Raw genomic sequence first — 71,414 nt, 5'->3', positions numbered from 1 at the left:
AAGCCCTGCAGTTCAGATAGCTGTTGTTCAAGCACCAGCTATTAATAGCACGTGATTAGGCAGTGAAAAGGAAGTCTCAGATCTCCCTAAGAGGTCTGGCTATCACTCAGGATCACAAAGGACTCCTGTTTCCGTGCAAAGACAATACAAAGAATAAAACAATTTTTTTTCATCTGAAAGAGAATATTTTTTTGCAGGATATTAATCCTGTGAAACACATATTAAATATCCAGTTATTGGTTTTATTTTTCATTTTTTGCTTTCTATGCCCTCAGATTAGTTTAGGAGAACTCTAGGCTGAGGCATGCTTATGTAGCAAGTGTCTGGTAGGAGAGCAAGACTCTGTTCTTCCAACTTAAAATCATCTTACAGTCATGCCCTTGTAGATGGGAATGCTTGTATAAGCCACAATCAACAGATTGAGTGATGATAATCCATGACCGGGGCATTAGAGAATAAAGTGTTGAAAACTATCACTGGTGGGGAACAATAGAGTTCATTCTGAAATGTCTTAATTATTTTTAAAACATATTCCCAATTACATTAATTTCTGCAGAAGCAGAGGCCATCCTAGTTCAGAGCACACAGACTCTACCTCCAGAGTGCTATGTTCATCCATAGTGACAATTGAATTTCAGCCTATTTTATTTTTTCTGACTTATATTTAATAGAATGACTGTGACAAAAGTTTTATTAATTACCATATTGATATACATGTTACCCCACATACCAAAAATGTCCTTGTTTTGTCATGTGGCTGGTACTACTCACTTGCCAAAATCAAACATATACCCAGATTTGTGCTGGATTAGGGATTGTAATAGTCAGTCTGGTACATGCTGGGAGAAACAGCACATTTGAGTAGCTGGTGGGGGAGCAGGTGATTCCTGCTAATCTGAGAGGCTCCATACACACACTGCTGATCACATGGATGGGAAAGGCAGCTGTTCTCCTGCCCACCACCTCCCCCTCCCTCAAGAAGCCAGGATGATGGTCTAAGGTGAGAGCAGGGCTCATCTGGAGCCAGAAGAACTGGATGTATGTGTTAGACTCACCCTGCAATCTCAGAAGAGTCCAAATGCAAATGGTCTGCTCTGTGAGAGAACAGCTTGGAGGATTTACCTTTACAGGAGTTGTGATCCTGATCCTAGATAGAGTGCAATGAAAAGTTGGTGCCTAAATACCTTGTACTAGCCTGGGATTTGTCCTGAATTTCATGGAGTTTCTAACTGAATAAAACCATCCAATGGCTGCATGATTTCACTATCAATTTTCTTATCCTGTATTAGTAACACTTAAGTGCTGATATCATCTGAAAATCCACAACCATCCTGAAATGTGATGTTGAATATAGATGTTCAGAATTCCTAGATGCCGTTCTGATTTTATCACCTTTTTTACATATTTCTGCAATTTGGTTAAGGTCCGTGACAATAAGGAGGAAAAGGTCACATTTCTTTCCTTTCTCTTGCTTTCTATTTGTGTTCTTATTATATACAGCTGATGCTTTATTTCTATTTAACACCTTTTTTGTTATTATTATTTTTAGATGCATTAAACCCCACTTGAAATCATTTGCACTTGGTATCTATACCCTGGCAATAAGAGTACTTGGTAAGTCTGTACTCCTGAGTCGGTTTTAATACACTCCTCACTAATCATTTATCTTAGAATTAAGCTTTGATTGTTGGAAAGAACAATGTCTATCTGCAAATAAATATCATATGATTAAAAAAAAAAAGGTTGGAAAAAGGAAATTGCTTTTTACTTCATAAATCACATAACTATGTGTTAGGTATAGTTAAAATACACAAGGCCAATATTTATAGAGATGTGATCCTTTAGATGAAGCTAACATCAAAACTACATCTTGTCCCCTTACTCAGCAACAAGCATAAAACAACAGCTATGGCTGAGAATTTGTGATTGCTTTTCAGGCATATATTCACTAGTTTCTAAGGGAATTAATCTGACTACAGGTGTGCCTGGGGCCAGGGCTCACTGCAGCCTTGTGGTAGAGCCCCCTGAAATCAAGGGTAAGATGAGATGCCAATGAACTGGAAATTCTAAAGTCCTCTAGGTCTTCATGGAAAAAAATTAGCAAGAAGCAAGTCACCTACTTAAATGAGCTGAGTTGGATGAACTGGATGAAATTCCATCAAAACTAGCTGTTGGCTTCTTTCTTACACCTTTGCAGGCCAGAATTTTCTCTCCAGGCTTACTTTCTTCTCCAGCAACCCTGGGTGGCTTCCCAGGTGACACAGAGTCCAGCATGTCCTCATCAGCACATGAAAAAAGGCTTTTCCTTTCCATCACCCCCAAGAACTGCAGTAGGTTTGCCCCTGCCACAGCAGGATCTCAAGATACTTGGAGAATTCCTGCAGCCCCGCTGCAGGTTCCCAGCCCCACTGGGAATCCCCTTCTCATCCCCCACCCAACACAAAGGACACCCCTAGACCCAAGCTGAGCAGACTCCATGGCTCTCAAGAAAGGAGAAGTATCTCCTATTTTTTTTCCCCAGAGATGTCCCACAGGGTGAGGAAACCAAACCATGGCCAGCACTCCAGCACTGACTTCCACAGGCTTTTTGATGTTTTGTCATATTTTCCTGGCTTCCCACAGGGAGGAAAGGGTGGTGTGTGCCTGGGCAGCACAAGGCACGTCTTCTCAAACCAGCAAACAGGGAGGAAGTGTCATTGCTGAATAGAATATATTAAGCAGTGTTCTGCATGAACGTGCCTCTAGATTAGAACTGATCACCCTGGAAAGTAAATTTCTTACCTTTATTTATTTGTTAAATACACCCAGCGGGGATTCCGGCCCCAGTGTATTTCGGAGTAGCCATAGATACCACTTGCCTGAAATGGGGAAGCAAAAGATGTGGGGGAAGAGGAGCGTGCAGACTCTATGACTCCGGTGCACTCAGGTAACAGCTCTTCTCCATCCATTCTTTAACTTTTGTTCTTAAAGTAAATCTACACCTGGCACTGGTAGAAGAATTTCTATTAGAAAATTTGAGTGAAAGATTTGAAACTGAATGAAAGGCTCTGACTAACAATATTAACAATAATGCTCACCTTTCACCATTCTTTTTTGATTCAATCTCTTTTTTGGGGGAGGGGCAGATCATCTTGTTTCAATATCAGCTGGAAATAATTGTCACTTAATAATTCACCAAAAAAAGTCGTGTTGAAACCTCAATCTTATGCTTAAAGCTTCCCTCACGTTTCAGGGTCTCTGCTGTCATTGTGTGTGTGTAAATAAGTTATTAAACCTCATTTTTCTCCATGTTGGAGCTGGATCAAAAAATGGAAGGCAAAGGTGCCACAAAACATGCTTGGCTTACCTAGAGGCTTAAGTGCAGAGTTGTCTTTATCAATCTATTGCTAGAGGACAGTAATTGGCTGAACTGCATTTGTGAAAGGCTTCACCAGAAATGAAGAATGGAATAACAATGGTAAGAGGAAAATGGGAGAACAGGTTGTGCCTTCTCCTACCACAAGGAAAATAAACATGAGAGGAGGGTACATTTTGTTTTGAAAACTTAAAGGAAAGCAAAATCTCTTTTTACTAATAAAACATTATGATGTTATTGTTGCTGCTGTTGTTGCTGTCAATATGCCTGTAAAGCAAAAATGCCATCAAATGGTCTTGATACCACTGGTACTCCTTATGAGACAACCAAAAAATAGAGTAATTGCCCTAAAAATATTAGTGCTATTCTTACTGAAGCACATTGGGATGGAGGTCAGTCAATGCCTGAGATGCTTTCTTGACCACAGACCACACTATACCTGACCTGGGTAAGCTGACAAACTCCCCTCTCCAGGGTCATCCCCTTGATTGAAGTGTCCTTAGGCAGCCTTACCCCATGAAAATATGAATGTGTCCTTGATGCCTTCTAGTCATGTGTTGCCTTTGACACAGGCTCTGATCAATCATTTCTCTCTCAGGTATGTGTACCTGGGGCTGACATTGGTGTTGGGCATGGTGTCCATTTTCTTCAGTGTTGCTGTCCTTTGGGTTCTCCGGAAAAGGTCTTCTCCACAAGACGAGACCCTCTCAGCCAACGGGGAGAGAGGCACCTGTAGAACAAAGAGCAGAAAAGATAATTTTGTCCATAGTGACCAGTTAATTCAGTCAACTTACTGGCCAGAAAAGGAGACCAGACTTTAGGAAAACTGAGATCTCCATTGTGATTTTACCCAGTGAGTGGTGTTCCAGGCAAAAATCCATCATCAGTGAGGCAGTATCTTAGTATCTACCGTGAAAATGTTCACCTTCTTGCAATTTTCACTGTAAACCCCAAAAGTAAAGACCACCAATTTCTAGCACGTGAACAGCTCTAAAAACACTGCTCACCATTTTTTTCTGCTGAGTGAGGGGATTTCCTATGGCTGGGGAGGTGCAGTCTTTCCCTCACCGAAACACTGTTTTTGCGGCTGCCCCTCAGCTCCCTCCCTCCTCATGAAGCTGCAAGAGCTGCTGCTGCCCTTCGGTTTCCTCCTGGGTGTGAGGTGAAGTGAGGAGGCTGCCATGCAGCTCCCTCTGCCATGGGACCAGCCAAGAGGAACCAGGGCACAAAACCTGATTTGGCAACCTGGAAGGTGGAGGGATGTCCGGCACATAGCCCGTCCTTGCCAACAGTGAGGCACAGGGCAGGAGGAAGGTGGTTTGCTGGAAGGACAAATCAGCCACAGGCTCTGGGCATCTCATGAATTCAATCCATAACACTTAGGACATCAAATGTTGTGGTTAGGAATCAGTTTTCCAGTAGCTTTGTCCAGTAGCACAACAATCAACAATAGAAGTTGTCATTACAGTCAAAGAGACCACAAGAGTATCATCCAAAGGAAACTGGAATGAAAATAGAGCTTTTTTAGATTTCCAGCAGTTTCTTGCTAGTACTCAGTGTACTAAATAATTCCATGCACTTTATGATGTAATAACAAAATGGTACAAGACACATATGATTAATATTTTAAAAAACTATGACAAGACAGCTTGGGAAAAATAAAATTAATTAAAATTAATTAAAAGACCAGGTGATTGGGGCTCTTCCTTTTAATTTATTTTATTTTCTAGCTGAAACGAAGACATTTTTGGACTTTGTAAATATTTGATATTAATTATATTTGGGGTGGGGAGTGCAAAGGAGAGCTGTTTAATATGAAAAAAAATCCCAAGGAAGCTTGCACTGGAAAAGCCAGTGGCAGCACCACAAGGATAGCCTTTAAAGAACTAGAATTTTTGAGCACATGATGAAAGGTAGGCTTCATCCTTCACCACAATATTGGCAAAACAAACCCATATCACATCATTTGTGTCCCAGCAGTGACTGCAGGTACCCTGCTGCCTCTCCTGCAGGGTGCATGAGGAGGGGCACATGCATAAGGGTGGGATTCATTGGGCTTTATCAATGATCAATGTTTACACTATGCCATTAGGGAGCTACCTAACCCACTCAATAGCAACACCAAGAAGGATGGTGCTTAGGCACCAAATATCTGCAGAAGGTAAGGCTTTGAACCCCTTACTGGGGAAAATGCATTTGTCAAAGGAAGAACCAATGTCACCCAGATTTGCCACATGGGTGAGTGTTTAGACAACGGCCTGTCTCCCTGGGATGTGGGATACCCAGCCTCCTGTCCCAGATCTTTGTCCTCCCAGGCAAGTGTCAGAGGCTATGGGCAGTGAGGTCCTGGACAGCTGTGGCTGTTCACTTGACCCTCTACGAACAAGATATTGAACTAAACAAACATAATCAAAATAATCTGAAGGTTTATGAATACGGGACTAAGTCAAGAGTTGTGGTTGTGGTGAATCACAAATATGGGCATTCCTGTCTCAGGTCTCATTCATATTACATCATCATGAAAACAGCAAAAAATGTCAAACTGCACCAGCATCCAGGATCAAGAACAATGCTTGGAGCTTTCCATAGCTTCCTGCGGAGGGCACTTCCCATAGAAATGAGCTGTCAGATCCAATGAGAGAAAGGAGGAACCCAGCTTAAGTACACACTGGGATAAAAAAGGAGAGATATCTGCATTTCACTCGGTGCTTGATGCTGTATGTGTGTCAAAGCAATGGGGGTGATTCCTACTTTGTGAATCAGTCCTGGCAGCAGTGAAGCTGTCGCTGCGGCAGTTCTGCTCATGCCCAGCAGCAAGAGGGCCAGGAAAATTCATTGATTTCATCTGGGAGAGAGAAAATTTTCTTCTTAGCAGCTGGAAGAGTGCTGTGTTTTGGATTTAGTATGAGAACGGTGTCGATAACACACTGACGTTTTAGTTGTTGCGGAGTTGTGTTTACCCCAAGTCAAGGACTTTCCAGCTTTCCATACTCTGCCAGTGAGAAGCTGCACAAGAAGCTAGGAGGGACCATGGCCAGGATAGCTGACCCAGACTAGCCAAAGGGATATTCCCTACCCTGGAATGCCATTTCCAGTATATAAACTGGAGGGAATTGGCCAGGAGGAACCAGTTATTTTTAAGGAACAGCCTGGATATCAGTCAGCAACTGTATTGTGCATCAAAAAGTTGTCTTTCTTGGGTTTTGTTTCTCTCTTTCTTTTTTTTCCTCCCTTTTCATTGCAATTATCATTATTCTATTTTATTCCATTTTATTTAATTCTAATTATTAAACAGTTCTTAACCCATAGGGTTTGCCTTTTTTTTTTTTTTCCAATTCTTCTCCCCATCCCTCTGTGGGGGCAGGGTGAGCAAGCAGCTGCATGATATTTAATTGTTGGCAGAGGTTAAACCGCAACAGACAAATAAAGAAATTAAGAGAAATAGACATATCCTACTGTAGTTCAGAAAGAAACAGGGACAGAAAAAATCAGCTTCATCAGTTATGTATGTTAACTTCATGGTTATATATGAAGCCTGTACTTAAGAATTAATTCTTTAAAATACAGGCTTTCCTTCCATAACCCATTTCCTTTACACATAGAACACGAGAAAGGAATTGGTTTCAGTAAGTCTTATTTTCATTATGTTTTGAAAATGACCACTTTTCTCCTCTCATCCTTCAGCAATGATAATACTGGAAGTTAGCGAGCAGATATAAACCATTCCCACTTTGAACTATTTTCAAGTCTGCTACTTTATTTTAGTACTTTAAGATGAAACATGGATTCATGGATGAGTGTCTGACTAGAGATACATATTCTGGACTTGTTATAATATTTGAAAAAATGATGTCAGCACTAGGATAGGACCTGTCAGAATCTTCCTACCAGAATTCTTCATCTTAAACTATATCTGCAATAGGTGCTGACTCATAAAGGTCAACAAATCTGGATCTTTTCTTTTCTTTTTAGAGTTAGGGATACTAAACCACAACCAAGAGACTGCAAAGAAGCAAACGCCTTTCACTGTCAAAGGTAAGATTGTTAAAAGAATTAGCTGAGGTGATTTCCCAACCTTTAATATCAGCCTTAGAGGCCAGAGTGGGACTCACACACTTTGTTAGGAAGTCCCCATGGGCTGTATGCCATGTAAAAAGTGGGATATTACAGCAAGGTCCCCAGCTGTCACATGCAGGACGAGGGCAGGATAACCAGGCTATGCCACATCATGGCATGTGCAATCACACCTGGGGCACATGAGCCAAAGGCACATTTCCTCTCTTACCTCCCAGCAAAAAATGCAACTCTTAAATGACATTGCTTGTCTTAGTTATAGGCACATCATTTTTAATCATGCCTTATTCTAGCAAATAAAGGAGGCAAAAAGGCAAGATCAGAAGACTGAGGGAACAATGCATTTTATCTATAGCTCATGCCATCCCAGCATCTGAGGGAATTGCTGAAAAACAGAGAGCAAAGGGTGTGGATGTCTCAAAAAGAATAAACAGGCTGAATAATTATAGATTGCCTCCTTGAAGTGCTCAAAATAATGAGTAAGACTGATGTATGAAACCACTATTGTAATATTTTGAAATAACAGCACAGTTGGTATAATCTGAGAGAAAACACTGACAGCAACACTCTGGCTGGTTTGACAGATGATGACACAACATGCAGCCTAATTCTGCATGACATTAAAAGAAAAACAAGTTACTAAAACTTACTTCTAGAAGCTATGAAGTGCATAGACTTGCAAGCAGCTAGGTCATATAGGTATTTTAAAAGCATTTGCAAATAAATAAACATTATTAATAATTTTTAATAAGCTAGACCAAAGGCTAGATATAGGTCTGACCCAGCCTGGTTGTCTTTTTTTGTGCCCTGGACCATCACTAAACAAGTGCTGCATGAGGCAGCTCTTCATTCAGTGCTAATCAACCTCTAGAAGACAAAAAGTCCATAATTGCTGTAAAAATGATGACAGCAATTTAAGTGTGGGTCCCTTTAATGGTGATTTAAAGTGCTCATTAAAAGGACCTTACTTAAGCAACATGTGGCTAATATCAGGAGGTTAGTTAACCAACAGCTCATCCCAGATTAATACAGTTCACTGAATTTTGAAGAGAGTAAATAAGGAAAGGATTTAGTGGAGAGCATGTGGAGCACATTCTCACAGCTGGATGGTGACCAGGCCAGGAAGCTCTCTCTCATGGCTGTTGAGCATGGTAAGTTTGAAAGGTTGTTGTTACAATCCAGTTTAAACCCAGAAAAGCAAAGCAAGCTAAGTCTCTGTGCATAAACCGGAAAAAACTTAGAAGGTTCAAAATATCCCCAGAAACGAGATTAAAACCAAATGAGGTTAGACGTTGTTGCCAAAAAAATTGATGTATTTTATTTAATAGTAGAGATGCAAAGAGAAGGGAAGAGAAGGGAAAAGAGAAAAAGAAATAGAAAAAGAAGTGTGCGTGGGGGGTGGGGGAACAGGGAGACATGACAGGGGTTAGGTGGAAGCATCTCACCCATCCGAGGGTCCCAACAACGTCTCGTTGCTCCCCTCCATCTGCTCTGCTGGTGGTGAGGGTCCCCTGTCACCGCCGTGGCCACACCACTACATGCTGCCACACGCCATGCCACGCTGCCACACGCCACCACACACCAAAGAGTGCAGAACTCTGTGGGTTAATATACACTTTGGGCCAGGTGGGAACGCCCATGTGTCTCCCTTGCAGGGGCTAGCTTGACACACTGTCCCTTGTGATACTGAGAGTCTGTTGCATCATCTCTGGTGCTCTGGTGCAGGGTCTGGGGACCCCTTTGGGGGGCCCCTGTGATGGGCCATGTCACCCCCTTCTGCTGTGAATAAGCTTCCTCCCCCCTGGTGAGGACCCCTCAGCTGGGCTCTGCACAGTGGAGGATGGGCAGTCACTGCACCTCTGACCAGAGGCTTTTCCAAGACGCCCAAAGCCTCTCCTGCCTCCACCCCTTGGTGCAGGGGGTCTGTTCGAGCCTGGCAGCTGATAGCCCTGGGGCTGTGGTCCTCATCTTGGACATGTTAAGCCTATGCCCAGTGAATGTCCCCAGCCCTGAGTTGTTACTTTATCTTATCTTCATCAGGAAGCCGTGTGAGGCCTCCATCAGGGCCGCATTCAGGGTGCGGTAGTCTTCTCTGCAGCTTTTGGAATACAGTTTTAAAAGTCCATTAAGATAATGTTTAAGTCATAAACTATAATATTTCAGTCTCTGACAGTTGTACACAGTGGTATCCAGAACCCTTTTGTTGTTCCTGTGATGTTGGCATTTCTAAAGCAAAATGTGGAAAAACACAAACTTGTTTATGTAAAAACCAACCTGTGATAATGTTATACAGTCAGCAAAAATCTGTTTATTTAACTGTGCAAGAGTTTTCCAGTGTCTGGAAATCAAACAGAACTATAATAGAAATAAGATACTTTTTTTTTTTTTTTCACTGTAACAACAGTCTTTGGGGTGTTTCTGACATCTGATAGATTTTTCTGTCAGGTGTAGTCTTTAAATCAAGACTCACCTATTCCTGTCAAAGATCTGCTCTAGTGTAATGAGACAGACGAACAGTTTGTTGAAGGGGTGTTGTATATAATGCCAGGTATTCAATTACATGAGCCATATTAATTATCTCAGTCATGTTACATCAGGTAATATCCCAGACCATGTGAAGGTGATGGGGGGCTTGCACTGGGCTTTGACCTGAAGTCTGCATAGTTTTTGTTGCTGTTGTTCTGGGATGCAGCACACATTTGGATTGGCTCCTACAAAGGTCTAAGCACTCTCACCTGCCAATGACTTACACTTCAATTCTGTGTCTGTAATAACAACTCAAATCCAAGCTGCTGATTAAGACTGAATGCAAAGAGAAACTGCACAAACAGCATTAATATCTACCCTTTGTATTTTAAGTAGAAAAGAAAAAATAAATATCATCAAAACAGCGCATCATGGTCTGCTTTTGCCCAGATAGATGCATGATGCAAATCAATGACAAAATTATCAAGCTCTTATGAAAGACAAATGCTTCACTGAGCAGTGGAAGGATAAATTCCCAGACACTGGCTAAGATGGAAACAACAGATCCGCCTCTCAGCATGCTTTTCTCTCTTGTTAGCTCTACAGCACCAAATTGAAACTAGACACTCTGGGACAGGAGCACCAAAGAAGCCTTTTCCATTATGATAAAGGCTTTTTTCACCCTCTCAGGATTCCTGTAGTATCCTGACATTTGCTTAGCTGTAGACTATCCCTTTTACTTAGTATGTTAACAAGGAGTTAAATTTTAAAATACATTTATTTTCTGTATCTAGGGATTAGTGTCTTGAGAATAAGGGCTCTAATCAAAGCTGCCTACTACAGTTGGCCTCTGCCTGGCCAGCGGCTCCCTGCTACTGCAGCCTGCCCCCTGCCAATTGTGCCTTGGCAGCCTCTTCTGGTGGGATCTGCTGCCACCCTCTGCCTGGAGGAGTCTGCAACCAGCTCCTGTGCTAAAGGTAACTTACTGTGGTTTACATTGTAAGGACTGCTTTTAATCTCAGCAGGAATCAGAAATTACTGATATCTCTATGTTCTTAAGGGGATTTTTACTATCATAATCCTTTCTTTTTTTTTCCTGGAAGTGTAAGTAATATGGGGGGGGAGAGTCTTGGCTGGAAAAAGAATTACGTCTCTTTTTTTTAGGTGTGAGACCAAGTCTTCAATTTGACTTCACTAGTTTCCCATTCTGGTAGTTTCAATCAACAGTTCTAGGTTCAAGAAGTCAGCTTTGATTGTGAATGCTTTCACAGACAGTTTGGACAGCAGCAGTCCGAAGACAGAAAAATTCTTCTCAGCCATACTGAAAGCAGAGTACAAAAAATATTTTAATTCCTGGAAAGTTATAAATTAATGGTATATACAGGACTAGGAAAAAATAGGGAGAAACTGATGTGTATTCACTTGTCAGAATGATGAAAACAAAGAAATACTGTTTCCATTATATGAAAAAGAAAGTAGCACGTTTTTGCACAGGTTCTACTACTCCCAAGTAAAAGCAAATTTAGCTCCATCCCTTTCCAGATGTTTAGGATTGAAAGGCCAAAAACCCACTTGGGTAGGTCTGCTAATACATCTGAAGACAATCTGAAAATTAAACCTTGGGAATGCAAAGCTCCACCATAAAGCTTTGAAACCAACAGGGAATACTTATCTTGACATAGTCAGAGCCTAACAGTGGAGCTTGTGACACACCTTTGAAGTAGGATTGAGGACACAGGTGGTTGTGTGTCTTCGCCCTTGATGGAACACCAGCAACCACACAGATTAGCAGCATGGTGTGGTAGCCTGCAATAAAAAACAATAAACAGGGGCCAAGATGCTTGTCTTGTTACTAGAAAATGTCAGCTGGTATAAGAAACCTGCTGGAAGAGGAGTGTCTTGGGGTGACTTTATAATGTATCTCTGAGAGGGGGGAGAGGAAAAAAAACGAGCGAACCTTTTGAAACAGTTGTTCAAGGACACAGATAGAGACTCCTCTCCTGCTGCAGCAGCAAGAGTGGAGGAAGCACCCTTCTTGCTTTTTAGCCAGCTCCTGGCTCCTTTTCTCCAGAGGGAGATGGAGAGTTGAACTTTGTTTTCCTGGGACTTTGGTTTTTCCCTTCTTCTCTTCTGGACTGTTTCAACATCAGAACACATCGGGAGAATTTTTTGACCAAGGCCCTGGAGGTGGGCCCACACCGACCCAGCTCCAAGGAGGAGGCGAGAGACCACACCTACAAAAGGACTCTGAAATCTTCCCAGGTTTCTCTTCACAGTGAGAGATTTTATTATTTAGCATTATTATCCTTTTCCTGTGTGTTTGTTAAATAAATAGTTTTTATCTCTTTCACTTTCCTCTGAGGAAAAATTTTTTTTTTCCTGAACCTGGTGAGGGAGGGATGGTTGTAACCTGCCTTCTATCAGAGGATATTTTCCTCCAAATTAGTCCAAACCAGCACAGATAATTAGTGGTGCTCAACACATGGCTCAAAGGAAAGTGAAAAAACCTGCACTAATTACATTTTGAGTTGAATTTAATTACTTTGTGTTGGGGCAAAGTAGTCACCATGTTGGTTGAGTTCATAATGTCTCTCTGGCTGGATGTACTAGTGCCTTTCTGGTCCCCAGGCCTATTTGCCTATCCACAACTTGCTCCAATCTCGTCTCTGAAACGTAACTTTTGCTGAGCAGGGGCACGAATCCAGGTTTTCTATTTTGCTGTGCTCAGTGAATAATTTATAAGAAGTTGACAGAGGTACAGGAAGCTGTACAAAGTGTGTATGATATGTGGTTTCTCTGTCCTAATCCTAGTCCTAGTTTCAGTAGCCTTTTTTGGGAATTTATTAGTAATTGTACCCAGTTTGTTAGAGGTGGAGGAGATGGGGTTTCCCAGCCTTTCATCTCCCTCCCCTTTAAATTTGATACATTATCTTTTGAGAATGTTCAGTTTCCCCTGGATGTTAAAGAGACCACGCTCCTGGTACTTTATCTAGTAAGCTTCCTCTATGTGGTTTGCAGCTTGTCTAGAATAAGAGCTCAGATTTCCAGGGTGACTGATGAGACACCTGACCCAGATGTGGAAAATCCTGAATGGTGTGGGGAATGGGAGGATATGGGCCAAACTCTGAAGAAATTATCTGACCCAATAGCTTGGAATTTCCCCCCCCGAACAAATTCAGAACCCAGCTGAGGTGGGGAAATATCTGAAAGAGAAATACAATGACAAGTCTAATGAGAACAAGCTCCTTGCAATATGTTGGGCCTTGGCATATGCCTATCACACACTGCTAGGTACTGCAGAGCAGCAGAGGTAGAGCAAAGGTAGAGGGGCAGGAAGATAAATCAGAAGACACCCCAGTCATTCAGGCTGCAGCCAAACCAGATGGAGAGCCTAAGCCATTGACAGTGGCTCGTGTCACAAGGAAAAAGCACACAACCAAAACTGATCACTCAGTGAAAGATAATGATGATGCAGGGGAAGGAACCTCAAAGCCACCAACTGACTCAGGCACAGAAACCATTACTGAGTCCATGTCCATACAGGACCTTCGTAGCCTAAGAAAGGACTACACACAACGATCTGATTAATCCATAATAAGTTGGATGGTCTGTATTTGGGATGCTGCAGGTGATGATGCAATGGTGGATGGCGTTGAAGTGAGGCATTTGGGATCCCTGTCATGTAATCCAGCTATCAACCAAGCGATAATAAGGAGGGCTGAGTCTGACAGTCTCTGGACACGGGTCTTGAATGGCAAAAGGGATAGATATCTGTGCAGAGATGATCTCTATATGCAGCAAACCCAGTGGAAGACCACAGAACAAGGGATCCAGCACTTGAGAGAACTAGTGGTGGTAAAGGTTGTCTACGCTCTTGACCCAGGATTGAGGAGTCCAGACATGGTCAGAGTTGACCCAGTGATGTGGCGAAAACTCATACGACTTGGGCCACAAGAATACGCTTCTGCTTTAGCAATGATGAAACCAGATGATGGTGGGAATGAGACTGTGCGGGATATGGTGACGAAGCTCCGAGCATATGCAGACTCTCTGCATGGCTCAACACATGCAAGAATCGCAGCTGTGGAAAAACGTGTACAGAAATTGAAAGATAAAATGGAGAAGAATCACCAGGATCTCAAGAAGAAAGAGGGCCTTCTCCAAATCTCAGCAGCACAGATCAGAGATTCTGCTACCAAACGCAGACGTTCCCCAGAGAAAGAGAGAAGGTACATCCCATTAAGTAAGCTGTGGTATTTCCTGTATGACAGTGGGGAAAACATGAGGAGGTGGGAGGCACAACCCACTCCTGCTCTGGCAGCACGAGTGCGTGAATTGAAGGAGCACAAGACTCAGAAAGGAAGTTCTATCAGAAAGGAAGTAGCTCCAGTTGCCTGTAGCCAAACTGCCAGAAATGATGGAAAAGACAGTAACACATCTGATCCCCTTGAAGGAACCTCTAAGATGTATCCCCAGGGAAAGAAGGATAACCAGGACTAGAGGGGCCCTGCCTCTAGCCAGATAGAGGCCAGGGAAAACCGTGTTTTTTGGACCGTGTGGATTCATTGGCCTGGTACCTCAGAACCACAAAAATATGATGCCTTGGTTGACACTGGTGCGCAGTGTACAATAATCCCATCGCAGCATGGGGGGGTAGAATCTGTTTCTATTGCTATTCTATTTATATTGTTATTCTATTTGACCCTGGTGGAAGCTGAGGTGAGCCTGACTGGAAATGAGTGGAAGAAACATCTCATTGTGACTGGTCCAGAGACCTCGTGCAGTTTGCACCTAGACTTCCTCTGAAGTGGGTATTTCAGAGACCCAAAGGGACTCAAGTTGGTGTTTGGAATAGGTGCTGTGGAGACAGAGGGAATTAAGCAGTTGAACACCTTGCCTGGATTATCAGAGAACCCGTCTGCAGTCAGCCTTATGAAGGTGGAAGAGCAACGAGTGCCAATTGCCACCTCGACAGTGCATCGCCGACAGTACCGGACAAATCAAGATGCTGTGATTCCCATCCACAAGATGATCCATGAGCTGGAGAGCCAAGGGGTGGTCAGCAAGACCCACTCACCCTTCAATAGTCCCATTTGGCCTAACGGGGAATGGAGATTGACTGTGGACTATCATGCTTTGAATGAAGTGACTCCACCATTGAGTGCTGCTGTGCCAGACATGTTGGAGCTCCAGTATGAGCTGGAGTCCAAAGCAGCAAAGTGGTATGTCACTATTGACATTGCCAATGCATTTTTCTCCATTCCTCTGGCAGCAGAGTGCAGGCCTCAGTTTGCTTTCACCTGGAGGGGTGTGCAGTACACCTGGAACCGACTGCCCCAGGGGTGGAAGCACAGTCCCACCATCTGCCATGATCCAGGCTGCACTGGAAAAGGGTGAGGCCCCAGAACACCTGCAGTACAATGATGACATCATTGTGTGGGGGAACACCACAGCAGAAGTGTTTGAGAAAGGAGAGAGAAGATCATCCATATTCTCCTGAAAGCTGGATTCGCCATCAACAAGATCAAAGTCAAGGGACCTCCTCAAGAGATCCAGTTCCTGGGAGTGAAATGGCAAGATGGACGGCGTCAGATTCCCACTGAAGTCATCAACAAGATCACTATGGTGTCTCCACCAGCCAACAAGACGGAGCTTTCCTAGGTGCCACAGGCTTTTGGAGGATGCATATTCCTGAGTACAGCCAGATTGTGAGTCCTCTCTATCTGGTTACCCGCAAAAAGAACAATTTCCAGTGGGGTCCTGAACAGCAACAAACTTTTGCCCAAATCAAGCAGGAAATCGCTCATGCTGTAGTCCTTGGCCCAGTCAGGACAGGACCAGAAGTGAAGAACGTGCTCTACTCTGCAGCCGGGAGCCATGGCCTGTACTTTGGCAGAAGGTGCCTGGTGAGACTCAAGGCCAACCACTGGGATTCTGGAGCCGAAGCTACAGAGGGTCTGAAGCCAACTAAACTCCCACAGAGAAGGAAATCTTGGCAGCCTATGAAGGAATCCAAGCCGCCTCAGACGTAATTGGCACTGAGGCACAGTTGCTTCTGGCACCCCGACTACCGGTGCTGGGGTGGATGTTCAAAGCAGAGGTTCCCTCTACCCACCATGCCACCAATGCCACATGGAGCAAATGGATTGCTCTCATCACACAGCGCGCCCGTATCAGAAAACTGAATCGCCCTGGGATTTTGGAAATAATCACAAACTGGCCTGAAGGTGAAAACTTTGGTCTTAGTGAGGAAGATGAATAAGTGACATGCGCTGAAGAAGCTCCACTGTACAACCACTGCCACCAGAAGACACACGCTACACTCTTTTCACTTTTCTTGTCACATTGTAGGGATGAAACAGAAGTGGAAAGCAGCCGTATGGAGCCCCACACGGCAGATTGCATAAGCTACTGAAGGAGAAGGTGGGCCCACGACCCAGCTCTGAGGAGGAGGAGAGAGACTACACCTACAGAAGGACTCTGAAATCTTCCCAGGTTTCTCTCCACAGTGAGAGGTTTTGTTATTTAGCATTATTACCCTTTTCTTGTGTGTTTGTTAAATAAATTTTTTTTTTAACTCTTTCACTTTCCTCCTGATGCCTTTTCTCGGTCTTAAAATCAAGAGTCAAACACAGTTAGAAGGGGAAAAGGGATTTTACCTTGGTGTTTATTTTAAGGATCCTTAGGTGCACACGTCCAGGTCAGATGCACTGAAATGCACCCCACAATGCACCCCCAAAAGATCGGATATAATATTATAGGTGTTACTAATTAGCATATCTATCAAAGATTCCCCAAAGAGAGGCTTGAATGAGCCCCCCTCCCCAAGGAACCTTCCCCTGGATGATTCTATCTTAGTTTCTGGAGTGTGTTCTGGAGAGGACCTTGGGGTCTGGGGCAACTGATCCCTAAATACGAAGCTTCTAAAATGTTTAGTCTCTCAGCTTAACACACAAGTCCAAGAATGTAGGCAAAAAGCACTAAGAATACAGAAGTTGTAAAAAAGGTATAACGGGTATAAAAGAAAAGGCAAAAAATCTTCATGGCATCACTCCAAGGAAATTTTTTTTTCCCAAACCTGGTGGTGGGGGGGGTGGTTGTAACCTGCCTTCCATCAGAGGATATTTTCCTCCAAATTTGTCCAAACCAGCACAGGGTGGTCAAAGCTTTATGCCACAACAGGACTTGAAAGATCACTAATGCTAATAAAAAGAGGCCCACATCTGTTATAGGACCACGAGTTTCCATCTCTTGCGTGTACTTAATGCTAAGTAATGCTCTGTGAGGAATAGCTCTTTTGGAAAAATTGCAGTGATTGCAATGGTGGTTGTTTTGGGGTTTTTTTCATTCAGACTTAAATATAATGGATGCAGTCATCATGTAAAACCAAGGATTTTCTCTGCAATGATGAATCACTCAGTCATGGAAAACTAAAATTTGTTCTGCACAAAAATTTACAACCAAAATGAATCAATAAAATAGCAGCAGAAATTTATGGAAGATTATAGACCAAGTTAAGATTGAAGCCATTATTGGACACAATGGACTGGTGATGTGGAAGAGCCAGCACGGATTTATCAAGGATAAATCAAGGTCTGACTAAGCTGGTTAATTTCTATGATGAAATGGCCGGTGATGTGCTAAAAGTGGTGGCAGGGAAGGGGGTAAGAACTACCAGGAATGGAGTATTTTGGTGTAACATCCAGGCAGACAGTATTCATACCTCACCTGCCTCAAGAATAACTTATCTTTTAAGTACAGTTACTCTCAGGAATCAGGCAGAATGCACAACAGGGACACAATCAAATAAATTATCTCTCAGGAAACTTGTTCTGGTTTCCTTGAACAAGGGTTGTAAGTAGATAAAGGGCTGCTCCAAAGTACACATAGCCCTGCCTGTGCTGTTAATAGCACTAAACTATAAATCTGAACAGTATTCTAAGCATAAATGATTCTTGAACACCCATTTTACTCCATATATCCAAGGTATTATAGTTTCTTTGTGAAAGTCCTTGGCTGGCTCTAGCAGATCTGAGCTGAATGGACTTCAGCCATAGACTGTGAAAATAAAACTTCCTAATAAAATGCATTGGAAACAGGGATATTTCCAAAGCTGGGGCACCACATTTTTAAACATCAGGAAGGTGTGAACCATTATAATCTAGACAAGGTCAGGGAAAAAAAAAAGATGCTTCACAAGAATGTACAAAAGGAACACACTTGCACGTCTTCTTCCTAATTAACTTTTGACCGCTGTGGATAAACATGGATTTTGGGACCTTTAACAGAGGGCAGAACTGGGAGGAGACAAGATTAAAACATTGGTTTGTGTTGGAAGTTAATGATTCTTCTACCAAGTACCAGCAGAGCTTTGCTTAAGGAGCAAATACTCTGACTTTTGAGCATTTATGTGATAGTATAACTGCTGTTGTTGTGGATGCAGAACCTAGGTAGGAGCCTCTTTAATATTCTTTTTGTTTGTCTTGACTTTAAAATGTTGCCATTAGTGTTTGCAGCTATTGAACATGACCTGTGTACTACCAGTTACATTTGCTGTAGTCGGTAACACCAGTGGCAGTCCTGGCAAAAGTGTCATTGCTTTAATGATGGCATTATGCACTGTATGTGTGTCTCTGAACTGTAAGCATTGTATGTTGTAGACAATGCAAGCAGCATTGAGGTCTGCAGAGCTCTGTGATACTCACTTTTCATATCAGGTGAACTTAAAAGGTTTTGTTGTGATTGTATTTAAAAATCAGTGAGACAACTGGATTAGCACTGCAGTTAGTGTAAATAATTACAGTTCCATAAATTACTTGGCTCTTGATTTGCCATTTGCTCTTCTACTGGGTGATGTCACAGTCCCTGAGAGTGTAACTGTGGTGATAATCAGCCCAAAGACTTAGACTGTCTTTGCTGGATTTTTAAAGGTCTTCAAACATCACTATATTTTTCTTTCATAAGAGTCTACAAAACCGGTAGCAAACTGGTGTCTTGACCTTTGTAAACTAATTATCTGTTATTCATGCTAAAGTTTTTTAACTTATGTTCTTATTTATTATAATTTGCATATAATTAGGGGGTATAAAACAAAGCTGGCATTTTTTTTTTTATCCAGTAAGGATAGATCTACTGAACAGGCCCAGAATTAGGCCATGGCCCCTATAAGATCATGTCCCCTGAAGCACTGAATAAATCTGCACCTGTCCTTTGCAAGGCTGGCTGTACTCACTCTGCAATTGAATTGCTGCATGATTTCCCATGATGTTGTGGAAGCTGTATGCTCCCAGCAACACAAATAATCCAAACTGATTATTAGTTAAGACCCTTGATTTTTCCCCACCCAAAGTGGTTCTCAGACTGTATTGAGCATAAAATCAAGTGAATTTGTCGAATGTTCCAAAAAGTGAACTGAGTATTAAATTTCATCTGTCTGTACCACTTAGAAGTTTTTAGTGGATTTTTTTTTCTTTTTGCTTGTTTTTTGGGAAGAGGTTTGTTTTCTTCCACTAAGAATAAAGACAGGTTAATTTTTGCTTGGGTTGATTGACTACCTCAACAATACCAATACCTTACTTGCCTGATCTTGTCTTTCTGCAAATGCAACTCTCTCAGGTCACTATTACAGAGGAGTGGCTTGTGTAGGCAAAGAATGGTAATTTTAGAGAACTCATATTAGTGAAAGGGCACATTTGGTGCAGAAAGCTTCATACTTTTGCTTTCATACTTCATACTTTTAACCAGACCCTTGATTTATTAAACATGGAAGAAAATGCTAATGAAAAAAATCTAAAATAACAACTTTATCAATACTTAAAGTTATCAGGCTCAGCAGCTACTGTACGTTGGCATCAATTGTGAACTGACCTTTCACCTTTTTTTTCTAATGCTCTTGTGGCCTGGAATTTCCCCAGCCCTCATCTCTTCCATCTCCAGCTGATATCGGCATAGGTCAGGGTCATCTGAGGGTGGGAGGAGACACTGCCAGCAGATTCTAAGTCATGTTGTACCTTTAAACTCTCAAAAAAAAAGCCACTTCTGTCCTGTCACCTGCAATGATATTGCATATTATTGTAGCCATCAATGTATCATAATTACAAGGAGATGTTTATATCTTCAGGTTACACAAAGACAGGTGAATTTCAGAGGACCAGATGCTCAAAAGTATTTGTGTACTAACTTTTCCTGAGCACCAGTAATTTTATTTCGTAACATTTTTTGTTGGTAGCTGTGCACTCTTGGAGAAATCCTTTCTCTCCTTCTTGTTCCTATCTATCTGAGTAGCCAAGGGGAAGGAGAAACTAATTTTTTTTGTCCTGATACTTGTGCTGACCCAGACTTACTGCACAGCCACAGAAGAGTTTGGGAAGTAGATATTAGCAGTGGGAAAGCAGATTGACCTTTTCCAGCATTGCAAAAGTTCATCCAACTTTTTTCAGCTGCTTTCAAGCATATAAACCTCTCTTTGTGTGATTTGTTCCCCCTCTCTCTCTTTTTCACCCTTTTCTCAAATGAGGAAAGTATTGTGAAAAGTGAAAGAAATCAGATCTTGTGAGCTGTGATTTCTGAGTTCTGACTTGAGGGCATTAATTTCAATTCTCTAATAGAATATGCAATACTCCTATTTGCAGATCTGAAGATTTGCAGATGAAGATTGCTTTTTTCAAGTGACCCATTTTTTTCCAAGGGGTTCTGCAGTGGCTTCTGGATCGTCCTTGAGAAATCTGTTCTGTTTGTAGTAGGAGTTGCACAAACAGGCAAGTGTTTTCATTCTTTAAATAAACTTTGCAAACAGATATGTAACTTCCTCAACAGCTTTTCCCTGAAGTGTATTTTTTAGCTGTTATGCATCACTCAGATACAGAGTTTTAAAAGGCTGAGGGAAAAAAAAAGAAATATTGACCTATTCATTGCAATAAACCAAAATACAACTTAATAACAAAACAAGGCTTTCAGCACTAAAACATTATGATGTATCAAAGGATGTATCATTGTCTATGGCTACAGGAAGTTTCTGAGGGAACTGGAGCACTTCTGCTGAACTGCTGAGTTGCAGATCATTTCATGCATCTGGGCATATAGACAGAACTCTGCAAACAGAAAGAGATCAGCGATACCCTGCGTATTATTGCAAGAGGAAAAAAACCATGTAATATTCTTACAGGAGGCCAGTTAGCTGAAATAACAAATTGTTTTGTCACTAAAAATTGTTTCCAACAAGCCAGTGAAAAGGAATAAATTGGATGGCACAGTGCTGCTACGGATTTTACTAAACTGACAACTGAATTCTAAGCCACATGGCCTGCAAATTTAGAGCTTCCTAGGACTCCCTGTACTTCAGCACTGAGGCTTTGTTGACCCTTGTACTTTATTTTTGGACAGAGACTTTGTCTCTTACTCCTCCATCAAAACTGCCTTTTTAGCATTAAAAGACAGGACAAGGTAGAAAGGGGGATGCTCATGTCTCTTAAAAAAAAAAGGTGTCAAAACTAGACAGTTCGGGATTTAAACAAATACACACTTTGAAACATACAAGTTGTTGAGTCAAATAATTTTCCATAGAAAGGTTCAGTTTCAACATCTCCGCATTGTCCTATAATTAGTTTCACCAGATTCATCAGAGAGGTCCTTAAGCAACTATTTTGGCATATGTGCTTTTGTATTTATTACTGTTTTCTCTTGAGTTCAGATCACTCAGTAAAGAAATCAGTCATGACAGTGGAAACCAAACCCAGCGATGTCAATGACTCAAGTCAGGAAGCAGAACCTGACCAGCTTTTGGATGATGAAGGAAACAAAAGTCCACCAGTCAAAAAGATTTCCTCTCCCACTGGATTGAAGGTTTGGTGCCCTAGCAATATCACCATGAATGACCATTGTTATCTGTTAAGAAATGTTGTTCAAGATGTGACATGCCAAATTCCTTCACTCCTGCTCCCCCTATCTTTTGTGGAACTGGATACGCACTAGAGGTACAGGGGATGGTCAGATCTTATCTTTTTTTCTAAAGAAAGTAAAAATTCATGATCTACCATATTTACTCACAAGTTACTTCAAGTGGAAGACTTGAAAGAGCCTCAATTAGGTGCCTACAATGCACTTGCCTGGAGGTTGCTGTCACCACCATTCTTGTAGGGTCAAAATAAGGTGAGGTGAACCATATTTCATCAAATGTTTTGTGGCTGACCTGAGGATTGCATTTTAAAACCCAAACTACCCCAGTCATTTTTGCTTGTGTTTTCATGCTTATCAGCAGTTTGTGATTGCAGCCAAAACCTCTGAGAGCACTGCTGGCATAAGGCATGAAGGGTGATTCTCGGATTTTTGCCAGCCAAGCTCAGGAAATATAGAACATGTCAGGAAAGACCCCACACTTGGGAGATTTTTCTCTTCATTCCTAACAAAAAGAGAGTAAATATACCAATTTTCAAGCTTTTACTTCCCAGATTGGCTTCATTTCTTACAGTGGATAGTATTGCAATGTCTATACCTATATTTACTTTGTTTAGTTACCCAAGTTTCTGTTTTATTGGAATTCTTGTCCAGTGAGCAATAAGTCTATTTGGTTTTTAGGCTATGTGGAAATAGCTGGATAATATTTAAACAAACTTAAACATTTTACCAAATAAATCTTTATTTGCAAAAGCCACAATGTGTGTTGGTGGAAGAAACAGTCAAACTGCAAAGAGTATTAAGCTTTTCCTTGTGAGATATATGGTAAATAGGCAACATTTCAAAATATATCATATGACACAGAGATGAACTCAATCAGTCACTACCACATTCCTCATACTGATGTATCATAAAAATTTGTATAAAGCCTTTATTTTGATGCCACATGACTGAGCTAGAATCAGTTATGAATTGGCCTAGAATAAGGGACACATGACCCAAGCAAAAGGTAATTTGGGTTAAGATATAACTTTGCCACTGCAATTTGAGTAACAAATATATATAATGATGGTGATTGTTTCACACAGCTTTAAATATATTTGATCCCTCTGTGACCAGTTTTCCTGCCTCTACCTCCCATTTTCTGTCTGAATCTTTCCCCAGATATTTCTGGCTGCTCTGTCATTCAGCTACTTCAGTAAAGCCTTGTGTGGTACGATAATGAAAAGCTCCATCACTCAGATTGAACGAAGGTTTGACCTGACGTCATCTACTGCAGGTTTCATCGACGGGAGCTTTGAGATGGGTAATGGGCATTCCCTAACATGCAGAAAACTGCTCAGAGAAACATGAGACAGCATCTGGCACTAATTCTGGTTCATTACCTTGCAGGTAACCTGCTGGTGATTGCATTCGTAAGCTACTTTGGAGCTAAGCTTCATAGGCCAAAAGTAATAGCTGTGGGAAGCTTTACTATGGCTTTGGGATGCTTTTTATCAGCAATGCCTCATTTCTTCATGGGATAGTAAGTACAAATCATGGTTAATTTGGGTAGCCTAACACTGGAATTGCATTCTGCTTTCTGGTTTTTAAATGAAACTTGGTCTATATTTAGCCTTAGATTTCCAAAGGCCTGTAGAACCACGTGCAATGAAGCACACGTGACACGCACAGACATTACTATTGTGATGGTGAATGTTCATTTAAAAAATACAGCTCTTCTGAAGTGAAAGTTCCACTCCTGGAAAAAATGGGACAATCACAGTGCTTTAGTTTCCACTCAGGCTTGTTCAGAAAGGAGGCAAAGAAGGAAATTACGCTAGAGCCTGCAGATGGATCAGTGCTGCTAGAACTCATATTAGGTTTTTTCCTGATCCAAATGCACATGCCTGGTTAAACTGATTTTCTGTATCTGGTTAATTTTTATTCATTTTCTGCAGGCTCAGAGAATTACTGCATTATGCTTGTATGTGCTAATGTTTCTAGCCATAGCTTGGGCACATGGATAGCAAATGGAGAAAGACATATTTCTGTTGATTTCTTAAATATATAGGAATAATTTTAGGTATACTAGTGCAAAAAGAAAACTGAGTAATGCTTTCTTTCATGTTAGTGGATCTTACAGACTTTTCATCAGTTTTTCACTCTTTAAGACAGACCATGTATCATACTTGTCTACGCTAGGCAGCTCATGAACCTGGGCCTGAAAATTTGTAGGAGAACTGCTCTGCACTGTCGCTCCTGATGACTGCTCTTTGTTTCAACCTGAAAAATAAGCCTGCCTGGTCTAACAGAGCCAGGGCAGCTCCTTGAAGCAGAATGTGTGCTTCACCATGTTGTTCTGCCAAAGCTAATTGTACTTTGCCTCTCAGCAGCATTTGTTTCTGGGAAAGGGATCATGCTAAAGCAGCTGAACAGACCAAACGTTTATCAAAGATGAAAAGGGAACCTTTGCTCAAACTCAAGACATTCTTTTTCTCCTTGGCTGTCAGGTCAACATGGGGAGCTTACTTGGACCTGGCCCTAAATTTAGACACCAAAAATTCAATCCCATCTGAAATATTTTCACAAGCCCTTTTGAATTTTCCAGATTAAAATGTTATGCCTTCCAGACAGAGAATTCTAAGTCTTATTTGTTCTTCATTTTAGTATGTGAGGAAAAAGACAACTCTTAGTTAAATTAAAAATTAAAATAATTTATTGAAAACAGAAAAATTGAAAAATTACAGAAATTAGAAAAATAAAAAAATTTGGGATCCTTTGGCTCGGTAGGTGGTATGCCCCAGGAGTGCAGGGATCTGAGATCTGGCTGAGACAGCACTGGACCTCAGGTAGAGAAGAGGATTTGCAGTGCTGAGCTGACTCCTGACTAGTCCAGGAGTCTTAAAAAAAAAATTATTGAAGGCTCCTTAATAAGAGTAAGGCTTTTAATGCCCAGCACTGATTTCCACCCACAGCTAGCCTGCAGAGGAATCTGAGCTTTCTGAGGCCTGTCTCATTGTTTTATAGTGCCTTTGCTCTGTCCCAGTCCGCCCACAGCCCACCTACAGCCCGCCCCTTCGGTTTAAAGTGATTGGTGCTTTCCCTTTGAGAGATCATCTCAGTCCACCAATAGCTCATCGTTGTCAGAGGGATGGTATTAGTTGAAGTAAGGGTGATAAAATGCCCTCATTAAAATTCAGGTTACCATGGAGCTTGGGAAGAGCAGCTAAAAATAGCTGGTGGCTGTTAGAAACCGGGGTTTTGGAGTTAGCCTTTGGATTAAGGTGCAAAGTAAAAACACTTAAAAAAATATTAAAATACATCCAACACATCTTAAAACACTTGTAAAAGTAGACAATAAACATAGGAAAGATAACTCTTATGGTGTACAAGTGGTGTAAAGTTTGAGAAGGGACCATAAGTTGGGGATTTTTAACTGAGGAATTTTAACTGGGAATAGTGCAACTCTTTTAATAAACTACTTTGGACAATTGAAAATATTGATAATGGACCTTGGTTTTTGTACCTGGGCTGATGGGTTAATTTTAACATTCAATTTAAAAAATACTTAACTCAGAATTAATTGATTAAAACACTTAATATGCAAAGACCAAACACAATTAGGGATTTCATGTATGACATAGTATTTCAGTTTTCTAAAATGTTCTTAAATAATCTTATTTGCTCCTTCAGTAGCACTTCGAATTGATATTTAATCAAAGATACATTTCTCTTTAGGGAAACAGCAGCCAAATGGTTCCAGCCCTAGCACACTGGTGTTGCCCCAGTGAGCACTGCTTCTAAACCTACTGTTGTGTGTTTGCAGCTATAAGTATGAGACAACATCACATACGGCTTCTTCAGCCAACTTAACCGCCAGCATAAATCCCTGTTCGCTACATCAAGATGTGAATGACACGGTCCTGGAAGTTTCGTTATCAGGTAAGGAACTGTAAATGAAAGTACAAATACAGGAGCTTGTTTTATCCTTGGTTGCAAGGATTCAGTTACCCAGGACCTGGAGCTGGGGACTGGAAGAAATAGTGTGACAGGACATGAAACTGCACAGAGTTTAACAGAAATAAATGGAGATTCCTATTTATCCTCCTTACAATATGGAATGCAGCTGTTCCATGTGTTCCTTGTATGGGACACAGGTAGAGAATGAGCCAAGCTTTGCACCAGAAACCATCTCAAACTTCTGACATTAAAGATACATTATATATGCCAGGTAATATATTTATGAAAATATCAATAAGTTATGTTTTTTAATGAGCATTTTTTTCTGATGGGTGATACTTACCTGTATTTTTAGAAATCAAATGCAATGGAGGTAGAAGAAAGTGTTATTAAAAGATCACAAAAAGTTATAATGGGGTTGACAAATTTTCATTTATCTTCCATAAGGAGAATGTCCTTAATGCCTTGAATTCTAAGCTATAATCATTTAATGTTCTACATTTCCTGTGATTTTTCACTGTTTGCCATTCAAATATTTTATTACAAAGGTGTAAACTCTCATCTGCAGGCTGTGAGAAGGAACCATCATCATATATGTGGATATATATCTTACTGGGAAACATGTTACGTGGGATTGGTGAGACACCAATAACACCACTGGGCATCTCTTATCTCGATGACTTTGCTAAAGAAGAGAATGTTCCTGTGTATGTAGGTAATCTCAACATGAAGTAAACTGAGAGAGTCATAGTATAACAGGTTGATCACCCTCTGCAGAAGACAACATCCAGCCATTAGAGGGTACTAGCATCTGCTTCATTGTATTTTCAGCATGTTTGCACACAATAGCCATGATGGGCCCAATGTTTGGTTTCCTGTTGGGTTCTCTATGTGCGAAACTGTACGTGGATATTGGATTTGTGGATTTGGGTAAGTAAAACAGAGGAAAAGTGAAAGTAAGCTAATACTTGTCCATAAGAAGTTCATATAATCAGCTGCATATGTTCTCATTATATTAATTATATTAATATATTTTATATTTTAATTATATTTATTTAATTTTTTAAAATTGTATAATTTATTAAGATTTTACTAAATTACTAAAAGCTTTTAGAGTGAAGACAGAATTAGACTGGGAGCGTATTTTAGAACTGTCCTGTAAGATTAAAGGATTGTAATGCACACTTAACTCTATTAGTATCAAGAACTCTCACAGAACCAAGATTTTTTTCTAAACTTGAATTTTAACAAAAAGATTCTGCTAGCGCAGTAGCTTTACAGTTTGGGGAAATTATCCACCCATTCCAATGAGTATTTTACATTATTTACATTTCACATAGTTTTTGCAGCACTTTATACACTTTTTTCCAGCCCTTGCTTATTCAGATGAAGTGAAAACGTGTGTAAGTATTGACATCTGCACAATGCCAGAGGGGACACAGCAATCCCTGTAAGTGGTGGCTGTGGTCCTTCATCCTGTTCCCTTTCAGTGATCTTGTTTTTCTAGCAGGACAGAGAAGTTCAGAATCCTGTAGTTACATAGGTGAACTACTTTGTCTTTGCCCTTTGTTAAGCCAGTGTTTGATTTTATTTAAGAGTAAAGACAGTGAGCCAATTCCAGTCATGCTAGGAAAAGCCTTATAATATTGGTCCCCCACCAAACATGCCAGAATTAACAATCATAAAAATACAACCAGCTGCTCTCATCTTCCTTGCAATCAATTTAAAGCCATGGCTAATTTTGCTGACACTACAGAGAATGTCCAATTGCTTGTTAGTAACCTACACAATTCAGGAGAGCAGAGGATGGTCTCAGGAGAAAGGTATCAGCCTGAAAAGCACACCACACTTGAGGCCTGTCTGCCACCCCTTTGGTTTCCCACGTGTTGGGTAAGGACCTCGGTGTTGCCACGTCTGCCACAAAACATCAGTCAGTAAAAGGTGTAGAATGGCAGATAAAATAGCACTGGACAAACAGGAATGGCTTCAAACCCAAAGAGAGTAAGTTTTGATTAGATGTGAGGAAGAAATTCTTCCCTGTGAGGATGGTAGGTCACAGGAACCAGTTGTCCAGAGAAGATTTGGATGCCCCATCCCTGGAAGTGTTCAAGGACAGGTTGGATGGGTCTCAGACCAACCTGGTGTACTGGAAGGTGTCCCTGCCCATGGCAGGGTTTTGGAACAAGATGAGCTTTAGGGTACCTTCTAATCCAAAACAATCTGTGATTCTATAACACCATTCAGGGTATGATTCCTGATGCCTTCACTGCATGGGTCTTCCCTCATTAGATGATCCTTGTTGGAAGTCAGACACTATAAAATGTAGCTGTCATAGCAGACAAAGGTTGGGAAGGTTCAGCTTCTTCACTGGGGTAACTTGTGCCTGTTCCCCTCATTTCTAGGGAGCATCACTATCACCCCACAGGATTCCCGCTGGGTGGGAGCATGGTGGCTTGGCTTTTTAATAGGTGGAGCAACCAGTTTCCTATCTGCTATTCCATTTTGCTTCCTGCCAAAGAGTCTGAAAAAGCCAGAGGAAGCCAATAAGGACAAAACTTCACGTGGTCTCTTGGAAAACATGGGTGCCTCAAGGAATAAACTTTCTCCTGAAAAAACTAAGCCAAGGAAGTGGTCAGTAATGCTGAAAGGCAAGTGTTTCTCATGTTGAATAAATGTGAAAAGCAGTAGGCACAACACACATAGGGAATGTAACAGTTCTGCAAAACATTTTGCCTCCCCTACACTTCCATCTAAACCAGGCAGCTATCTCCAGGAAAGGAAAGATCCACCAAAAATTATTAGAAGTAAAAGGACTCTGAGGTTCTGCATGCATCACCTGCAATAAATCATCACCTGAGAGGCACCTACCTCTAAAATTTTGTGCTGGAAGAAATTTGAACAGTAGAAAAGTGTTTCTGTATTTGAATATAAAGGAAATAATAAAGGCTCCTTTTGCAATAGGGAAAGACAAATTATTCATCTGAGAGAGTTCATGGAAACTCTGAAGCATATTGGTACCTGATGAAAATACATCAGGCTTGAATAGCTCTGGTTGTGCAGTCCTTAGGCCACAAAAATGCTGGAAAGGTGATGGAAAGAGGTGACTTTGCTTCATTTGTCAAATTTTTTGTTTAGATCCCAGTGCAAGACACTGGATATCTCCACCAAGGCAGTTCTCACTTAGCCTTGAGCCTGTGATAATATTCACGCAAGCTGAACAAAGTCTGTGCTGTGTGGAGCCCTTTTGTCTTCATATGCTTATCTCAATAGAGCACCCAGGCCTTAACCCATACTTCTGTCTTCTTTTAGGATTCTCTTCCTGTATCTCATCCTCTGGTGTTTTTCAAGAACCTGATTTTGCTTTCAGATACCCTCATGCAAATGAAGATCAGTACAACCTGCACTTGGACAGCTGAGAGCAGGACCTTGCCCTAAGTTTTGCGGGTTACTCACCAGTAATTATGCCATGCATCTTTCAATGCCCACTCATATGTCCCTTTCTTTCAGATTTCTATACCTCCCTGAAAAAAGTATTGGGTAATCGAATGTACTTTACGTTTTTGTGTTGCTCACTGTTACAGTTCAGTGGTTTTATTGGTTTCTTCACTTACAAACCAAAGTATTTGGAACAGCAGTATGGACAATCTACATCCAAATCCAACTTTCTAATAGGTGAGTTACACCGTGCAAGGACTGCTTGTGCTGTAAGCAGTGCATGAGGAAAGGTTCTCGTGTGTTTTATCTGGAGCTGAATTCCTTGCAGAACAGGTTGAAGTAAATGGTGGTGTGACCTGAACATGAATTATAAAAAACACAGGCTGTGTGCTTATGGGATCATAAGAAATTTTTAAATTATATTAACATTACATTGCATTGATACTATATTTATAGCAAGGGCACCCCAAATATGCAATGAATGCTGTGGGGAAGTTTTAGTTGCTGAAGCATGTAACAAGTTCCTTGCAATGCAAGTGGGTTTGGAGGGTTAGGCACTTCAAAAACATCATATGCAACCCAGGGTTTGGACTGAACACAAACCTTCCTGAAGTCGTAACAGACCATGAAGCTGCCAGGGACAACAAACTAAGGACAGACTTTGGCTCTTAAGACCATAACAATTCTTTAATTCTAACATTCCCCTTCTATAATCTCTTTCAGGAATGACATCTTTACCTCCTGTGAGTCTTGGAATTTTCCTAGGAGGACTTATAATGAAAAAGTACAAAATGGGCATCATTGGTGCAACAAAGTTTTCATTTATCATGTCATTTTTGGCCTATGCCATCAGTTTATTGCATTTTTTTGTTGGCTGTGATAACTATGTGGTGGCAGGGATGACAGTGTCCTATGAAGGGTGAGTATAAAATAGAAAAGATTGTGGTTTTCTCCATAGTTCTCAAAAAATGTACTGTGACATCAAGGCTAAAAGAGAAACATGCTTTTGCAATGCTTGAGAGAAAGTGAACACTACCACATGTCATTGGGGTAGTTTTGTTGGTCAGCAGAGTGTCAGCCTGACAAATGCTGGTTAAAGATAATTAGGAATTGCATCATTAGCAATGTAGGTTGTTTTGCTGGGGGAAGGGTGGGGGTATTGCTGTGCAGTGTTTTCACTAAGAATGTAAATAGTGGACCAGGGAATATGCTTAGGAAGCACTGAGATGAAAAAATGGCAAGCTCATAAGCTTAACTTCCCTAGAAAGGAGAAGATGAGGGAAGACATCCCTTTTTGCTCAATACACAAAGGAGGTCTGAAAGCAACAGAGAATAGTGCATTCTTCATATCCTCCATGAAAAGTTAGGCTAGGCTTTAACAGAGGAGTATTTTTCAACTACAACGATCAGGAGATCTGGTTTCTGTCATTTTTACCAACAGATAAAGATATCGTTGATAGGACTGTGGTGACTGTTGCTAGCTCTAAGTTCAATTAATTGACCTCTCCCTCCTTTCTCTTTTCTTTCTACACCTGTCAGTAAAATCAGTAGCAATGCTTTCATTTGTTTTAAAATTCTCTATAATCTAGTAATCACTTTAATATCAGTGCAAGTAGGATGGAATCTCAAACAGACCAATAGAGATGTAGATACTGAGCTGTGAAAACATGGCCTGGGCATATGAAGTGGGTTTCAGGACAGCAACGCTGTCACACAGAAGGGACTTTGCTGACTTCAGCACTGAATTAAAAATTTCTTACACTTGTCTGAACTTAACTTCCAAGCAACCCCATTCCATACCACAAAAATTCCTTGTTTTCTGAGTGCAACTCTCACTGCAAATGTGCCTCCAATGTGTGGGATCCTGTGTGTGGAGCCAATGGAATCACCTATGTTTCGGCGTGTCTGGCTGGGTGCAAGACTTCCGAGGGACATGGAAAGAACACAGTAAGACCCTGCTTTGGTTTCAGAGGTTTTCTACCAGCTTATTTTCCATGTAATATCAGGGACTAAGTAGGATAAAAAAACCAAAGTCAGTAATGTATTTTTGATTTCTGGTTACAGACAGCACAGAAAAGAGAGATGTCTCTGAGTTATTGCACATTAAGCAAAAAGTCCTACCTCCTTGTTGTAGATATTAACTTTAATCTCCTGTAGGTTGAGGACAAGAGGTAGAAACACACAAATCAGATAGATTTCATGTTGCCTGAAGGTTGTCCATGCTTTGCCTTTCATAAACCTCATTTTGGCTGCCATAAGGTTTTACCTAACAGTTGAAGTACACTAAGATAGAGTAGAATCTTCCCTGATACTGATCATTAATGTTTAAGTATGAAAAATGGGATAAGGAAAGGCAGCTTGTTTCCTCCATGTGAGACTCTGGGATGTCAGGATACTGCTTGTTTTTCTGGGTGAGTGATTTTTGCTTGCCATGGAGTGCTGGAGGTAATGCCCATAGTCCCAGAAACAAAGCTCCAGTCACTGGGCTGTGCCATTTGCATGTTTCCTGATGCCAGGTGACCACTCCAGAACAGAAATGGTCTGGAGCTGTCTCTTTACTCTGTTTTCTCTCCAACAGAATCCCCATTTCATGAGCAGTGTCCTACCAAACCTGCTTTGTGTCTTCCAGGTCTTCCATAACTGCAGATGTCTTGAAATCAACAGTTCATGGACAGGAAACAATTCTGCCACCTTGGGGCAATGTCCAAAAAGTGATGATTGTTCGATGAAGTTCATTTATTACACAGTAATACAAGTCATAGGTGGCTTTTGTTACGCACTGGGAGCCACTCCTTCGTACATGATTATGTTCAGGTGAGTACAGCTGGCTGTGTACCAAAGGTGGAGGCTTTCTAGTGAGACTTTCAAAGTCATGGGTTTTGATTCACATTAGGGAAAAAAGGACTTTCTTGCTCATCAGGAACTGTAGTGGTAGGACAAGGAGTAATGGGTTCAAACTGAAAGAGGGAAAGTTTAGGTTAGAAGAAATTCTTCCCTGTGAGGGTGGTGAGGCCCTGGCACAGTTTGCCCAGAGAAGCTGTGGCTGTCCCGTCCCTGGAAGTGTTCAAGGCCAGCTTGGATGGGGCTCTGAGCAACCTGTTCTAGTGGAAGGTGCCCCTGCCTACAGCAGGATGGCTTTGGAGCAAGATGATCTTTAAGGTCCATTCCAAACCAAACCATTCTGTGGTTCTATGGTGGTGTAATCAGGTTTTCCAGAACACGTCCCTTTTTTCTGCTTGGATTTTGAAAGTGCCGTGCATTTGTCAGGACTTCTGGATGTGCAAGGAGATGGCAGAGGCTGGATATATAATGAATTCAAGATCAGTGCCCATTTCTGATGCCTGGAATGCAGTTCCCCATGAAACAGAGGACCATATTGCCAGGAGGCTTTTTGCTGTCCAAGATTTGTACAGAGGAATTCTATTCAAGCACAGAAAGATGCTGCACTAACCCTGCTACCTGCAACTCTTTTGTCTTAGGGCAATAGGATATTTCCCATTAAGTATTCCATCAAGTGAGGGAAATGTAAGCCTGAGTGTGAAGGCAGTTGGAGAGCTTGTTCCAATAAGGTCGGGATAGACTCTGATTATGACTTGGAAACTTCACTTCCTTAATTATGCTTACTGAATGGGCCTGCCAGGAGCTTTTTGATGGAAATCAGTAGATTAATTCACCTTTTTCATACCACTTAACACACTTCAGCAGATGAAGGAAGCACTCTTCTTCCAAATCTTGGCTTTCCATCAACAAGAGTATTAAATTCAGGTTATTTAATAGCAGTTTAATAGGCATGTCTAAGCACTAAAGAGGCAAACACTTCTTACTTATCCATCTTTTTCCTTTTTTTCAGATGTGTTCAGCCAGAGCTCAAAGCTCTCGCAGTTGGTCTATACACACTCATTATGAGAATGCTGGGTAAGAGAAATCATTGCAGAGTCCAATCCACCTAGTGCTGCTCTTGCAGCACGTAATCACCACTAAGAAAATATAAAGCTGATTTCTAAGAAGATGTCTTTCGGGTGAAATCTTGTCACATTTTTGCTTCTCTCCTTGCAGGTGGGATTCCAGCACCAGTTTATTTCGGTGCAGTGATCGACAAGACGTGCTTGAAATGGGGAAACACCAGCTGTGGGAAGCGAGGGGCTTGCAGGCTCTATGACTCCAATGCAAACAGGTAAAGAAAATTAGGGCACAAAACCCTCACTGTGGAAAGACATGCTTTGTTCTCTTACACTGTAGTGTGTGATCCACACAGAAACGCTGTGACTAACTCTGGGCTCAGCTTTAAGTCAGTCCAGAATTCCTGAAATTGAAAAATCTTAACATCAAATGTTAAGCTCTCAGTTTTTAGTCAGTTTTTATGTTGTGCAAAAGAAATTTAATATCCAGGACAGAGATGTCTGAAATGAGTTGTAATTTTTAATGTACTTAAAGCAAATTAAAAATACCTTGGACTTCAGGAGTTACCATAAACAGGAAAGTTACCCAAATTTACCTTATTTGCAGGTAGTTTGTTCACACTGATGAGAATGCTAACTTTGGGCATTGGCCACTTTTGAGAGAAAAGTCCATGCAAGAATATTGTACTGAGTAGCTGTAGGTGTTGGTGAAACCCAAACACTATTAGTCTCCTGGGGGAATGTTCCATAGATTTTTCTCAGTTTCACTCAAACTTCACCACTTCTGATGTGTTTTCATTTTTACATACCTCAATATATTTCAAGCCCTAAAGAGCGTAAAGCCTTAAAGTGACCAAAAATCTTCCAAAAAAAAGGGGGGGGCAGGGGATGGGGGGTGGGGGGACAGGGAGGGAGAGAGATGATGGAATTTCACTTTGCAGTTATCTTTCTGCAAGTAAAAATGTCCAGTTTGTAGTATCCTGCACAAAGAATGAGTTTTAATATCTTCCCCTAAGCTTTTTTTTTTTGTATATACTAGGACCTTAACAGATATTAAATTGATTTTCTTCAGTGTTTTTGAAAAATTCAGTGGCCCAATCCTCTATGCTCTGTCCCACAGGTATGTCTTCCTTGGTTTAGCAGCAATTTTAAGAGGTCCTTCCTACTTGATTGGAATAATTTTTTATATACTGGTAAAGAAACACTTTCAAAATAAGAACTCCAGGCCTCTAGAGAACGGACAAGAAGATGCTGCTATGAATAAAGAAGACAATTGCAAGATCAAAGAACGTTTGCCAGGTTCTTCTGATGCGGAGAATGAATCCTCTATTTAGAATGCAATTTAGACCAGTGGCATGTGAATCAGGTCAGCTTCTTTCAGAAACACTATTCACAATGCTGTGTGAGTAACTAGATAATAAATAATAACACTGTAGAGAGAGTATAACTAATAGCAGAACTGCAAACAACAGCAATAAACACTAACAAACAAGTATGAAAGTGCCTTATGTGTAACTGATTACCAGTAACAGAACAAGTTCCACAAACTGAACCAAATTCTCAACAGACAAAAACCTCCCTTGGCAGTTCTGATAGAGCCAGTCTGCTGTTTTTAGTGGGGTCAGGTGCTGCCAGAACATCCACATGCCAAAGGCCTACAAAAAGTGATCCTGATCCTGTATGGAGATCCACGCAGTGGACTGACACTGGAGAGAGAAGCTCAAGGCTAAGAGCAGCTTTCTGATTCCATCAAATTCAATCAGAATTCACAGTAAGCCAAAGCATTTAGCCAAACACCTCATCTGATTGCATCATTGCAACTGGTTTTCGTCTCAAAATTAGCAAAAGCCGTATTTTTCCAAGAAGCATTTTATCTTACCTGAGCTGAAAAGGTAATGCCTGCTTAAAAATACAGATTTTTTTTTCATGAAAACAATTTTTTTTAAAAAAAAAGCCTTATAGTGGGGGAATTTTATTTAAAAATACCTTTTTTTCTAGTTAAGTGATTCTGAAACACAAGAATTACCCGTGGCCGTGTTGCGATGCCACGCGGTGTCCGGCAGAGGGCACTCAAACGACGGCGTTACCCCCAATGACTATCGCAGCCATCGATTCGTTTTTCACACTCAGTTTTGGTTATTCCGGGACAATTTCATATCAGGCAGGAAAAACACTCATCCGTGTTTCCACACACCTTAAAATTCCCTCGGCGTGAGCCTTTAGCTCATATACTCAAAGCTGCTTTTGTTGGTTTTCTTTCACTGTACTCGCGTCACCTGGAGCTTGACAACTTGTTATTACTTTAAATAAAAAGATGAGCACTTGAGTAGCATTTCACAACAGGACGGCTGATACTTTGAAACAGATGCTCAAGGCTCAGTGGGATATGGTTAACAGGCATATTAGATAAAAAAAACCCCAACGTACATTGAGCAAAATGCTGAATTGTTCTGAAGTAAATGTTGTCTGTTATGACAGTCACTTAGCAGTGATTGAAGCAGCTGAAGGGAGAAGAATGGGACTTTTTTTTCCAAATGAAGTGATATTTTCTGAAGGCAGAGATTCTCCATCCATCAAACTAGAGAAGTTCTTTATTCTTCTTTAGCCTGGAGAAAATGAGGCTCAGGGGAACCTTGTGGCTCTCTACAACTCCCCGACAGGAGGGTGTAGCCAGGGGGGTCAGGCTCTTCTCCCAGTAACCAGCAAGAGGACAAGGGGAAATGGCCTCAAGCTGTGCCAGGGGAGGTTCAGGTTGGACACTAGGAATAATTTCTTCACAGAAATGGTCAGAACAGACTGCCCAGAGAAGTGGTGGAGTCACCACTCCTAAAAGAAGCACAGCAAAGGTGAGATGCTGTAAACTGCAAAATAAATTTACGTTGTTCAGAGCTTGCGCTATGGGTGAGAGAAAAAACATAGGAAAAAAAGAAAAGTCTTCTCCTAACTTGCTACTTTCTGTGCCTAAAGCAGGCGAGGGATTTATTCTTGTCTTTTCTATTAGTGCACAGAAAAACAACTGCGTGGAATCTTTCCCACATTTTAAGGAGTGGCTGATGTCCAAAATCAATACAGAAACAATTTTTGAGCTAAGTATGCTTTGCTTAAGGTGTTTCCCTTTTTTTTAGTATCTCCTCTTCAAGACAAAGCTGGAACACATTAAAAAAAAAAAGAAGTGGTTTTCTGTGTGCAGTCCCATGAGCTTTACGTCTGAATCAATGCAAAACGTGAGAAAGGCTCATTGTTTTTTTATGTGGTGCTACAACCCCATGGACGTTGCCACAGTTTTATTCTGGAGTATAATCTACAGGCAATAAAATACATCAGAGGCATATGACACAAAGACAAAAAAAAAAAATCTGTCAGTTTTGTTTTGGTGACAAGGCATCTACTGATGCAAATCCATCAGGTGTGAATAATTTTACTTTGTCCAAGCTGGGAGGTGAACTCATTAGCTGTCATCTAAAGCAGTGTTAAATATTATAGCTATTCTTTTTTTAAATTTCAGAATTTATCAGATGGATTTTTTGGCAAAATGTCCATCTGCCAAGCTTTATATCCAGTGCAGCAGAACAACAGAACTTACTTTAGTTTCAAACAAATATATGCATTTTCCTTTCTAATAAAACTCTTGGAATTTAAAAGATAACATAAATTTAATGCATCAGTGTGAAATATGAAAACATAAGGGACAGCCTAGAGTTCTGTGCAAGGCCACCCTGAGTCCCCCTGGGATAAGGGTCATAACCTGACCCTGTTGTGTTCAACTCACTTCAATGATGTGTCTTATATGCAGTGAGATCTCTCAAGTCTTTCAAAATGTCAAATTGTTTGCTGCATTCACCTGAAATCCTAGCAGTTATCAATTATTTTTAAAAGATACCTGCAATAACAGCACTAATTAGTTTTCTTAGTGCTCCTTCTCATGCATGCTTTCTGGAATTCCTTACTTACACTAAGTACCTGCAAGTATTTACTTGCAAAAGCTCCTTGGTTTCCAATTATTCATACTATTCTTCTCCCCCCCCCCCCCCCTTCTTGAAAACAGATTTTGAAGGAGAATTCAATAGCTGACTCATTTCTGAATCATCATTAATTTCAGCCCACTAGTCTTTTTTTTAATCCTCATTTTAATACACAGGATTTAAAGTTGTTTGTTGTTTTCCTTGACTTCAGGAATGCATTGAGTTTGTTAAAAAGAAGCATTATGGAGGGTAAGAGATGCTTTTGCCATCGAGGTCTCACAAATGCCCTGTTTGACAAATCCTCCAGGGATATAGGAAATTCAACAGCTAGTTTTTAAGGTCATCCAAGCATTAGTAGGTCTGGAAGATGTGTCATTGGGTCAGTTGTCATTATCTCTATATTAGTGACACCACTGGAGAAGGGATGCACTTTGCAGTCAATTTGAACTTGGAAAAAATGTCAGTATTGGCATGCAAAGAAACAGCAGGCAGTGTATTGAACAAATACTCTCCTGTTGATGCTTAAAGGGTTTGAGAGGACTGAACATTTCAACAAACGTAAAACTGCAGGACAAAACTGATGTAGCAGCAGGTACTTAAGGAAGGATGGATGGGCCAAACTCAGAATAAAAATGTGTCAAATCGATATATTACCTAAATTGTTCTATCTCTGAGAACAAATGAATTGGTGAAAATAGTTACCAATACTCAGTGCAGAGAGCACACATGGGCAGTCTCTGCAAGACATCAGCTCTTAGGTGTTACATTGAAAGCTGAATTAAGAGAGCAAAAAAAGGACATGGAAATACAAGGAGCAGAATCGACTACAGTAATGAGACTAAATTGGTCCAACATTTGGTATTAACAATGAAAATCTGCAGATAATCCAGCCCAGTTAATCCAAAAAAGGGGACCTCTGGGTAGGGACTGCACGCAGGGCTAGGATTGTTTGTGTTGATGCTGGAGTGAGTTCCTGCACTGTGCAGCTTGAAAGAGAAAATCCTGTTAAGGAATTACTCCCCTACTTGTAATCACCTCTTTCTAAATTGATGCAACTTACCCTCTGCAGTGAGAGCTCAATGATCAGCATGCACTAGTTTTGTTCCTTTCTGCTGCTCCTCAGGTTTTCTCTCTGAAGATGTCTTCTGGGATCTACAGAAAAAAATTGAAATCATGGTATTTCCACCAAACTCTCCATTTGTATCTTCAGCTCTTAGGTCAGTCTCTGTCAACATCATGGAGTCAGAGAACAGAGAAAAACAGACCTGGAAATAACTATTATATATTACACATAAACATTTGAATGATCTGTCATGAGAAGAAGTGTTCTTTATCCACCAAAACTTTGCTTGGAGCATCTGTTACCCTCAAGTAGACATTTTTTGACACTGTTCAACACTGAAGTTGAACAGACTACCTGAGCATTTGGGATGTTTGCATTCACTCCCTTACTCTGTTACAGTCTTATTTCTTCAGTCAAGAATGCAAGCTAGGTAAAATAACATTTTCCAAAGCACTTATAAAGCAGATTTATAAGTCAAACTCCTAACTCAAAATTTGTCTTTCTGGTTTTCTTTATAATGGCATCCCAATGGATGCAGGTTCCAAAAAGGTTAACTCACATTCAATAATGAAACAGGACCATGTCAGTGCTTTGAAAACTTCCATTTGTATGACTTAGATAACAGTAAACATATAAGAAAGTAAGTGCTTCAGGAAATACTTCCTACTTTAAAGAGATACAGCTTCAAAAATCAGGATGCTATATTATTTATTAACAGTTATTGAGATGTTCCCTCATTCTGGATGAGCTTTGCATGTCTGAAAAATGATATTATATATAGCTTATAAGTATTTTGGAAATATTATTTTATCTGAAGTTCCCACCCTTTCATTTCTTGACTCAAGAGTAATTTTTGCCTGGAGACAACAGTTCTGGAAGTTTAGCTTTAATTCATTTAGTCTCAAATGATAGTAGTTATGAACATGCCTTTGCCTTTCAGTTTCCAGCACAGGGCTTTGGCTTTCTGTCCCATCACTTTCCCAGAATCTGTAGCAGGTGCCTTTTTCAGCACTTTAACAGGTGGCAGCTGGATTCAGTAGTTTAAGCTCACTCAGGTGTGATCATACCTTTGGCTGCAACATGAATCTCCTCTTGTTTTGTATATTGTTCTATAACTTTATGATCTAGCCATTTTTCCAATCAAAACAAGGTCAGGTATTTGCAGGCTAAAGCAAATACAAGATTGGAACTGCCAGGGATTGTCAAACATTCATGATCTCAGAAGGGTTGAACCTGTGTGCTTGCTCTGAAATGACACTTAAAAATACCCTGAAAATTAAAAGTTAAAATGTTTTTGAGGTGTCCTGAACTTTTTTTTGGTAAAGAAATGCTTTATTCAGTGAGCCTGCTAGTAGATTTTTTCAGACTTCTGAATACTAATGATTTTAAACTCAAAATTGTGACCCAAATTACCTAAAATAGGACACACAAAAATGAAATTCTTCCTCCAAACTTATTATCATATTTTTAATATGCGGATCCATACTTATAAGCATTGGTAGGAAACTTTTTCATAGTCTCCTACAGCAAATTCTTCTCTTCATTTGTAATTTTATTCATGTGCTGACATGTTCCACTCTGTAAACCAGGTATCCTGATGAGCCATCCTCCAAATGATATAATATTGGATTTGTCCATTATAATCTTGTGTGATTCATACCTTCTACTGGCTGTGAAGAATAAAATTCTATGTAGAAATCTATCTACATGTTATGTTTAGAAGATGGTTTTCTGACCTGTGCACCTGCAGCTTAAAAAAAAAATGTTGAAGCAATCAATACAGAAAACCTGGCAGGACCTCTGAGATATTTCAGATCATATTACTGTTACTATTATTACTACTATAACCTGTTATTAGTGCTGGAGTAATATTTCAGGTTTCATTGGTCTTGTCAGTTAAGCCAGGACTCAGCACAAAGTCTGTGATTATGTGACCTAGTGTAATACTAATTTTAGAGGTAATAATATGTGACATCAGTGTTCCATTGATAAGATGATATTAAAATAAAGACACATTCAAATATGATTAAGTCATTTATGGGTTTTGCAGATAACAAGAGCACTCATTCATTTATGCAGCAATATCTCCTACTGAGAAACATGAAACTCTTCTGATGATTTCCTACCTGGTGATTTTAGAGAAGAAAATGCTGCATTTTATATAAATGCCTTATAGTGCAACACAGATGAGGAGATGAATTATTTAGGTTTGACAGTCACTGACTCAGAATGTCTCCAGTTTAAGAGGCAGATCTGTTATAAGAATTTTAGCAATACTTCCTAGTGTTTTTTTTTCCCTGCAACCTGTAATTCTTTTTCTGACCAAATCTCAAGGATTCCATCAGAATATGGTGTTACCACCGGTATTTCTCTTGTAACAGTTACTGTATTGCCCCTCATTTAAGTTCATTTCACTGATACACAGAAATCTGATGACCTGTTGCTTCCTCATAGTCTTAATCACTCAAGACTTACTTCGTTTTTCACTAAAAGTGGTAATCACATTACAGCATGTTTAGAACACCTAGCTAAAAAACCAGCATTTCAGTCCCATTGGAAAACAATCCCCAACTTGAACTGTGATTTAGTTATGTTTATGGAGTTCAGAATAAACACATGAATTAATTAGAAAGTAGCATTGGAGAAAAAAACCCCTTGTGATTCAGACCTATATTAACAGTTTCAGCTAGAAAAAACTTTGACCATATTTCAAACTAGAGGAAGGCAAAATGACAATATACTCCACAGTGAAAACTGGTAGACTAAATCTAATGTTACCTCTCTCATATGTTATAAAAAAATTTTGTATGCTTTACATTTAAGTTGACAGCCTGAGGTATTTTCTGTTTATTCTGCAACAAGTAGTACTTTATTCCCAACTTATTTTTGTGCCAGGATAGACAGGAGTTGTTGATAATGGGGACACAAAAGCAATAGGAGGGCTTGATTTTTATAGGGTACGTGATCCTAATGCATACAGAAAACTGTGGGTTTAGGGCTGCTGGGGCTTTTTTTTCTATTTCTTTGATAAACAACTAGAAAACATCATAAAAACAGGTAGTCATAGGTCATTATGTCTGCTCAATTGTATATCTAAACACAGAGAAATGCCAAGTAACTGAGCTGTCTTCTGTCTTCTGTAGTTATTCTGACAGAAGGACTTTGAAAATGCCATTAAAGAGCTTTTTGATATCCTCAAAGAAGAGTTGGGTAAATACAAGGCTTATGCCCTTAAACCTCCCCCACTCTGATGAAAACTCACTGTTTTTTCTATTTTTCCATTGATTTCAGTGGAGTCACCATGATTTATGGCTCAGCAAGCTGTCTATAGTGGTCCCTAAACTACATGGTCTGTAGTCGGTATTTGAAAGCATGCCATGCTTGGTAGAGTTGCAAATTTGCCTTCAAAATGGCTTTCTTGGTTAACAATTTCTCTCATGAACTCAGAAGATAACAGGTTTTTCTTCCTTCCTGGAGGATTTTCCCAGTGATTGGGGTCAAAGACGTCACTGCTCTCACACAGGACAAAGATAACAGTTCTGATCCTAGAGTCAGTAATGTGATTTTGCAATCAAACCAGAGTCCCAGGGGCCCCTCTGCCTCTCAGTATGGTGAAGCCTTGCCTTTGGAGCAGGAGGAATTAGAAGGGAGAATGTCCTTACTTCTCTATTGTGAGAAGCAAGGAGATGAAAAGCTTTAGGAAAATGCAACTTGGTTGACCACCTATTTAATTTTCTGTATATTCTCTACTAGTTGATTGTTGAAGTACAAGTTGTTCCCTTGAAGAAACTTCTACGTTCTGCTCACAGGAGAGTGCTTAGATTTGCCCTCAAAAAACAGTACATGTTGGAAGCACAGGGAAATGAGAGCCTTGGAGCTGTCAGAATACTGAGCAAGAGGCTCATTTGATACTACCTGCATCAGGGCTTGTGCTATTATCGATTTAGGACTGTTATGAAGAATGATGTTAATTCTTATTTGCTTGGAAAACCTCGCTTCACTAAGTTTCACCTGGAGTAAATATCTGGACATGAATCATCTGATCTGACCAGAATCTCATTTCCAGTCTGACATCAATTATCAACACACCTTCGATAAAACATTACCTGCTGGGAAAATCAAGATGCTCCAGTCACAAAAACCCTATAATATAAAAAAACATTGTACAGAAATAAGTACCCAAACAACAGAAGTAAAAGGGTAATGATGTTAGTATGAGTCACCTGACTGACTCTATGCCTGGCACAGATCACGAGTGTTTCTAGAGCTGCCAAGGTATTTATTCAATGATAAAATACTGCTTGCAGAAGGAGAATGACACACCATGATTGTCTCTGTGTACAGTTCCGAAGGTTTCTGGAACTTGGATTTTTCTTTAATAATTTCCAGACCTAGATGCAATTTCAGTCTCTTCTGAGTGCTTTTCCTTTCATCTCTCATAATAGACACATCTTGCCCATATCTGCTGGCAGTTTATAATCAGAGCTGTGAATGTAAAAAACAATGTCTAAATGTGCTGGTCATTGTCTTTAAGCAATAAAATGCAAACAACTCCAGCCCCAAAGGCCAGGATATGAGGAACTTCCTTTCAGTGAGTATCAAACCAACCCTTTTCCCATCCCTGTTCTTGCACTAACATGGGGCAGATGGTAGAAGAAAGGTCAGAAAATAATTTAATATGGAGAGTCCGTCCCTCTTTAGCCCTCTGATCTGCTACTTTCTCAGATAAAGTGTGGTAGATTTTCTCTATGTCTTCTATTGTCTCTATTCCAAATCCTAAGGAGGTTTAAAATTAGGAAAGAAATTTTGTTTCCCAGTTTTAGGTTTCTGCACAGCACTGCAGGGAGAAGAGATACCCTCCAGAAAATAAAGCAAAATGCCCGTAGTGATGGAGACAAAATCTGCAGTGATCTTACTAAGTAGATTTGGTCCTTTGCAAACGTACATCCTGAGGGCTGTCAAAAAAATATCACACTAATAATATTTTAGAGACTTCTTTCCCTTTTTAATAACTGTTGGGATCTTCCTCTAACAAAGCTCCTCTCTAGACAAGGCTGCCTGTGGAAAGCTGTGAATTTTCAAGTATTCAGTTGTGTATTTCAAGGTTTACTGGAGGTCCCTTAAACAATGAAAGAAATTTATATATATATATGGTACAAATACAGTGGTCCTTAGGATAAAAATGCCCTCCCTTCCCTCCACACAAACACAAAAAAACAAATCAAAGATACTTAAACACCTATCACTTTATTGCATCAGTTCAGAGTAATCTTTCTCAAACCCATTACTGAGATGTGCTGCAAAATTAATACACCACTTTCTTCATTTGCTTTCCACTTTGACTGTTTAACACTTTCAAGCCAAACCCCAGAGCTGTAGTGCAGTTTGAGTTCAGAGGGTGCTCTGAACATCCCTGGGGGTCTCACCTGGCCATGGCACATGGGACCGAGTCTGGAACAATGAACTCTGGTCATGAACCCCACAGCAAAGGCCATCAGAGAAGCCCGAGTGAAACTTGATTGGCCATGTAGAGCTGTAGGACTAAATACAGAGCAAGAGGACTCGAAATAAACTCGGTGAAAAATGTCAAAGCAGCTTGTTGTGGATTTCTTCTTCTTAATTTTTCAATCATAATCAAATTTATGACACTTGAAAAATTTTGGCTTGTCCTACTGTTGGTCTAGAAAGGGACTGAGAGCAAGAGGATGGGAGAATTCCCCAAAATTTTGAACACCTTTTCCCCTTATTGTTGTTTCAGATGAGAAAAGGAAGACAATTGGGTAAAGCAAACATAAAGCCAATGTTTCAAAGATATTTTTTGAACTCCCAAAATATAAAATAGTTGTTGAAGTCAGTAATTAGACTCCTTTTGTGCTCAGAAAAACTGAAGCATAGGCCAAGTTACAAAAGACCTTGTTTCTTTTTTACATATAAGTTTCCTCACTCTCCTCTGAGGTTCTTAAACCAGGAAGAATTTCTCTTTTGTTGGCAATATCTAGTTCTTTGCTGGTTGATCTTTCTGCATTTTTAGTATCTGTCATCTCTTTGCCATCTGGTTTGAAGTGTTTCATAATTAAAACAGAGAGCACTATGTACAAGAGACAGCATCCTGCCCGTAGTCCTGCAATGAGGCCAAGATAGACATTCCTAGGGAAAAAAAAGGACAAAATACATTTATATTACTAAAACTTTCCAATTCTGTATGGAACCAAGTAAGATATGAACAGCATTTTGACAAAACCATCTATTCTCAGCCAGGCATTGCTTCACATTTTAAAATAAGAAATAACAGGCAGAAAGCAAATGACCTCGTGATATTTAGCCCCAGACAAGCTCTAATCAGGTCTTAAGACGTACAGCAGAAATGTCTGAAGTGTGCTGCCATTCAGCAGACTCTATTTTAGGGCTGAAAAAAGAGGAGCTGCACCAGCTGGGGCTTTTTGCCTGTTGTCCCTGTCCTTCCCCAGCTCCTCACTGGCACACTCAGTGCTCCTGGCCACAGTTCTCCAGTCATTTGAGTCCTCTCTCCAAGTGGATTTTGTGAGGTGTCATACAATAGGAAGCAAATAAATGAGGGATGAGGGATGAGGGATGAGGGAGAGAATCTGCAGAGCTACACGTACTCCACTGTTTTTCAGCATCCCACAAAGCCAAAGTTTCACAGTGCGCTTATTTTATTATTCAGTGCAGGCTACAACAAAAGAACTAATTCTGGTGACTTAAGGCAGTGTCCTGCAATTTGAGATGTCAGATTGAATGAAAATTATTTGGCTTATTTACCTATTAAGGTCTAGTCAAAGTAAGGAGCTGTGGTGCTGTTGGTACCCTAATCAGTCTATAAATAATTGACATGAGGAAAGTCCACCTTGGTCCTTGCTGCCCAGATTCCCAAACCTTAATGAGGATGCAGCTTACCTGAATTCTTTTGTGTCATACACTCGGCAAGATCCAGATCCCCCACAGCTTTTTGTCCCCCATTTTAAGCAGGTCTCGTCTATCAAGGCACCAAAATAAATAGGGGCTGGGAGTCCTCCTGCAAAGAAATTCTCATTACATGATCTCAGGCATGGAGATCTCATCATTTAATGCCATGTAAAGAAATGAGGAAGTGAATCTCAAGGTTTTCAAATTCTGCCTGCATAAAATGGGACTAAACATCCAGTTCCAGCTTTGAGATTCCAAGATTTATGAAACTATTTAAGCGAGTACTTAAAGGGAGATTAAAAGATGGACAATTATAGCTTAATAATATCCAGCAAGGGAAATGTTAGCAATACCCTTTGATGGTATTTTTATTAGAAGTTTAACTTCCGTTGTTTAAAGAAATAATATAACCAACATTTCTTTTGCAATCCCTGGTGTGGAATTACATGCCATGACATATTAATATTTATGTATAGTGATGTATCTATTCAGGTATTTCACAACAATTTGCCATGAAAAGGTGATTAGTGCAGTGCAAAGGGATGAAATTAAGCACTTGCTCCAAAGAAACTGGGTAATAAGTATTATTTATTTATTTATGTGGTACAGAAAGAATTTCTTTTAGACAGACAATGATGTTTTAATATCATCAGTAAGCTGTTTGAGTGAGAGTGTGCAATTTTGTGAAGTAAACTCTTAAAAAAGCAGAAGACATTCTCTGCAGTGTTCAGCTAAAACACAGAGACTGGAAAAGAGATCCAAATGACTATTTGGGCTTGTCTGCAAGGCAGAGATTTCAAAATCAGCAAACAAGGGAAGATGAGGCAAGGTTTGCTTGAGGCAGGGTAGACTATGTGTCTGAATACTTAAATGACTATTTATTGCAGATGAACTCAAGAAACAAAATAATAGGCAAAATGCATGGGAGCTTTAAGCGAATAAAGGTCAGCAAAAGGGAGCACAGGTGTTAAGGATATACAGACTGATCAAGCACAGGTAGTTGTATCCACAATTTTAAAAAATATGAAACTCAAAAGTAAAATGAAATTTCATTCCTTTGCCTAATTTATTTTCTGAGTAGAAAAAAAATCTGAAGAGATTATCATAATTTGTAAATACATACCAGAAAATATGTAGCAAGTTCCTCCAAGTATTTTGAAATGTATAGTCTGCTTACAGAGAAAATTTTGGAAAGTTTCTTTTGTTCTTCTCTGGAGCAAGGGCATTGCACTGGCTAACTTTGGTTTACCTCTTTGGCTTCTTTGACTACCCACTTGAAAACTACAGTGAAATTAAGTCTTACCTAGTACTCTACCACCCAAAGTTTCTATCCCTACAGCAAAGGATTTCAGGTCTGGTGAAACAGATCTGGAAAGGAAACAAAAACAGTGCACTGAGGAACAGAGTAATGAAGCTACAGTCCTGCTGTGTACATCTGCACATGCCCCATTGCAGGAGTACTGTGGCTTACTCAGCATAGCCCACTCAGTCCCTGACTGAAAACATCCACCACAGTTAAAGTTCAGATGTACAGTCTCCTTCCACAGAAGAACACTCATTGAAATAAACAGAAGAATCTACAGAAACTCATCTTGATCCAAAGGAAAACAGGCTGTAAATACTTTTGGGAGACAGTGCACAGGCACATTAAACTGAGCCAACCAAAACAAGACAGTTCATGCCCATAATGTAAGCTACAAGAAGCTGCCTTGCTTTATAAGGGGCTGCACTGTGCAGTGACGACCAGAGGGAACAAGGGTGTGTAGTCCTTGTTAGATCAAACCCACCTCTGCCTCTAGCATTTAACACCGAGACAGCAAATGTGAGTTACCTGGCTATAAAAGCCCCTCATTCCTACCAGTGGAAAGCAGCCTGTGTCCATCAGGTGAGCTGCAAGAACTGACCAAAAGCAGAGGGGAGTACTGAGCTGCCACAGGGGCAGGAGGGCGCCTTGCTGTGCCCAGCCTGCTCCCTGGACTGGAGTTTATACACCAGTATGTTGTCACTTCAGCATCAACATCAAAGGTTTCTCATTATACGTATTAGGGCTCTGAAAACCAGCCAGCAAAGTGAGCCTTGTCCATAACCCAGGTGTGCACTACACTTAGAAATACTGCAGGAAATCAGCAGCTTAGCCAAGTTATTTAGTCATGGGCACTGACCATTGGGATCGTGATTCACCCATAAGCAGGAGGAGAAAGACACTTGCATGTGACAGGCACAGAATATTGTTTTTTCTTCTGAACGTGAAACAGTGGTGCTGCTTTCCAACTGAAGGAATGAAAATTTTAAAGATATTCCTGCTGTAATTCTCCTTCTATCAGCTGACTAAAAAATGGGAGTATCAGACTTCTCCCAACACAGAAGACATTGTGAGGCCACAAGGCTTAACAAAGGTACCTGTTTTTCTCTGAATAATGTGAACAGCATTGGCTATGGCTTAGCACCGCATCTTATTTCAAGACCTTATTTACCAATCTCTGGTAAAAACACGCCTATAACTGGAAATGAAACCCAGCATTCAGGATCAGCATAATGCCCCTGCCTTCATCACCAATGTATCTACTCAGTATCAAATTAGAATTAAATTTCTGGGCAGATATTTTGCTCTGCCTCTGAAAGAGCTGGATTTCAGAGTACAAGCAAATCCTCAGGGGCACAATTTGATCCACATGCCATTCCTCATAGCAGGAATGAAATAGTAGATATCATTTTCTGTTTCTCTTTCCCCAAGCTTTATGGTCAAGGTAAGGTAAAGTATTTCACCTAAACATAATCATGTATGTAGGAGTGCCTCCTAAGGCTAAAATAAATGCACACGCAGTCTGTAATGCTAAAAAATAGGGAAAGGCTTTGGTACAGCTTTCTCTTTGGCATTGTCCCAAAACTGCAGATGAATTGCCAGTCCCGAGCCCTTGTCCTTCCACACAGCTGCAATTGTGAAACACCTGAAAGGAGAAGATGAGAAGAAGAATTTATTTATTCAGAATTCAGTGGCACTAAACAGCTATTTCAGCAGCTGGATTTTTCACTCCCCATACCAGCCAGGCTGTTGTTCATGCTGAAAAAATTTCTGTAATCATCTCTGCAGACTGATGGCCAGGTTCATTGATATGCTCCAGCATCTCTGAGCTGCTCCAGAGACACAAAGCAACTGAATTCTAGTTTCAGCCATGCCATTGCTAGAACAAAAGGTGCTCTGTGTGTGTTTAAAATGGGTCAAAGCTAAAAAAATCAGATGTGAACTGCTATTCAGCCATTTTGCTCAGGCATCCCATGAAGAAGATGAGTAACAACAAAAAAAAAAAGAGGTGTGGACCCAAATATGCAATTATGCATATCTATCATTATATGCCTAAAGACCATTTGGTGCTGGATTGAGAGTGGGCTTTGAAGTTAGCAGAAGACATGGGTTTGAAGGCAAATTTTCCTGAAGTGAAGCTTGATGGCATGTATAAATACAAGCCTGATAATGCTGCTCGTCTTTTTTGGCATTGTTACATGAAGACAATTCTGCTTCTGCCAGAAGATAGAACCATTTGCACACCCCTCTGCAAACACAGTGTTTTTAATGGTCTTGCTCAGGTAGGATTATCTGAAGTCCTGAAAATGGCTTTTCTGCTGATAAAAATGTCTCCCCTATATCTAGTCTAAAGCTACCCTCTTTTAAATTAAAATCATTGTACCCTGTCCTATTGCACAATCATCTACCCCCCTGGATATTTACCATGTTCCTTCCCGTGCCAGATGATGATTTGCATCCTGCAAAGCAGGCTGTCGTGTATGTGATCCCATTATCCCCACAGACAGGGTCCCACTGATCCACCTTGCAGCTGCACTCAGCATTGCAACTGGCCATGTAGATGTGCTTGCTGGAGGAAAGGTGCTTCGTTCTGGAGAACAGAAAGAAATTAAGGAATTATTTAGTGGAATTATATACTTAATAAAAATATATATATTAGGGGTAGCCAGGAAAAACATGGAGAAAATAAAGCAATCAAAATGGACAGATACCTGCTACCACCCAAGGCACTGTGAAGTTGTCATATGGACACTAAGGTGATTTCAGCTAAAACTAAGTTCTCTTGGAATTTTCATCAAGCATTAACATTTTTATGGATTGTTACTGAAAAGGCATGGAACTGAAAAAGCTGGGTGGGAATATCTGGAATACTTTTGCATTCGAAATCTCACCCCAAGAAAAAGAAAATCATACCTAGAATTTATCACAGAGACGTGGCCTAAGAAAAGACCATACTTTTCCTCAGCAGTAGGATATCAGACCATATCCAGGTCATAGAGGTAGGGATGTAAAACTACATAAAACCAAAACAGCAAGATGTATTTGACATTTTTTTCCCTGGATCCAGGTCACTGTATCACGGCACACTGAGCACATATTAGCAGTGCTCAGTTTCCAGAAGCTGTTAGGAGGCCACCAGCTACAAACCATCCTTGCTGTGAAGTCAATCACAGTGTAAGGTAAAAGTGTTCAAAATCTTCCTTTTCTTCCTCCTTCTTCCTTCCCTCAACCAAAAGCACATATTAAGTGGGCTGCACTTCCCCTAAGTCTCTTAGAAGGGAAGATAAATGAGGGATTTAGTCCTCATTAGGCTGTTGCTTGTCTTCAAAACATAAATTGTTAAATAAGTAAGACATGAAATGAGTCACTAAACCAGAAACAACCCTAGTATGTGCTAAATTCTCCAGACTCCATTCTCCTGGAGAAACTAATTCAGTATAAGCTCTCTTGTTGTTTATGCTTATTTTTAATTCACTCTGCAGTATCAGATGTTGCACTCCAGATAACCAGTTATCTCCACTGCACAAACCTCTGACACATTTTTATGTCAAAAACTAAGCTCAAAGTTGAACTGGACATCAGGTTCACCAAGAGAACTTAGATATTTCCCCAAGCACAGGCTTAGTTTCAAAAAACACAGGGCTGAGTTCCTGTCTGAACTGAAAATGTAGCAAGTCCTGCTGGATTCAGTTAAATCCTTTAAAATCCCTTGAAATTTGGACCAGACTGAGCTAAATTTAAACAGTAGGCAATTGTGGCAGGCTGCTAGAGTCTGGAAAATGTTCTCCAGGAAGCGTGACCCATGGTCCTGGTAAGGGAGAGGGAACCTCTCTTTGCAGCACATGATCCATGACCACTTTCCACCTCCCAGATGAGAAGTGGGTCAGAAGCAACTCCAGGTACCACAGGGGGCTGGCAATCCCCCATGTGGGTTCATAACTACTGATCTAGTGATGGTCCCTTCTGGAGGCAGTGCCTATGGGAAAGCCATTTTCAACACTTCTTTTGCATCCCACTCCCTACATGACAGAAGAAGACTGGCTTTTAATTAAAGCTTTGAAATAGAATATAGAAATTTAGTTTGCCTGTAATAAATATCATCTTTTTTAGCAATTTGTCAGAATATATAGCTATATTGTCAGTAACAGAGAATTTAGGAAAAAGAAATAGAGAATTTAGAAAAAATAAATGTCCAGTTTAAAGAAAATTCGAAAAATAAAATAGGTATATTTTCCCATCCCCACCATTAGGTATGATTTCAGACTGACAAGTCTGTTTCAAAACCTAGGATTTTCTTCTGTGCATTACTCCCAAAAAAGCAGCTGTGACAAATGACACAATCACCTCAAACCTGAGGGGATACAAACCCAGAGTAGGGTGCTGTCAGACCAGCCACCTGGAGCACCTCACAGTTGCACGTGAAGTACAGGAGGTTTAGCAGATATGCCACTATAAAGGTGATGCATGCAAACTTGGCCATTTCAGTTATGTGAAGCTTGAATTTCTTGATCAGGAAGCCTCCTAGAAACATCCCTAGGATTGTGATGGGTAAAAGTATCACACCTGCAATTAGAAGGTAAGAAAAATGTTAGCTGCTCTCACTTGCATTAACCCTTTTAGAATGAATATCTGGTTCTAGTATTTTCAAAATATCAGATACCGGTTTTTGGGCTGATTCTTTGAGGTTCTGAGATTTATATTACCTTCTAGTAATTTCACTTCCCCATTTTCTTTTTCAAATCATATTATGACTAACAAGCTCAATTCCTCAATATTTGCTGCATCTTTACTATATTGTTGTTTTTATGTATATATATATGTGTATATATATATAGATATATGTATATATACAGGTGCCTGTTAGAAACTGGAGTAAATGGCAATATCTTAGCTCATGGGCACTTCACATTAAATAAAACAAAAAACTTTATGAAAGCTACAAAAAGTCTCTAAAATGGAATATAAAAGGAAGCTGCATCTGGTTCTTCACTGGGTTCCATTTTGATCTGAGAGTGAATAATGAGATGATTTGCATTTAGATTTAATCTGCTCAGTATTTCACAAACACCAGCCCTTACATTTACTTGCTGAACAGAGAGGTTTTACAAGGTGTTATTGGGAGGGGTTTGCCTTTCTCTGCTTTTTCAGTAGGTTGGTTTTCTTGGTCATTTCTGTAAAATTTTCTCTGCATTCAGAAAAAAAAAGATTGAAAAAAGAAAGTTCTTCCCACATTTGTACCTGACCAAGGCATTGTGTCTTCAGATTAAAGTAATGCAATACCAGTTCTGCAATGACCTCACATAGCCTGGTTTTCCTGCCAGATTATGAGACCATATTAATTACTGTATGATTAATAAAATTTCAGCATTCTTTTTTTGTAGAACACTACGAAAAACTTATTTTTGAAAGAACTGGTAAATAGAAAAAGAGCTTTGAAATTAATGAAGTGACTCAAAATACTACATTTTGGTTCCTTATTGCTTATAAAATTTGCATTTGTAATCAAAATGAAATAACATTTATACCAATATGTTATTCTGAAAAGAAAAAAATTACACATTTCATTGAATATTTAATTTTTTTTCTAGTAGTTTTTACTTAGTTGCAGCTCATGCGTGGTTTTTATTCGCAAAAAGACACATAACCCAAACCTCACTATGAAAAAGCTTCCACCCAGTTTTAATAATCCTCTACCTCACTGAATTAGGAGCACCAGGAAAATCAACACTAAAATTAACATCCATTTTCAAAATATAATAAGAAAATTAAGAAACCACTACATGCTTTCTTTTTAACCAAAAAAAAGTTCACACAAGCTCCTTCTGAAAAGGAAGGCAAAATAACAAATCAAAGCTTCCTTTTTGACACTGGAATTCGAAAAGAAGTCAAGTACCTACCAATTAGAAAGATGGCTTTTGCCACTGATACATTAAATTGCTGCTCCATAAACTTTGTCTCATAGGTTATCATCCCAACAAGGGAATTGTACTGCAGAATAGTGAGGAAGATGAACACCACGAAAATTGAATTTCCAAACAGCTTCCTGAGTGCTGGCAAGAAATCTGCAATGGAGAGGTATATGCTGTACACCCTGCTAAACACAGAGAAGAGTTGTTTTGGCATCCTTTAGATAGTAAAATTAACTGTGATGTAATGACTGGCTGCGCTGCAGGTTATAATTCTGTGCCTATCAAAACACATGCTTGCTCAAGTGAGAGTTTTCCTCATTACCAACACATGCCTTACAGGAGAAGCAAGGCCAAATGGCAACAGTGGGTGCTGAGATGGGGATCAGGGATCCCAGATTATCTTGTTAGGGCACGGGGCTCCTCCCTGGGACTGCTCAGGCTTGCAACACACCTTCTCAATGTGTGTACAGAGCATTTAGACCCTCTACCAAGTACAAAATCGGGTTCCTAAAGCAGAAGCCTTCACCAACCACACAAGAACCCCACATGAGGGTGATATTTAGGGAACAGAAGCACCTGGCCCAGAAAAAGGCTGGAATCATTTCTGGGACTGTCATAGGTTAGACCCTTGATTAGAATACCGAAGTCCATTAAAATAAAGTGAACATAAACACCTGCATTTAGACTGTAGTCTGGCTCTTGGCACAGCTGCCTAAAATGTGGGAGTTCAAAACACATCTGCTGTAGAGGTGCACATACATACAAACAAAACCTTGGGTCTAATAATAAAAATATAAAAGTAAAAGCAATGGCTGGTTGGATCTAGTATTGCCTGCATGAAATTAATTCAGCATCCCTGAGCTCATACACAAATCCAGTGAAGTCCCTCCAATATCTGATATAGTCATAATGAGCTCCATTTTTCCTTCCCAAACATTTGCCTCAGTGAAACAGTAGCCTGCCAGCTATGGATTGGCCATTAATGAGGGATGGGATGTTTTCCCCACTCTCTTCATAGTCGTAGGATCATAGCTGTAATACATCATCTCACAACTATGAACTGAGGATCTCTGGAGCTCAGAGGAACAGCACGAGTTTCTTCCAGCTGTCTGACATCAGGAGAGGACTGAAACTCGCCCTCAGCATGTAATTATAATAGCACAAATTAAAGTCGTTTTTGTCCATCATTTGCACTGCAGAAACATGCATTTCTCTGAAGGTTGTGTGAGTTCATGCTCAGCTCAGAATGAATCCATGAGACAGAATTCATCTGCAAACATCTGGGCAATAATTTTCACCTTTTACTGCCTCTGAAAACTTTAACTGTGGCTGAGCTGGGGGGTCTATTTTACAGTGATCTCCTTGAACAGACAAGTGACCAATCTTCAAGTTTTCATTCTCTTCTTCCTTTGGTAAGGAATAGGGCAAAAACCAGAAAGGCAATGAAGCAATGAAGTTGACTGCTCCACAGATAAGCAATCCAAGCCACCAGGCACCAACCCAACGGGTATCCTTAGGATTTATGCTAATGGCATCTATAAAATACAGAAAGACAGGAAAATAGGCTAAATATTAAGCAGAACAATTATTATAGATTACTAGAAATTACTGCATATCCTCATATATATTATTTAAAAAACAGAACAGAGGTGATATGAAGAACTAAAATGCAGCTTGTTTCAAATCATAAAATCATAGAATAGTTTCTAAGGTTGGAAGGGACCTTTAAGATCATTTCACTCCAACCCCCTGCCATGGACAGGGACACCTTCCACTGGACCAGGTTGCTCAGAGCCCCATCCAACCTGGCCTTGAACACTGCCAGGGATAGGGCAGCCACAGCTTCCCTGGGTAAATTGTGAGTGACCCATACCTGGAAGTGACTCAGTCCTATGCAGTCAAAAATAGAGGTGTCCATTTAGGCCCATGGTGGCATTTCCTTGCCACAATCTTCCAATACTCTCTGGGGGAATGAGTGACAGCAAAAGGACCCTTTACCACCAAAAAAAACCCCTTCCCTTTCGCAGTTTCTCAGAGTCTTCCTTCTCCATCCCCAAACTCTACAGTTTTTCCCCAAATTTCCTCAAATTTTCCCTGGGATTAGAGACTTTTAAGTGATTTGAACAACGACATGAGTTTTGAGATGAATCTTTGCTGCATGCTTTTTAAGAGTACACACTTTTTGCTAAGTGTTTAAAGTGTCCATGAGCCTATCACTGTTCCCTCAGCATGGGGATAGGCCTTTTATTCAATCATTTGTACTCAGCTGCACAGCAAGGGTGTAACAAGTGTGTGTGCAAGCATAAAAGAGGTGCAGTGGGGGTAGGGGTCTTTTTCAAGTGCTATTCCAACCACACTGCAACACGCGATTTTAAAATGTCAATTTTTGAGCAGCTCTTGAGCAGGAAAAATTCTCTAGAGAGCCCCTGGTTTTGGGTCCGCGAGCTGGGAAGGAGCTTCTTGGCATGGAGCTTCCTACACCCAGACACCTTCTCACTTCAGGTGCCACCCCATGGTCCCTTACCGGTGTTCACAATGCCAATGTCAACCCAGAGACTGGCACAGAACGAGCCAAGCAGGAAGCCCAGGGTCGGCCCAAACATGCCCGAGGATCTCACCAGGCCTGGAAGAGAAAGGAGACTGAGCAAAACACTGCATGGACAAGGCAAGCCTTCCTGTCTGAGGGCAAGGACATGAGAGAGGAAGGAGGAGACAGGAGAGGGGCACAGGCTGTTATGGAATGTCTCAGGGGAGGCTCCTGAGCAGCAAGAATATAAGGTGTAAGCTGCCCTAACCATAGCTGTGGTGTAGATCAGAAGAAGGTGGGATGCCCCTAGGAGCAAATGAATAAGCTGTGAAGGCTACCAGAAACCTGGGAAGCTACACTGCATTTTGCTGACTGGATGTCTAAATACAGCAGAATTTGATTTTGGTGACCACTACTGACAATCAACATAAAGTAAAACAAAATATCTTCAAAATAACTCAAGCATAGCTTCTCACATTCCCTTGCCACTTGTGTTGTTCTGTTGAAGTTTAGTTGTGAGGAGGTAGCAGCATCAAAATACAGCTCAGTAATTCAGATTTGTGAACTCTAGCACAGAACTGACACCTTGAAGTTGCAGAAGGCTTCATTCTATTAGAAAAGAAGGAATTCTTTACCAAATGCCTGTTAGCTCTTCCCCACATCCAGAACTATGCTCTGTAAATCCTATTGTGTACTACTGCAGAGATTTTCCTCCTGAGAAAGAGTTGGTTTTGCAAATTCTCTTCTGAATATAGTGATTGCTCAGCTTACCACCCAGAACTTCTGTAATAAATCATTACATCTTAAAAAATATGCTACATTTTCTGTGCCTTCCTATTGCAACTCTGGTATTATTGCGGTCACCACAACTCTACCAAAATGATTTTAATTCATTCTATTACGAAAATGCTGTCTCTGCCTCAAAATAACTTATGTTCTTACTCAACAAAATATCAAAGGACAAAAGAAAAAGGAGTGACAGGAAGCTGAGACTTTTTTTTCAGGGTCAAATAACAAGATTAATGCTCAGAATTCATCAGCAAGGCTTGACTGACTTTTTTTATTATAGGAAAATATTTTTTTGTATGTTTGTATTTTACAAAAACATTGATTATAAATTGATTTAGCCAGATGATAAAAAGTAAGATATAGAAAAGAAATAAAGTTAGACAAGAAAAGAAATTTCTGCTCTATGGAAAAGATTGTTTCAATATTATCATTTTTTGCCGAGTGGTTCAGTCCACCAAAATGGAATAAATGACTGAAAATTGCTATTCTGAATGTAAAAGTGAAATATTTTAATACATTGTAAATTAAATACCTTATTTCTTTTACACAACCCAGTTTTCATTTTGGCTGACTTCATGCTATTCTCCATGTTTACTTTATATTTTTAATCTCGCTTGCCCAGTAGTCCCAACCTGTCTCAATCTCTCCCAGATTAGATTCTGACAAGAAAAAAAATCAGCTAAACTTTTTAAAATACCTTTAATCTGAAGCTCAGAGGTGATTACAAATATTTTGGATAACTGCTGAGTGGAGCACTTGTTCTTGACAGCTAGCTCCCCAATACTTCCATTTTCTTCAACCTGAAGATTTTCTCATTCCCAAATTAAGACATTTGTTACGGCCTTTCCCTGTAGTATTACATACTGAGCTCCTGCCGAAACTGTGTCTTACCATCTTTCTGACCAGCTCAATTTCACCAAATTTACTTCAGGCCACAGTTCTTGAGCTCCCTCAGCCACACAAACACCCCATGCTATTAAATCAGTTTGCCAACAAATTAATTAGCTTGGGTGTAAGTCCCTCTGTCTTGGGCAATAGGTTATGTGCTGTCAAAACAAGAACAAAATCCCAAGTAGAAAGGATTTGTTACAGCACCCTGGCAAGGTGCTGTTTTTCCTTCAGTAAATAGTGACTTTAAAAAGCTTTCAACTGGAAATGTGCTGCATGTAAAATTCAAAAAGTCGGGTAAGAGCTCCTGAAACATGTTTACGTTACTGTAATTAATTGTGACTACATTACAGATCCTCACATTAAGGATCATTCCTTTTTCTGTGAAATAGTGGTTAGGAAGAATTTGGTCCTCTGAAGCTGTGGTACTGAAGATGATATGCCAGATAAGACAGATATGACTTTGCACTTTGGGGAAATGAGCATTTGATTATTCTCTTCATCACAGAACCTACTCAGGGAAAGCAAAAAGACCATCCTGGAATGATCCCTAGAAAATAAATATGAGACGTCCTTTGCACTGTTTGGGGTTTTTTGTCTCTGTACAACTCAAAATTATCCAGATAGATTTTTTTGGTGAGTATTTGCTTGACTATAGAAATGTTAAAGAACAGAATGTTTAGCATAAAAATCACTCATTTGTACATTACCTATGTAAAATGCTGAGTTTTCTTCTTTAGAAAAATCATCGATATATGAAACTCCCAGTGGCATAATTGGTGCTTCCCCAATTCCTCGTAAAAGGTTCCCCACCAACACAAAGAGCCACAGATAGGAATTTGTTGTTTTTTCACATCCTGCAGGCCATAAACATTTATATTTCTGTGAACATAATTCTGACAATACTTTACAGCAACAGAAAAATAACATAAAATATGGGTTTTAACAATCATTATAGGGTAGGTTTGTATATATCATGGTTTCTAGCCAGGGTTTTACTGCTTTCCAGTAAAAAAGGGTGTATAGTGGGGACAAGCAGAAAAAGGGAATCCAGCATCAGAGCTTTATCTTACCAACATTTATCATTGTGCTGGGTGTTTCTGTAGTGTCTGTGACTGGAAGGCCCTCAGATGACACTGGAGAGCAAGCTGACACACTCGTGGAGTTGTCCACACTAACAGTTATCCTTTCATAATTGTAACTGGAAAACAACTGTGTGAAATACAACTGACACATGAAGGACTTTGCTTTGCAGGAAGCATGTCTGAGCCTTGTGTTCACAAATGTTCATTCCCATTTCATACAAAGTGGAGGGGAGGCCCATTTCCAGTGCTTTGCTTAAAAAAAATAGGTATCTTCATACAATTTTCAAGAGTTCTGATGATTCTAACCCCAATATTTTCCTGAACTAAAGAGCGACAAAGCTGCTTCCAGAGATCATTCTTTAGACAGCAGGAGAGAGGCGGAGTTCATCCACATCTGTCTACACACAGCAGGGCTGATGTTTTCCAATAATGGCACCTCTTTCTTACCTTTGTGGCAGATGCAAGGATGCCAAATGATTGGAAAGGTATGACCTGCTTCTGACAATTATGTGTTATAGCTTAAATGTGAAAATTTAGATATTTAACTCTCCCCAAGTTTAGATAAAAATCTTCAACATTTTAAAGAGCTTATCATGAGTAACCACCATGGAGAAAGAAACCTTTTCCATCAAGATCTAATTGCATTTCACTTAAGTATAAAAAAGGGAACACAGTTTAAAAAAAATATATATCTATGTATATATATTCATCCCAGGCGAAAAATTTAACCCACTTTATCCTTAATTATGTATAAGTTCTGTAGAAACCCGAGGTTTCTCTCTTGCTTACCTGTAGCAAGAGGTAAGCTTTCAGAGAGGAAATCAGAAAGTCAATACTAAAAAATCCACCCATTTTCCTGTTGGAATAGCTGGAAGAAACTCCTACTGGCAAGCTTTTAACTCAGATGTGTGCTTTAAAAAACACTTCATATGATCAAGTTCAATTAGTGCATAATGTGAAAATTCTCCATATTTACCGTCCCGTTAGGAACTGAGGCATCACTGACAAAAAAGCTCCTACAGACATGATGAGACACCCAACAGCAATTATTTTTGGCCGATGAACTCTTGGTCCAAGGTAGCTCACCAACACCATCACCATTAAGTTACCTGCATCAACAGAAGAGAGAACCAGTACAAAGAATAGATTTATTTTGGGGGTGAAAATGTACTAAGAAGCACTTATCCGCTTTCAAAGAAATATACCTATCTCAAAGCTGCCATCAATAATGCCAAAAATCGATGATGAGATTTCAAATCTCCTTTCAATTTGACTGGACATGCTCTTCATGTAGCTTCCAGAAAATCCTTTGGCAAAAAAGGAAAAAGCTAGAGCTCCAAGAAATATCTGAAGAGAGAAAATAATTGAGTTTGCAAAGTAACAATTTTTGATTTATATCTGGATGCCAGAGCAACCCACTCAAGAAGCACAAAAATCATATGCTTTGTTTTCTAATTCTCTGTGAGAAGAATCTTCCTATCGTTACCATTAAAATAGATTTTACTTTCTTTTTCAGGGCAGCATCCAAAAACTCTGCTACTGCAAGGAAAAGGAAAATTTACATTGATGGTATGCACCTTCTAACTTTCTAGTACATATTGGTTTAGCTGTTTCCTTCCTTAAGAAAAACTTGTAGTATAACGTTGTTCGTTCCTGGTACTTGTTATCACAGTATATCTTATTAGCGCTCCTTCTCCTGTTCTAAAAAACACGAATAAAAAGATGTATCTGCAACTACCACTGTGACTATAGCACAACCTCTAAATGAATTTTTAGTAAAATATGACTTCATTTTTTAACTTCTGAGCACATTTATTGACTTCTGTGTGCTTGGAATCTCAACCATAGAATCAGAATCATTTGGGTTGGAAGGGACCCTAAAGATCATCTTGTTCCAACTCCCCCACTATGGGCAGGGACACCTTCCACTATCCCAGATTGCTCAGAGCCCCATCCAGCCCAGCCTTGGACACTTCCAGGGATCCAGGAGCATCCACTACTTCTCTGGGCAACCTGTGCCAGAGCCTCACCACCCTCACAGGAAAGAATGTCTTCTTAATATCCAATCTAAACCTACTCTCTGTCAGTTTGAAGACATTCCCCCGTCTTGTCACTCCAGGCCCTTGGAAATAGTTTCTCTCAGTCTTTCTTGTTGGCTCCTTCAGGTGCTGGAAGGCTGCACTTAGGTGACCCCAAAGCCTTCCCTTCTCCAGGCTGAACAATCCCATTTCTCTCAGCCTTTCCTCATAGTAGAGCTGCTCCATCGCCCTGACCATCTTGGTGGCCTCATCTGGACTCACTGCAGCAGCTCCATGTCCTTCCTGTGTTGGGACACCAGAGCTGGAGGCAGCTCTGCAGGTGGAGTCTCAGCAGAGCAGGGCAGAGAGGCAGAATCCCCTCCCTCCCCTGCTGCCCAAATCCCTTCCATCCCCCTATGGATGTAGCCCAGATCATTGTTTCCAAAACATATAGTGCCAAACAGTGCCATACATAACTAACTGAATTTTGATAGGACTTCAAATGGCAATTCAGTGATCCAGAGAAAATATGTGGTCAGGGTTCTTCCATACCTTTAGCTTTGAACAATTATGGCACATAGTCTTGGCAGGAACTGCATTGCCATCACTGTCCTGGAACAGTGATTTTTCTTTAAGCTGGCCAGCAGTGATTGGTCTGTCCATGGTTTTCCTTCTCCAGGTCTGATAGATAGGTCTTCCTGTTTGAAAAATATTGCTATGTTTAACTATTATTTGCATAAGAATTGCATGTTCCAATGTTTTTCAGACATACTCAGTGGCAAGACACTGCTTGAGATATCTGCACGTTGACATTTTTCCTCAGGAAAGACATTAAAGAGTGCTCAAAGTAACTACCGTAACTAGTCAAGGACTAGTGCACCTGATTTGTGACATCTGCTTCCTAAAAGACTCCAGGACTTTCTTGGATAGATGGAAAAGCTATTGGTAACTTTCTGACAGTTTTTAGAAATCTTTGTGGAAAAGGAAAGTCCCCAGGCAGCTGGAGGTTAGGAGAGCTTGTCAGAAAAACATCTTCCCCACACTTGAACCAACTTTTTCTGACTTACCCATTTTTGATCACTGTTCCAGACTAAATGGACCTTTGGTGTGATCCAGTAGGCTCCTGCTATTATATTTCTGATTATTTTCTTAGTGAACACTACCATTCTGTCAGCATTTGGATGAGTAACATTATTAATTGGATAAATGTTTGTAGAATCAGACCACAAATGATGACAGAGGAAAAAATAGGGTAAGAATATGATAAGGTAAAAGGGAGCACTGATTAAAAGAAACAAATAATGACTATCTGTAAGTCTGCAAGCCTTCACAAGTTCCCTGCAGGACAGATGATAAATGTAGATATTTTAGTAAGACTGATAAATTTTTTAGTTTAAAAGTTGGCTCTGATTTAAGGAGTCACCTTAGCTATGTTGGCTAGTGCAGATTAAGCTGAGCAGGGGAAAACAGCTAATAATGAGACATCTGGAATGATAATAAGTAAAACAAGCCATTGCCAAGTTTGTCTGTTTGAAAACTGGTGCAAGAGTACCAAAATCAACTAGTTAGCTCTGATATACATTTGCACATATATTAAAGGAGCATAGAGGAACATATGTCAAGAAATTGGCCTGTAATATTTTCCCCCGGAGACACTGGAATCTTAAATATGCCACGCTGTTTAAGTCATATGGGAACTTTCAAGGTTTCCCTCCTGCAGGTCCCTGAGGCCAGCTGACCCATGAGTGTTGTGGGAGACTTTTTGACACCAGGGTTGTGGGGATGTGGCAGGGTCCCAGGCTAACCCAAAAACATCACTCGGTTCCTCTGAAGAGTTCAGTTCTCCCAAGCAAGATGCCCAGGATTACCTGGATTCCAAGAGAAATGTCCACCAACGCCCAGAAAGGACAACACTCTTAGAAACCCAACTCCCCTAAAAGTTACTCCTAGCGACCGAAAATAGGCATTAATGTCTCATAAAGAGATATAAACCCTCATAAGAACTCTAACTTGAATTTTGTAGATTTTAGTTCCAAATCCTACTCCAGTAGGAGGGGACTATGAAAGCAAACACATGTATATTTCAGACTAAACCACATATGAAATTTCTAAAGGGACCTAAACTTCCTTAGGCTATGTTCAGCAGCTACTAAATAAAAAAAAATTAAAAAAAAAAAAAAGTTAAAAGTAAGCTATAGATAATTAAAGTATGGTGAAGACAGACTTACCCCAATCTTGACAGGATAGGAGCTGAAAGACAGAGTTCTCTAAAGCAAATACATTCTGTATTGATTTGTATTTTGCTGATGATTAACTCTGTGAAACATCTGACTCTGTCAAATAAGCAGTATCTAAATGAGTGACATGTTTTTGTTTTCACTACATTTAATTTTAAATATAAAATTTTATTTATGGTGCCAGACTAATAATCTACCTGAAACTCAAATGTTAAACTGTAGAACCACTTCTCTTACACCTAATTGAGCAATCACATTTTCCATAACCACTCTATGAGAATCTGAACTTTGGCAAACCAGTGAATCATTGACACCAGTGGTATTTAAAATTAAATAAAGCAAGAAAAATAATAAAAGATTTGATTTATGAATTTGTGGTAACGGATAGCTTTTCTACAGAGGGATAAAAAGTCCTGCTCCCAACAGTGCTTATCCTTAAAAAAAAAAATATTGAATGTGCAGAATTGTACCTTTGCACTTTACATGAAGTCTTTCAAGTTGAGCGGCAAAGAGATGTGCAGAAAGGCTGCACTGGCACCTCACAACTAAACAAACAAACCGACTAACTAACAAATGGAAAGAAGCAGAGAGGGAGGCTGTGGAGAGACAGTGAGAGGCAGAGAGAGCACTTACTTTGTGTCAGAGCTGTGTCAGGCTGTTTCTTTCCTGTGCCCGAGGGCTTCCAGGCTTGGAGCCAGTGGAACGTCACAGCCAAAGCGCTGCCTGCTCCGAGAAGTGGAGCACTTCACCACATGTTTTTTAAACCTTGGATTTCCTTCTTACGGTGATTGCAAAACTTTCCCACAATCACCGATACAAAAGCTGTGCAGAAGGCGGCAGGTTTCTTGTGCTGCCACTGCTTTGGCAGGCTACCTGCCAGTGGTGCCAGCCTCTCCCGGGTGGAACAACTTGTTTTCTTCACTCTTTTTTTTTTTTTTTTTTTTCCCCTAAAGTCTAAACATTGCAGCTGCATGAAGCACCTCTCAAAAGGAACTCCCTACCATCCACCCAACAACCAGTAATACCTGTGGGAGTGGGCTCGGCTCAGGCATAAGAGCCCTGAGAGCACAGGCTCAGCTTTTCCAAGCATCTACAGTATCCTAGCTTTCACTTCTCGGTGCTTTGGAGGAGGGTCAGCAGAGACACCAAGGGATGGCTTAGCTCCTGAAAGGGCATGAACTGCTTTTTGAGATCTGCCAGTTTTTGGTATGAGCCCTCTGTATCACAACCCCGGTGCAGAGGTTTGCATGAAAAGCCTTGATTATCTTCTTCTGTATAAAAATACATTAAGGGATTTGATAAAGGCTAAATTAACTCAATTAAATACATGGAATTATAACATTTAGTCAAAACTAAAAAAAAATTATGAAAGCTGAAAGAAATTATAAACTTGCTAAGTACATAAATATGAAAGCTCTCATTATCCCCTGAAGCTTGCAGGTTAACTGCAATCATTTTATCTGCCATATTTGCACTTGTTATTGGATTTTTGCTTGATAGAATTTTACACATTTTACTGTGATCATTATATATTTATTGAGTTATTACAGGTCTTAATTTAAAGTTTCAATTTTTTTGTTCTACCAGCAGCGCTATATACTCTCTATACTAGATACTCAGTGAACAAATAAAATACAGCTTACTTCTACTATTTAGTAAGAATATTTGCAACAGAAAAAAGGGTTTTTTTCTATGATAATTTTAATGCAGTGTTCCTGCACTACTCTTTAAATGCTGACTTCTTGTTTAATTAATTTTGTTTTAATGCAAGGGAATAATGTACATGTTGAAACTCACTTTCTCTTAAAAGAGTTCAGAATATGGGAAATTCATCAAACCTATTCTTCAGATAAATTGATTCTCATTTGCATGCTTTTACTTAGGTGAAGGACAGTTATCTTTGCTTATTTCTTAATGCCTTAATTATTTTAATTATTTTAAAAATCTTTAAAAAGCTTAGATTTATTTACCAGAATATCATTAGAATGAAGCAGATTTTCCATCATCTGACAATGTCAAATTTACATGTACTGAAACCTGTATTTGGACTGCTTTTAACTATTACAATGTTGCAAAGTTACAAGGAAAAAAATGTATGAACATTAGCAATGGGTTCCCTCCTTATTCTTGCTGTCAGTCTGCAACCAGGTGGAAAAACTGAAGTCTGTTGAAAGGTTGCTGCAAGCCCATTGTCTGTCAGGAGAGCAGGCTCTTAAACACAGTTCCCAAGATGAGACATGCACAAGAAATGTATTTTAAAGTTGAATACACGGAAGTTTATCTATAGAGGACATGACACTTCTTGTGATCCTTGCATACAGATGCTAATATCCACTCACAAGGCAGCACCACATGGATTCAGTGCAGACACTTCCAGATGAGCCACTCAATCTGCTTCACCTTATCGTCAGAGGAGGAAACAGAAGTATTTTCAAAGGCATGGCTTCTTTGTTCTATTCTAGATACTTACTTTAGGCAGGAGATGGAATGAACAGCAGACATGGCTGTGAAAAGCTAGACGGCCAAGATCAGCTTTTGACAACAGAAGGTCAGGAGAGATGAATCCCACCATAAAAGACTTCAGCACTACCATAAAAAGTCTTCTGCAGCTTTTTCAAACTGAGCTCCAGTGCCTGTGACAGCATTTGCCATCATGCCTTGTCCAAATCAGTTGTGATATGGCAGCTGCTGGCAGGTGAGGAAAAGGGCCCTTGCTACAGAAGGGCAGTCCTGAAGAGGCAAGGCACATCTGCCAGAGCCTGACCAGCCCACTGGCACATGCTGGCAGAGCACAGCACCAGCAGCACACACCAGAGCCTCTCCATAAGCCACACTGTGGCCTGTTGTGTCAGCCACCAGCCTGACAACTGGCTGGGAACCTGTTCTGCAAGGCCCAGGGTAGCATAGAAACTCAAAAGCAGGAGAGAAGGTTACCAGTGAGGAAGTGTTCGTCATTGCTGCTGAAGGGTTGCTGCTTCCAGTGTGACCCAGGGCTGGCTGTGATGGGCTGGCAGTGGTGTGCAGCAGGAGGTGGGTGCAAGAGCCCCTTGCAAACGGCCCCGGGAGCAGCTCCAGTGGGAGGAGCTGCCTCTTCCCAGCCTGGCTCCCAGCACCACCATCCATGTTCCCAAAGCAGGACGTGGTATCCCTGATGGGATGTGCCTGGCTGGCTGCACAGCAGCCCTCATGTGTGATGAACCACATCAAAAGGGTGCAAGATGCTCCACGGCCGGGGCACGTAAGGACACTCAGAGAGAGAGTGCTCAGCCATCTCCTTCCTCCAAGAGGTTATTTGGTGTGGCAGTCACTTAAGAAACTGCAGAATTTTTAGCCCTGGCCTCCTGCCACGCTGAGGTGAAGCAGATGGCAGCTTCCATTCAGGAGCTGCCTCTTGTTCATTGGTGGAAAAAGCTCTGCACGAGGGGGACCCACTTGTCACCGCTTTAGTTATGCTCGGTTGCACTGATTGAGCTTTCCTGCCAAACAGAGCCCCAGCCTGGAGCAGCACAATCCCAAGTGCCAAGCTGGCAGCCAGGAGACAATGTGAGCTGATGGGGCTGCAAGGGCAAGGTTCAGGGAGCTCAGTCTGCAAGTCACATCATGAGTTTCCTGAGTCACAGAGGGAGGAGGGACATGAATTCTGATAGATTATACCCTACTGCTGCTGAAACATTGAAGGACAACATGTGCAAAATGAGGGGAGGAAAACAGTTAATCCTCTGCTTTAATAGCAAAAGAGTTCTTAGAGGAATGACTTCTACATAAGTTGTTCAGTCTTTTTCTTGGCACCACTTTTTCACCTCTGGAAAAGTGCACAGAGGATTTGGGGTTGCTAAGGCAAGCAATCACTTGATCTTATTTTCATAATTCCAGCTTCTTTAGGTCCCAAAGAAAACTCACAAAAGACAAAGATACAAGTGGCAAAAATAATTTCAAAGTGGTCTCCTATGAGAATTTTCTCCTGTAAAACTTAATTTGGCAGCTCTTCACAGGCATCATGCAAAATTGGTGCCATCTAACTCTGCAGTAAGGGAATTTTCTCCCCAAGGATGGGACCCTACTGAGTACTCCTGTGTAAAAACCTCGAACAATATTAGTGGTAAATGAGGAGTGTTATGATCTCTTCAAACTGTAAGACAGGTATTACATGTGTGCTTATATGGGAAACAATACTATTAACCTTGGAGAAATAGACATTAAAAATTTCATAATCTAAAAAAAATTTCTAATTCATAACACTTCTTAGTCAGTTGCACCTTTGCATTTAGATATAATTTGTGCTTGAACTAATTAGGCTTCTGAAAAAGAAAAGAATATCTGAAAAAAATCAAGTTTTTGTCAGAGTTAATGCAAGATTTCCAGTCTGAATCTCCAGCACATGCTGGAACAATGCTTTAACCTGAATAAAGGAATTATTGTTTAGATGCACCCTATCTTACGAATAAAACGTCACAAGATTTGAACAGCCCAAACTGGGGATGCTTTCAAAGCTGAAAAGGAGAAGTTTAACTGACAACCTTTGGAAAAAGGATGCCCACTTCAATGTATGCCACTGGAAATCACCTTTCACAAGTGTCTTATGCACAAGCTGAATTAAACACGAACCTAACAAACTGATGGAGAAATTTAGCTTCTAAAAATCACAGCCCTTTTGTGCCACAGAAAGTTTGTATCAAAAAAAAGTAAACAAGCAAGTCTATAGTGGAACAGAACTCAAAGGAAATCATCTTCAAATATGTTATTATTGATTTTTTTTCCTCAGGCCAAGATCTCTGGTGGCCTCTCTAAGCTCCAGCTCAGAGTAGGACCTGCCCATTTCCTGTGCCAGCCCTGTGAGAACACAGAAGGTGCCTGAGCTGGGGTAAAAGGAGCAGGGAGCTGGCTCACAAAGTGTGCTAGTGCCTTCATGAGCAGAGCAGCAGTGGAGAGAAGCCCTCCACTTGTAAATAACTAACTCTGGGCACTTCCAGAAGCATATCTGTGCAAGGAGTACACTTTCAATCTTATCTCCCCGTGGGTGGTAACAGGAGAAATTCCCTGCCACAAGAAGAGTGCAAATCCCCTGGATTCCAGTAAATTTGACAAAGTCATAGGAAGAACTCTTTTGAGCATTATGATGGGCCTACACAGCTATGGCTGATCAAAGTGGTGGTTGTTTAAGGGCTAGCCAGCTCTTGTATTCAAAAGTACGATAATAACAACTTATTAAATAATTCTTAAAAAGTATTCATTTTGTCCTTGGTGGAAAACGTAGAAGGAACATCTCAATACAAATTTGTTTGTATATTTGGATATTATAAACTTACCTTCACTTTTTTAAAATATGAAGAAATCTTAAAGTACTTTTATATGCAAGACTATTATTACTTAGGAAACCTAGAGCTGTTTTTCTACTAAATGGCGTTTCAAAAGTCATTAAACAAAACTTAAAACTTTGTACTTTCACTTAAAAAGAGATGGATGTGGGAAGCTTCAAGGAAAATATTTCCTAAATTATCTCAGATCCATACTTCTCTTTGCAGTTCCAAAGAAGGCTGCTTTTCTTACAGTCAGTTTTTGAAAAGAATATTTTACGTAGTTTTGTTTTTCAATAAAACCATGCATTAGAATAGTTTTAACATTGCTTAAGAATTTTTTAAGCATTAGTTTCAGTAATTGGTTTTGAGCAAGCTGGGTTTTTACATGAGAACTATCTAAAGCAAACATATTGTGAACTATCATTAACATTGTTGTGCAGCATAAAGTTAGGCAAACATCCCAGGGGAATTTCTTTCTTCTACTGAGGAATGTAAAGATATCACCCTCTATGATCTGGAAGAAAAGTCATAGGTATCACTGATACAGCTGGAGCTCTAATCACTGTTTTGGTGTTCCACTCCAGGAAGCAGCATGGTTCTTTTTCACCCATGTTTCTTTGTAACAGAAGTTCTGTAAAGCAAAAACAGGAGTCCCTGAGACAAGTTTCTGACACTCAGCTACATAGGACCAATGACAACCCAATTTTCAAAAAATCGTTCTTTGCTTTTTGTTTTTGTTAATGTCTCAAATTATTGAAAAATCTCAAAGGTAAAAAATTCACACGGTATCAAAATGTTAAAGCAATATATGATAAGCCATTTTTGAAGGAAGCAAAACAAAAGGCCACCAAGAAGCAGTTTTCAAAGCAATAGGATATGGAGCATGACACAAATTTCATGCATTCTTGAGACAAATCATAATGTACCTAGTACACACAGGCAATTTACAGCCTTACTTTAGGGAATACTAAATACTAATACTTGTAAATACCTGAAGAATGTAAAAATATCAAAGAGAAAAAAAAAATAAAGTTAAATTGAATGGGAAACTCTATATTAAAATAAAAAAATTAACATTACAGGGTGCTTGTGACACACTGGGAAATGTTCCAAGAGAACAAAATTAACAGAGTATACAACAATCTCCAGAGAAGTAATAGAAGTCATGCCACCTATATTTTAAAATTTGACTTGGCAAACACCAATAAATATGTGCCAAGAAATAATACTTTACTGATGTTAAGGAATGTAATTTATTTACTGTACTCAATTTATAAAGTCAAAAGTGTTAAACCAACTTGGTCAGCACAAGAATTAGAGGCCTGGGACACTAAATTGTTGCCATCTGTTCCTTACCATCCCTGCCTGCATTCTCCAGCATGAGCACTTTATAAAGGGACAGGAGTTTAAATCCCCTTTGACAGCCCCAGAGCTCCCATTTGCAGCTTGCAGTGCAATTATTATACCCGAAGCAGATGCACCAGATGTTTTCTCTCCTGCTGTAGTGTCAGTGCCAGGGATGTAAGCCACAGCACCCTCTGCTTATTGCCCTCCCTTCCCAGTGACCACAGGCAACACCTTTTATCCCAGAGAATTATCTGCCAGCCCAAAACCGTGGGGAAGCAGTTTTTCTTCACTGCACACCAGGGAGTTATCTGGATCCCTTTCCATGCAAACACAAGCTAAATGGATCCTCTTGGTACCTCTTCTCCTACCTGTTTACTTTTTTTAAACTAAAGGCATATTCAGACTAACCTGAATCTTGGTACTCTCTCTTCCTGTCTCTTTATTTAAAACTATTACTGTGAGTTTGTGATTTAAAAAATGCAAATTAGCATTGAAAGCTCAGCTGTCATTTAGGGCACTCAGGCCTTTGAATTTCCCAGTGTAATTCCCTATCAGTGATCTCTGCACCTGGAGGACTGAACTGCAGCCCCGTATAGACTCCTCTCTACTTGGTATTACATACACTGTGAAAAATTCGTACAGCAGAGAAGTGGGGGGGGGGGGGCTCTTGGTACCAATGACACCACCTACACTGAGTGACTGCAATAGTTCACCCTCAGAACCAGAAGGGCTTCTGTGTAATACGGGTTTCTTTGCTATTTATCAGCCTGCACAGCCTGCAGTACCAAAGGAAAACAGCTCTCCCACACCTACCACCCTTCATGTCCCCAGGTATTTACTGAAGTTGTAATTCTTTTTCTTAACAATACCACTGTCTGACTCTGTGTGTGTATAATATCAAGTTCATGATGTTCATACAGAAGTAAGATTTGGAGAAATACCAGCTCTTCTCTTCTTTACATAGACTTGTCTAATTAACAAAGGAAAATATTATACTGGATCTCAAGGTCTCTGTGAGGACAGCTTATAGCTGAACCCAGCCTCTGCTGCTCAGGCCTTTCTGACCTGAAAACATAAATTAACAGAGGAACTTGGAAACAATGAATAGTTTTGTCTTTCCTATATTTGAACTTAGAAATAACTTCTCTAGCACCCAAGACAGGATTTCAGATGCCAGGCTTCTACAGGAAAGGAATGAAAATGAAAATGAAAATGAAAAGGGAAGTCCTTTATTAGACTCTATCTGTTAAATTGTAATGCTGAAAAATTGAAGGACAGCATAAAAAAGCTGTCTATGTCGGAAACAAGTCTGTTTGGGTCTGCGTGCATATATACATATATACACACACACACAGAGAGACACAAATACATATATATATATATATATATATGTATATATATAAACACATCTGAAAGGAGTGTTCCTGCAAAATCCCAGTCATGGAAGTAGAACTGTCAAAGTAGCAGCAGCAACACTGCACATGCTGCTATCCTATTATACAGACTCACCAGGAAGAACATTCAGAGCTACAATGTGAGGTAGAAAGCTACATCACCACCACCACCAAAAGCAAAACAAAACAAGCAAACAAACAAACCCCACGAGTCTTGTGCCCTCTTGGCAATTTTTTCTAAATTCTGAAAATTTCTGCAGAAACTTAAGCTTGTTTTATATATGATTCTGTCTTTATATCAGAAAGTTTTCTTGCGAAGAAGGAAAAACCATGGTGTACCAGCCAGCATGCAGCTGCCTGCACTCTGGCCATCTGCTTTGAAACAATAGTAACAGCAAAGGTACAGCATGAACTGGCCCTCTCTGTGTCTCATTAACCTCAAATGAGAAGTTTGTTTTTTCAAAGCTGGTTTTGGAACCATTTAAATGATAACCTCACAAAGCCAGGCAGCCTTTTGACCAATGCAGGGGGCTGAGGCCTTTTAAAAAGCAAAACCTTTGGAATGAACTATTTCTTTTAAACCACCATTTCCTACCTGTAATGGGGCTTTCTGCCCTCCATGTAAGGGCCTTCCTCTTGCTCTGCCCAGGCTGTAAGGATCCAGCAAGTTGCCAGCCCTGGTCACACACATGAGCAAAAGCCCTGAGCACAGTGTGCTTGTATCCCCTGAGCACCTCTGCTGGAAATTAATAGGCACACTTCTGGCCTGGAGCTACCAAATGGTCTCTTCTAGAAGGGAAGTCAGGCATTGCAACATCTAAGATTTCACCTTCCAAAGGGATCCTCTGTTTTATCCTGTGATTTAGTCTGCTGTGATTTAAGAAATGTATGCCTTTGATTCCCTGGACAAAGCAAGAGAGGGGCAATTACCAAGTAATTTTCTACATTCTCAGAGAAAGTCCTAAACAAAGGAAGTTCAAAATCCCAACCATCATTACTGGGAACACTTTATGCCTTGTTAAGAAAGGAAAAGACTAACAACAATTCTGTGTGAAAAAAAAAAAAAAAACAGCAGTAGCCCAGAACTTGTTGCTGGATATATCCAGTTTGTATCACGTGACCAGACTTACATAAACTAAGAAGTGATCTGGCTTCTTTGCATGCCAAGTCCCATCCCAGGTATTCTCAGGGTGTTCCTCTCCACAGCCACAGGCTGAATTAGCTTCTGGTACCATGATTTGCTTTGATGAGAAGAGTCTGTAGGGAAGAGTCAGCTGCTAAAACTCCACTTGAGATAGAAAGATTAGAAAAACAGCCCACTGTTCACCATAGATGAAACTACAGAAAAAGAAAGTAAACTTAAGCTGCCAGTAATACTTACCCAAAATTGTAATGCTCATGTGTTCAGAGGCTACACATGTGTTAATTTATGTTTGTATCACAAACACAAAGCCAGCATCATATCACAATCAGACTTGACCTCAACCAAATTATAGTGTAAGGATGCAGCTTTGGTCATCACACCTCCCTTCTGTCCACTAATTAAAATCAGCTTGTCAAGTAACATATTTTCTTCCCAAATGAGTGATTTCCTGTCAAGAAAAAATC

General features: G+C 40.2%; 3 protein-coding genes across 6 annotated transcripts in view; 2 read left to right on the top strand and 1 right to left on the bottom strand.

Moving 5' to 3' along the window:
* Nucleotides 1-4,176, top strand: part of LOC138104782 (solute carrier organic anion transporter family member 1C1-like) — an 18,281-nt gene extending 14,105 nt beyond the window's left edge. For both annotated transcript variants that reach the window (XM_069003984.1, XM_069003985.1), the window contains 3 exons: nt 1,550-1,614; nt 2,809-2,926; nt 3,954-4,176. In XM_069003984.1, the coding sequence (XP_068860085.1) occupies nt 1,550-1,614; nt 2,809-2,926; nt 3,954-4,176 (406 nt within the window). The remainder of the gene's footprint in view (nt 1-1,549; nt 1,615-2,808; nt 2,927-3,953) is intronic.
* A 14,060-nt stretch (nt 4,177-18,236) lies between these two features.
* Nucleotides 18,237-35,389, top strand: LOC138104349 (solute carrier organic anion transporter family member 1C1-like). Its single transcript, XM_069003522.1, has 16 exons — nt 18,237-18,345; nt 20,527-20,652; nt 21,585-21,736; nt 22,952-23,093; nt 23,180-23,312; nt 25,596-25,711; nt 26,298-26,444; nt 26,561-26,659; nt 28,132-28,377; nt 29,237-29,401; nt 29,888-30,083; nt 30,949-31,111; nt 31,794-31,978; nt 33,015-33,079; nt 33,221-33,338; nt 34,184-35,389. Exons 3-16 carry the CDS (start codon nt 21,608-21,610, stop codon nt 34,395-34,397), a joined length of 2,118 nt encoding a protein of 705 aa, XP_068859623.1. The 5' UTR covers nt 18,237-18,345; nt 20,527-20,652; nt 21,585-21,607; the 3' UTR covers nt 34,398-35,389.
* A 7,931-nt stretch (nt 35,390-43,320) lies between these two features.
* LOC138104348 (solute carrier organic anion transporter family member 1C1-like) lies at nt 43,321-62,560 on the bottom strand. Of its 3 annotated transcripts, XM_069003520.1 has the most exons (16): nt 62,402-62,560; nt 61,760-61,864; nt 60,084-60,229; nt 58,719-58,860; nt 58,490-58,622; nt 57,502-57,629; nt 57,139-57,285; nt 54,749-54,847; nt 53,523-53,759; nt 52,213-52,377; nt 50,683-50,878; nt 48,740-48,905; nt 47,779-47,960; nt 46,316-46,380; nt 45,004-45,121; nt 43,321-44,235 (listed from the first exon to the last, which is right to left on the bottom strand). In XM_069003520.1, the coding sequence occupies exons 3-16, from the start codon at nt 60,192-60,194 to the stop codon at nt 44,013-44,015; spliced, it is 2,112 nt and encodes a 703-aa protein (XP_068859621.1). In that variant the 5' UTR covers nt 60,195-60,229; nt 61,760-61,864; nt 62,402-62,560; the 3' UTR covers nt 43,321-44,012. The 3 variants fall into 3 exon arrangements, with proteins under 3 accessions (XP_068859621.1, XP_068859620.1, XP_068859622.1); XM_069003519.1 differs by lacking the exon at nt 61,760-61,864; XM_069003521.1 differs by lacking the exons at nt 58,719-58,860; nt 61,760-61,864; nt 62,402-62,560 and having other exon boundaries at nt 60,084-60,160.
* Between the last annotated feature and the right edge of the window lie 8,854 nt (nt 62,561-71,414).

The sequence above is a fragment of the Aphelocoma coerulescens genome, chromosome 1A (assembly GCF_041296385.1).
Source record: "Aphelocoma coerulescens isolate FSJ_1873_10779 chromosome 1A, UR_Acoe_1.0, whole genome shotgun sequence".
NCBI classification, from domain to species: Eukaryota; Metazoa; Chordata; class Aves; order Passeriformes; family Corvidae; genus Aphelocoma; species Aphelocoma coerulescens.
This window is presented reverse-complemented; position numbering and strand designations above follow the sequence as displayed.

What these genes read in the sequence shown, in the direction of transcription:
- LOC138104349 (XM_069003522.1), top strand. Translation starts at nt 21,608, where the DNA reads ATGACAGTGGAAACCAAACCCAGCGATGTCAATGACTCAAGTCAGGAA. An exon ending in CCTCATTTCTTCATGGGATA is followed by an intron (nt 23,313 to 25,595) that starts GTAAGTACAAAT and finishes GTGTGTTTGCAG; the next exon opens with CTATAAGTATGAGACAACAT. An exon ending in TATTGGATTTGTGGATTTGG is followed by an intron (nt 26,660 to 28,131) that starts GTAAGTAAAACA and finishes CCTCATTTCTAG; the next exon opens with GGAGCATCACTATCACCCCA.
- LOC138104348 (XM_069003520.1), bottom strand. Translation starts at nt 60,194, where the DNA reads ATGGACAGACCAATCACTGCTGGCCAGCTTAAAGAAAAATCACTGTTC. An exon ending in CATTGGCATTGTGAACACCG is followed by an intron (nt 53,760 to 54,748) that starts GTAAGGGACCAT and finishes TGTATTTTATAG; the next exon opens with ATGCCATTAGCATAAATCCT. An exon ending in TTTGGGTGGTAGAGTACTAG is followed by an intron (nt 45,122 to 46,315) that starts GTAAGACTTAAT and finishes ATTTCTTTGCAG; the next exon opens with GAGGACTCCCAGCCCCTATT.